Source organism: Solanum dulcamara, chromosome 4 (assembly GCF_947179165.1).
Source record: "Solanum dulcamara chromosome 4, daSolDulc1.2, whole genome shotgun sequence".
Classification (NCBI taxonomy): domain Eukaryota; kingdom Viridiplantae; phylum Streptophyta; class Magnoliopsida; order Solanales; family Solanaceae; genus Solanum; species Solanum dulcamara.
The window spans coordinates 78,819,040-78,879,987 of record NC_077240.1 but is presented as its reverse complement, the minus strand read 5'-3'; the positions used below and the strand labels follow the sequence as shown (position 1 = coordinate 78,879,987).

Below are 60,948 nucleotides of genomic sequence, written 5' to 3'. Positions count from 1 at the left end.
CAAATGGAAAAATCATTGATAAGTGATGGAGGAGATTTTAATTATCTCATCATATTTGAAAGTGAAAATTTAAAGTTAAAGTTATTTTCTAATATATATATATATATATCGATACTACATTGAGACTGTGATCTAGTGAATAGTGATCAATATATTGTTTGAGAATTACAAGGTCTTAAATTCAAAATTAAGCAGAAATAAAAAAATAACAAAAATTTTGAAATTAATTGAAACGCGCTCAAACTAACTCAAACAACATAATTATAAAAAAGACAATATCAATAGTACCACGTAAAATAAAACTAAAATTAATTATATAAAAACAAAAGAATCTCTTAAAATCTTCGTCATTATCTTAAAATAAAATTGTGATAATAATATTTTCTCCATCCATTGTCCTCCTTAACATATATCTTTATAAATTTAAGACCAAGTCCCCTTCTTCCCACCTTTCAAATCTCCTTATTTTTCTTTCCTCCACACAAATTCCAATAAATTATTTTTCAACATTTTTGTCTGATAAAACCATAAATATATTTTATGAAGTAATATTATCTTTGTTTTATTATTATAATAGAAGAAAAAAATATATAGCAAAAGAGTAGGAGAAGGATAAGCTTAAGCTCACAATATATTTATATTTTGCCTACTTATTTGATTTAAAATTTCTGCCTAAAAATGCCTCTCCGTTCACCACCGCCGGTGACGTTCATTTCCTCCTCCTTCCTACACCACCCACCCACCCACCCAATTCAAAGCTGAGTACATCTAATTTGGTTGGGGTGGGGTTCCTTAATTTTCCGACGTGGGGTCTCTTGCTTAATTTCCCGGCGAGAGGTTGCTTGCTTAATTTTCCGGCTAGAGGTTGCTTGTTTAATTATCCGGCAAAGAGTTGTTTCATTAATTTCCAGGCGAGGGGTTTCTTAATTATACGGCGAAGAGCTGTTTCATTAATTTCCCGGAGAGGGGTTTCTTGCTTAATTTCCCGGCAAGGAGCTGCATAATTATCCGGAGAGGGGCTTCTTGCTTAATTTTTCGGCAAGGGGCTGCTTAATTATCCGGCTAGGAGCTGCTTCCTTAATTTCCCGGTAAGTGGCTGCTTAAATATCCGGCGAGGGGTTTCTTGCTTAATTTTCCGGCAAGGGGCTGCTTAATTATCCGTGGAGGAGCTGTTTCCTTAATTTCCCGGCAAGTTGCTGCTGAATTATCCGGAGAGGGGCTGCTTGCTTAATTTTCCGGCAAGGGGCGGCTTATTTATCCAAATTGGAATTTCGTGATTAATTTTCCGGCAAGGAGCTACTTAATTATCCGGAAAAGGGTCGCTTGCTTAATTATCTCTTCGAGGGGTTTGGTAATTTTCCGGCGATTGGAAATCGTCGTTTTTCGATCGAATTAATGACAAAGCAAATAGTGCTCCGTGCACCTTCATCCCTTTCAATCGGCCGGCGACGGCAACCATTATTATCCAACCAAGATACATCATCACGAGGTGGTGTTCGAAAAGCACGGTTAGCAGAGGTTGCCGGTGGAACAGCGGCGGAATGCGCCGCTGTTTGTTGTTGTTGTCCATGTGGACTCGTTAATCTCCTCGTAATGGCAGTATATAAACTTCCGGCAGGACTTTGCCGGAAAGCACTAAGGAGAAAACGCCGGCGCCGGTTAATGAAAAAAGGGATTCTACAACAAGCCAAAGGACAATGCGGATTTGATGATTCAGAGATTTCGATTCATCCCATCGGAGCCACCCAACTCGCGGTGGTTGACGGCGGAAGTAGCTTGAAATCCGATAAGGATATGGTGGCGCTAGAAAAAGAAATGTGGAGTAAATTTTATGCTGCTGGGTTTTGGAGAAGTCCTTCTCAAAGGAGTGATATGTAATAATAATAAAATGGTAAATAATTGCAAAATATTCAAAATTTAATGTATTTTCACACTTATTTATTGGTGGAATTTTTAGTTTTCTTGAAGATGCTATTTTTTTATAGTGTTGGATGGATTATTACTTTATTAAAAATTAAGCCAAAATTGAAAATGTTCTTCTTCTTGTTTATTATTATAACCATTTTCTCCAATAAATATCGTTTTCAAAATACATGTGATTTTCTCTTTTCTCTTATTAATGGATGCTTTTGCGTAGAGAAGTAATTAAGAAAACTCTTAGACACATGATATATATGGTACTAGTAATTATTATTATTAAATTAACAAAAGAATGAAAATGTTGATTAAGTCTGATTAAGATGTTTAATTCAAGTGTAGGCAGAAAGATTTTATTTCTATCAACTTGTACTAATAATCATTAGTGTTTGAATATAGTATTTCTTAGGGACTCTTATCTTTCTAGAGGAAATCAAATAAATTGAAATCACTTAATTAATAGAGCACTAAGCTTGATATTTATTTTAAAACTCGATTAATTTCTAATTAAATACTCCAGTTCAAATTTTGAAAAATGAAATCACTTAATTAATAGAGCACGTTTTATCCTGGATTTTGAGGGATAATATTCAATTATTGGTCAAATTCTGAATCACTTCCTAAGTAGCATATCAATTTACATTTCTAAATAAATTAAATTTATGATTTAATATTTTTTTTATTTCAAAATAAATATCGTTCTAGCTCTCACGATCCTTATTTTGAAACGAGAGAATAATAACTTTCTATATCTTTTATGACATGTCTTTAAGGTGATTATTTTAATTTATGAAGTGAAGTGGTGTTATGGTGTAGTTAGTACTTTGTAATGGTTTGTCACTATCCAGACTTGCACATGTTGTCAGTCCAGGTGATTTCAGAAACAAAAACATTTTACTCAGATTTGTCTAACACTATTATCTATGGTCCCCATTTTGTTATCCTTTTTTTTTTTTAATTGAGAAGCGTTTTATTTCAATATCAAATTTTTCGATATAAATATAAATTTAATCGAGTTTTAATGTAAATATTGAATATCAAATAGAGAATAGTGATATCAAATGCAGGAATTATTGTTAAAGAGGTATAAGAGTCTCACTCCGTATTCAACAACTGCTTGACTAGCTCAACACTATTAATGGTTAATGTCCTGTTTTTTTTACTTTTGCTAGTAATGTTTTTGTTGTCATTACTTATAGTTGTTGTTTAATATTTGTTATCAGGAATTTGTACGAACGTAGATGATAGCATCATGGTCTCTTTTTTTCGTAATGGTGAAGATTTTTAAACTGTTTCACTAACTATTTATTTGTACTTAAGTAATTGCGTGTCTTTTAGTTTTGTTAATGACGCTTACACGGTTATACCCATTCGTGTTTTGTGTCGAAATTTTTTATTTTGGAGGTAAAACGCTTTTCTATTAAAGATAGTAACATTCATTCTCGAAATTGGAATTTTAGATCTTTTATTAAAAATGAAAGAGTACTATCAAATCTCTTTATAGCGACGTCAATTGTCTAGATATTTTTGATTGCTATAACAAAAAATTATTAAAAAGAGAGAATATATAATTTAACATAATATAAAAATCAATTTTTTAAACTATTATATAAGTTATTGTCACGGAGGATGATTGTTGTAGTGAGGTATGACATATATACAGTAAAATCTCTATAAATGCATATGCTTGGGATCGAAAAAAATATTCATTTATCGAGATTATTAGTTTATCAATAAATGCATAAAATATTTATTTATTAATAAATAAATATTTATTATTTTAGAGAGAATTTTGCAGTATATGTCATAAGAAAGAAAAAATATATTTGAATTAAGAATTTCAAAAGTTTAAATCTAGGAAACAAAAAAGTATAGTCTTTGCATATTTATTATTTAAATCTAGGAAAGCTAAACGAATTTAGTGAAGTTTAATGTTTCTAATTGTATTCATGTATATAGAATATGAAGAGATTTTATGTTAACTATAAAAGGAAAAAGCTAGATGTTTAAAAATCATAATCCAAGTATAATGTCTTCTCATCATTTGAAAGGCGTACAAAAATTATCTTTAACCATTAGTTATTGGTCTACTATTATTTACTGATTAAATATATATAAATTCTTGATATATTCTAGTAATTATTACTTTGTATTTTTGGGGGGCATTTAATACTTTATTTTTAATTATTATCTAATGCATTTAGCGAGAATATTACTTTAATATAACTGGCCCAAGTCGGAATCGGAGAAAAATATTCATTTATCGAGATTATTACTTTATCGAATATTATTTTATCGAGGTTTTACTGTACACTTTATGAACACTTAATTACTCTTTCACATGTTTTTCTAATTTCCTATTTAAAGAGGTTTCATATTCTTTATCACTGGACGAAATCACTATATGACATGTCTTTTTTTTTTCTCATTAGATATTTGATATTTGTATCATGGTTTGATTAAATTTAAATTTGAACATTGCAAAGTTCATTTTTAGGTGTGGGATTCATAATAGAATTTTATACCCAATAATTCAAACTTGAAATTGCCGATTTATTAGACGATAGTTATAATAAGTAAAATGAACTTTAAGGTGTTATAAGAATTACTAATGTCTTTCTATAACCATTTTATTATGTAATATTTTCCAACTTTTTGTTTCATGCTCCAATAGATATAGTGAATCTAGCATTGGAAGTTAAGAGTCTGTTTGGATTGACTTATAAGCTGCTTATAAGTTGTTTTCAGTTTTTTTGAGTGTTTGACTGGCCAACTTAAAGTTATTTTGTGTTTATAAGTTGAAAATAACTTAATAGTCAAAAAAAATAAGTTGGGTTGCACCTACTTATTTTTTTAACTTATAAACAATTTTTAATTTATAGACAACTTAAAATAAATCCACCCAAACATGCTCTAAACCATTCTATTTTCCAAAAAGACTAAAGCGAATTTTGAAGCTTTATTCACTTTAGATAAATTTAAAATTAATTTTATTTGATGCATATTTGATTTGAGATATTAACTAACCCTTAAATAATTTTTAGTATTTTTTATACTAAAATAATAAAATTAATTATAAAAAAATAGAATAACTAATCACATAAAATATTTCTATTTATCTCATCCCACGTCCTTAACGACTCCCTAGGTGTATGATTTGTAGGAATGAGACAACCAAAACATAGAACATTAACAAGAATTACTAGGAGAAGTGCATGGATACCAATTGAAATATGTTTCTTCTCAATTAAATCTGTTCATTTGCAGGTTTCCAGATGTTCATTCGCTAGAGAGATTCAAACTTTAGCTAATGACTTTATGAGGCTGGAAGTAACTGAGAAAGGAGGATTCTTGGCCTGTGTAGAGTCAAGATCTTCTTTCCTTGACAAGATTAAAGAAAAGCAGTTTGATGATGAGAAGCTGAGTCGGATTCGTGATACGGTCTTGCAGGGAGAGGCCAAAGAGGCTGTGATCGATGAGGAAGGCGTCTTGAGGATTAAGGGGCGGGTATGTATGCCCCGTATTGATAATTTGATTCAGACTATTCTTGTAGAGGCTCATAGTTCGAGGTACTTTATACATCCCAGTGCAACCAAGATGTATTGCGATATGAGACAGCATTATTGGTGGAGCAGAATGAAGCGTGACATTGTTAAATTTGTTGCCTATTGTCCAAATTGTCAGCAGGTAAAATATGAGCACCAAAGGCCTGGAGGGACACTTCAAAGAATGCCCATTCCTGAATAGAAGTGGGAAAGGATTGTAATGGATTTTGTGGTCGGTCTTCCAAAGACATTGGGTAAGTTTGATTCGATATGGGTGATTGTTAATAGGTTAACTAAGTCTGCTCACTTCATTCTAGTCAAGGTGACTTACGATGCTGAGAAGTTAGCCAAACTCTATATCTGCAAGATTGTTCGATTACATGGAATTTCGATTTTTATCATATTAGATAGAGGTACACAATTTACTTCTAACTTTTAGAAGACCTTGCATGCTGAGTTAGATACTATATTGAATCTTAGTACTGCATTTCACCCTTAAATCGATGGGCAGTCTAAGAGGAAAATTCAAGTGTTGGAGGATATGCTTTTTTTGTGCATGCGTGATAGATTTTTACGGTCATTGGGATCAGTTCCTACCCTTGGCAGAGTTTTCGTATAATAATAACTATCACTCGAGTATTGATATGGCTCCGTTTGAGGCATTGTATGGGAGGAAATATAGGCCTTCTATTAGTTGGTTTGATGCGTTTGAGGCGAGACCTAGGGAAACTAATCTTTTGAGAGAATCATTAGAGAAGGTGAAATTTATTCAAGAGAAGCTTCTAGAAGCTTAGAGCAGACAAAATGAGTATGCAGACCGAAGGGTCAGGGACATGAAGTTTATGGAGGAAGAGCAAGTGTTGTTGAAGGTTTCATCCATGAAGGGTGTGGTGAGATTCGGTGAGCGAGGTAAGCTCAGTCCGAGGTATATTGGGCCGTTTGAAGTTCTTAAGTGTGTTGAAGAGGTAGCCTATGAATTGGCTTTACCTCCAGGTTTGTCTGGAGTGCACCCAGTGTTTCATGTGTCTATGCTAAAGAAATATCATGGTGATGGAAACTATATTATTCATTGGGATTCGATTTTGCTTGATGAGAATTTGTCTTATGAGGAGGAGCCTGTAGCTATTCTTGATAGGGAGGTCCGCAAGTTGAGGTCAAGGGAGATTGCGTTTGTGAAGGTCTAGGGGAGAAATCGTCCTGTTGAGGAGTCCACTTGGGAGATTGAGGCTGATATGCGTGGAAGATATCCACATTTGTTCGTCGAGTCAGGTACCCTTTTCTACCCTCGCTCTTCTTTTGACCGTTCGGGGACGAACGATGGGTAAATTGGTATCTGTTGTAACGATCCATTAGGTCGTTTTGAGTACTAGCACATTTTATTTCATAAAAGACTCATCTCGTAAATTTGTAATGGGTATTTTGGATTTTTCGATAATTTTGGTTAATTAGTTAAGGGATAAATTTAAATAAATAATTTAATTAGTGGGCTAAATTTATATATTATTCAGTACTCTATACCACTTATCATATATTTATTAAAATAAAGTGGAATAGATATTTTAATTGTCCACTACTAAGTAAAACTGAAACGAGAAAAAAGAAAAGACTGAGAACATACCTGCGGACGACGAAAACAACCCAAACTACTTCAGGTAACCACCGAAATCCCTGTAATGGTATAAGGTTATATTAGTATATTGTATTGTTGAGTTGAGGGAAAAGTAATGAAAATTTCAAGAATATTTAGGTGATAAATTTTGGTTCTAGGAAGGGGACAAGTTTTAGTTTCTTTATTAGGAATAGTTGAGTTAATGATTAAGTTATTGGAATTGACATATATACAATATAAGATAAGTATTGGTTCTACGAATTCCCTCTTGCTGCGTTATTAAGTCATGGTTAATTTTGGTTTTAACTTATTATATTAATTATCACATTATGATTCAAGTTTTGATATACTGGGATAAGTAATTAAGTAATAGGTATATTGTATTATATAAATGCTATTAGTGTTATATTATTTGAAGGAATTGAGACTTAACCCTTGCTTAAGATTTAGGAATATGCGACTTGAGGTATTAGTTGGTATCAAAATTTAGGAATTTGATTATAGATTTGGATGGGTTATTGAGTCTAGGTTAAACATATATATAATATTGGTGTCTACGGGTTCGTTTGCTTACGAATATTGTACACTTGATAGATTGAAACGTGAGGCATCGAAGAAAGGAAAATCACCGATGAATTAGCCTGCTTGACTTCGGTTCTTCGATTGAGGTAGGTTATGATTTTATTTTATATCATAGATAGACTCTTAATAGTGTTTGATAGTTATTGAGTAATGTGTGAAGTTTACTATGCATTTAATTATTGTGGTTTGGATGGTTGATATGTGATTGTGATTGGTCTGAAATTCTAAGACCGTGAAATCTATAATCTTGAAATTGCCCTATCAAAAATGGTGTCTTGAATAAAGAAGGCTTGATGAAATATTGTTAATAAAGTGGAATGTGATAACAAAGAATGATAAATTAATTACAGTTGGATCGGGTGTCACGTTCCGACATGGTATATTGGATCGAGTGTCACGAGCCGACATGATGTTATTGGATCGGATGTCACATTCTGACACGGTAATATTAAAAGAGAACAACGTAAAATGACTTAATGCTACCAATCTCCAATAACTCATTTACCAAAAGAGCTTGATGTGGAGGCTTGAGTCCTCATGTGTGGTCTTGATAATGTTGACTGGTTATGTAATTGTTCATTGTTTGGTCACTTGATCTTGATTTTGTTGGTCGCCACCTGTTAAGTGTTATGACTGATTTTTCGCTACTACTTTATGCATATTAATTTATATTTTGAGTCGACCGATGATACCTACTCAGTACATGTTGTCCTGTACTGACATCTACTTGTATTTTTCTTTATTTTATTTTCTGGAGTGCAGCTAGTGTTCCACCGACTTCGACTCAACCTCAGCTCTAGTCAGTCTCCAATTCATAAAATTTTAGGGTGAGCTATTCTTCTAACTCGTGATGGATTCTCTCGGTCATGGCATGGTGTCCTTAGTTTTCGGGCACATTTTGTTATTTATTTATTATGATGTTTGATATTTCCAGACTTTATTTTAGAATTTAGATGACTTTTATGTGATGACTTTTAGATTTTGGGGAACGTATGTAATAGACTTTAGTGATTTTGTTAGTTTTTACTTTTATAAGTTTAGCTTCCGCATTATCGTCATATTTTATAAGTTGGGGTTTGTATCGTTGGTTCTCCCACCTAAGAGGTTAAGTGTGGGTGCCACTCATGGCCCGTTTTAGGTCGTGACATAGTTTAAGAATGTTTTTGGCCAAAAATTCGAAGATACTATATTGACATTGATATAATATATAAATACGTTCTTTAACTTGACATTATATGATATTTATGTCTTTTAATTTTGAGTGTGCGTAAGTGGGTATTTTAATTTGTATAGAATTAAATAAGTAGATACACACATTCCACGTGTCATAATAAACGTAGGACACCGTGTAGCAAATTGCCACGTAAAACATCAAGTAGAATGCGTGTATCTACTTGTTCAACTCTATAGAAATTTAAGTGCATATTATACACACCAAAAATTAAAGAATATAAATATCAGATGAGATCAAACTATGTCTTATACCTATTATTTTACTAATTAATATAATAGTTAGGATATGATAGTTATGATAGAGTCCTAAGTATATTTTTTAATTTTTAATTTAGGAGTCTTGGGTTTGTAGCTTATTGAGTATGAATTGATTTTAATCAGGAGCGCTTTATTCCTAATGTGAAATTTTTCGATCCGAATTGAAATTTATTCAAATTTCATCACATATATTAAATATTGAGTGAAAAATTAAAACAAAAATAAAATAAAGTTTTTTTTGGTTATATTTGAAACATATGAGGACGGTCTGGTGCACAAAGTATCCTACATTTTTCATATTCCAAACGCAAGCTTAAAATGATAAATAATTTGAGACAAACTAATTTTAATTAGTGATTTAATGATTTATTACTATAGTTGTAAGGGAAAGACTCAAATATGTGATCGAATTTTGAGAAAAGGCTCATCTATGCCACCCGTTAAAAAGTTTGGCTCATTTATGCTATTTTCATTTGAGAAAAGATCATCCATGCCATTATTTGTAAACTAAAAATATTTTTTATTTTGCAAAACTATTTTGTATACGTGGTCAATTATGATTCCATTTAGCTAAATTATTACTTAAAATGAAAAAGGTTCAAATATGCCATAGAACTTTTAAAAAAATGTCATATCCGTTTAAAATTTATCTCATCTATGTTATTTTTAATTAACAAATAATGACAAGGATGAACGTTTTCTCAAACGAAAATAGATAGCATAAATTTTCTCAAATGAAAACGAATAACATAGATCAAAATTTCATGGTATATTTGAACCTTTTCCATACTTTTAACAATTCTAGTTCTTTTGACTTTGAACAAAATTACCAAATTTTCTAATTTCCCCTTCTCTTTCTTTGGTGAGTGAAATAAAGCTAGGGCAAAAAGATCTCTATTGTATTTCGCTAAATACAGCGCCTGCAACTCTTTCTTCTTCAGTTACACAGGTAATTCTCCTTCATATTCATCTCTTTTAGTATTTTACTCTTTTCTTTCAGTGTTTTTCATATCTTATTTCAAGAAAGTTTGCTTTTTTATGTCATTGGCTTAAATTTTCTTGAAAAGATTGGTGCTTTTTTATGTTGAATCCAGTTTGTTATTGATTCTTGAAAATTGGGATTTTTTTTTTGCTTATAGAATATGAATTTCGTGATGTTAACTGTTAGTGTTACCATATGCTATTGGGTTTGCAATATGCTTTATTGTTGTCCCTTGAATATTTTTTTCCCTTTTTTGTGCTGGTTCTGCAATGGGGTTTTTGAGTTTTGCCGTTTTCGAGTTCAGTTGATATTATGGTTGAGCTAAATCACCTTTATGTCTTTGTTTGTGTTAATGTTTTTCTTGGAAATTGGAATTTTTTGCTTTTACAATATGAATTGTGCTGTTAATTGTTAGTGTCACCACATGCTATTGCTTTTGTAATATGCTTTATTGTTGTTCCTTGAAAAGATTTCCCTTTTTTTGTGCTGGTTCTGCAATGGGGTTTCTGAGTTTTGCCATTTTCGAGTTCAATTGCTACTATGGTTGAGCTAAACCACTTTCATGTCTTTGTTCATATTTTTGAGATGAGGGTCTATCGGAAATAACCTCTCCCTTCCTACAAAGATAGGGTAAGGTCTGCGTATATTTTGCACTCGCCAGACCCGACTTGTAGTTGTTGTTGTCTTTGTCTGTGTTAATGCTATTCTTGAAAATTGGAATTGGTACCCGTTACCTTATTTGTTTGAGTTTTTTTAATCTCTTGTTTCGCAAAAGTTTGGTTTTTTGTATCTTTGAGTTTTGTTATCTCTATCATTGGCTTAAGTTTTCTTGAAAAGATTGGTGCTTTTTGTTGAATCCAGTTTGGTTATTGTTGTCCCTTGAATCCTTCCCCCCTTTTTTTGTGCTGGTTCTGCAATGGGGTATTTATGTTTTGCTGTTTTCGAGTTAAATTGCTACTATGGTTGAGGTGAATCACCTTCATGTTTTTGTTTGTGTTAATGTTTTTCTTGAAAATTGGAATTGTTACCCATTATGTTCTTTCTTTGAGTTCTTTTAATCTCTTGTTTCGCGAAAGCTTGCTCTTTTATATCTTTGAATTTTGTTATCTCTATAATTGGATTAAGTTTTCTTGTAAATGTTGGGACTTTTTATTGAATCCAGTTTGATTACTGATTCTTGAAAATTGTGATTTTTTGCTTTCACAATATGAATTTTGTGCTGTTAACCGATAGAGTTACCACATCCTATTGCTTCCTCAAAATACTTTAGTATTGTCCGTTGGATTTTTTTCCCCTTCTCTTGTGCTAGTTATGCAAAGGGGTGTCCGAGTTGTGCCATTTTTGAGTTTAACTGCTACTGTGGTTGAACTATCTCCTTCATTTTATCTCCCTTCACTACTTCTGTCTTACCCATTATCTTCCTTATTAGACTTTCTTCTCCTATTTAATGGAAGTTTGCTGTTCTGTATCTTTGAGTTTTGTTATGTCTATCATTGGTATCAGTATCTTTGAAAAGGTTGAAGCTTTTTCTTGAACCCAGTTTGGTTAATTTTGCTTTTACAATATGAATTCGCGCTGCTAACCAATTATATTACCACATGCTATTGTTTTTTAGAATATGCTTCAGTAATGACCCTTGAAAAAAGCTTCCCTCTTTAGTGCTGGTTCTGCGAAGGGGTTTCTGAGTTTTGTCATCTTCGAGTTCAACTGTTACTGTGGTTGAGCTATATCCTTCATTTCTTTGTTCATATCACTGCCTTTTTCTTGAAAATTGGAACAGTTGCTTTTACTGTATGCTATGTTATTATTAACTGGTACAGTGGTACTATCCATCTACTTGCTATGATTCTTACAGTTTTCTTTCTTGTTGCCCCTTGAATTTTTGATTTTCTAATTCTTTTCCTGGTTTCTACAAATGGATATCCTAATTTATTTTTGTTTTTGAGTCCTTGCCTTGTCTTTTTGTTGCCAACCAGAAATTACTGTGTTCTTCTTGGTTGTGTGCCTTTAAGTTCTTTATTCTTTGAGTTTGTTGCTGTGCAGTTGTTAACACCGTCTCCCAACACCCACACTTGATTCTCCACTGCAGTGTAGACATTGATAATGGCAACAGAAGAACCAAACTCTGCTTCCGTTGTTGTAGAAGGAACATCTGAGGTTCGCGATGATAATGAAACGGCCAATGGGTCTACTTCCTCATTGCAAAAGGAGGTTGAGGAGAAAGTTGATGGTTTGACATTGGATGAACCGGCGACAGGTAATCCTTCAAGTCAAATAAATGCTAAAAATTTAGTACCAGATTAATTGCTTGTGAATGAACAAAGGGATGTACTTTCCTTTATTTTTTAATTTTATCTTTTTCTTTCCTCTTGGAAGCGTGAATACGATTTTCTTACAGTCTTGCATAGATTAATGCAGTTGCACATTCACTTTATTTACAGTGGCGGAAGGCTTGGAATGTGAAGAATTTGTCTTTTGGGATTTGTTGTAAACATGGTTCGACGTTGAAGTGGAAGAATTAAGATAGTGTGTGTATATATCAGATATCTTTCACCGAACAGCTGAGAATGTTTAGATGCCATAACCGATTAAAAACAATAAAACTTAAAAACTAAAGAATGTTTGGATGCAATTGAAGTAGAAGTGGCAAAAGAAGACAAAGCGGAAAAAAATAATCCTTGCACCGACTTGTAAAATGCTGAACTACTTGGACTCTTGATAATTCAGAAGATCATCACAAAGATACTTTAGATAATGTTCTGAACGTTTTCATGCATATACTAATGGACAAGAGATGTTTAATTACAAGTCTACAATTCATGAAACAAGATGTTGGTCTTTCACTACCCATTCTTTTCACTTTCATATGGGATGACAAATCAACCCTCACGTATGTAGCGCTCTTTACTGATGTAGAAGTTTAATTGGATAGTAGGGTTCAGTCTGATGGAACTAACTTCTAAAATCAGTATTCTAGTTAATGCTTTTCTACTCAAATGTAAACTTGGATTAGATAGAAAATGCAGTCTGATGGAACTAACTTCTGCTAAAAGGTAATTTGATATTCAAGCTAATGGATCCACATAAAATTTAAACAAGAAAGAAGTGTTGAACTTTTCATACTTTATGGTTCTAGGTAAAGGACATGCATTTTGTTTTGTTAGTCCTGTGCTTGTAGTCAGTTGTGAGATTCTCTGTTCTTTTTCATAGCCTAGTCTCTGGCCTCATTTCTCTTTAGGTACTACATTCATTTGGTTGCCCCTAATACCTGTGCCTTTTTTTTTGCAATTTTACAGAAGCTGCAAAGAAGAAAAAGAAGAAAAATAAGAGCAAGTGAGAGATGCTCCAACTCAAGAATCTCTCTTGTGCTTTTCCGTAGAGTCATGTTGGATTTCTTTATTTGCAAATGCAGGAAAAAAAAGGAGCCACCTCAGCAAACTGATCCACCTTCTATTCCTGTAGCTGAGCTTTATCCTTCTGGAGAATTTCCGGAGGGTGAAATTCAACAATACAAAGATGAGTACGTGCACTTGAATTTACGATATATTGTTATTTGGAGCCATTCCATTGGGCTTTTAGTTTGGAGCTTTGACTAATATCAAAATCTATTGAGAACTTCAAAGAAAAAGTCTGATGTTCCTTTATCCTTCACTCTTAAAACTTAAACTACATTTTATCTATTCAAATTTGGGTATTGGGATGATTTCTGTATGATGGTCAATGCAGTAACTTGTGGAGGACTACATCTGAGGAAAAGAGGGAATTGGAGCGCCTGGAAAAGCCGACTTATAATTCTGTTCGTCAAGCAGCAGAAGTTCATCGTCAGGTCAGTACCTATATCCATACAGGCTGGCAGTTTATTTTCCGACATAGTTGTAAGACAGTCAATATTTAAATTTCTTATAGATTAAAACTTTAATTGTCAATTACATATCCATGTTCTCTTGCTTTAATTCCATCCCTCAGGTTCGGAAATACATCAGGCAAATTGCTAAGCCTGGGATGTTGATGATTGACTTGTGTGAGACTTTGGAGAATATGGTTCGCAAATTGATATCAGAGAATGGTCTTCAAGCTGGCATTGCATTCCCTACAGGGTGCTCATTGAACTGGTAATGCGACTTTTTTCTTGTCCTTTTGGTTGTTAAACGTGACACTCATATTGATTTACTAAAAAAATTTGAGACTGATGTTAGCGCGATTTAGAATATTCTCAGCAGACTGTATCTTAAAACAGAATCTAGCAGTTGACCTATTCCATGTTCACATTCTCTTGCCTGTGGGTTTTTCTTTATTTGTCAGTTTTTTTCTCTTTCTCATTGCAGGGTCGCAGCTCATTGGACCCCCAATTCGGGGGATAAAACTGTGCTTCAGTATGATGATGTCATGAAGTTGGACTTTGGAACCCATATTGATGGTAATATTATAAAGTCCCTCATCTTTGTTAGACATTAAGGTGCTTTTGGTTTGTGATTTTATGGTTTATGGTATTAGTCTCATTATCTCCTTATGTATCAAAATGCATGTTTTTTTGGTTGGAAATTGATAGACAGTAGCTTGTGTGATGTTATATCAGGTGCCTGGTAGTGGAGTACGAAAAGAATCACATTTTCATAGGAAGTGATTGACATCTATATTGAGGGATTAGCTTGCTCTTTCACTTCAGGATCCCAACCGCTCACTTGCTCTTCCAGTGTTCACTACCACACCAAACTTAGTTCATTATTTAAGAGGAGATTGGATGGTGGAAAAAAATATATTTTCCTAAATTAGGGAGAATCGCCTTGATAAATAAATATTATTCAGCCTCGGTACATATTCGTATGTATATGCTCTAAATCCCAGCTTCGATATTAGTAAAAGATTGAAGAGGTTAATGAAAGATCTTTTTTGGGACAATACAAAACCAAAGAATACCATTTGACTAATTGTGACACGGTCAATTTAAATAAAAAATTTAATTGTGACAGGTTTGCCACTCCTATAGAGGGGGAGGTTTTGGGTACTTGTAGATTGGATTTTCTTGACTGAGAATCCTTATGAGGAGTGCCATGTTGAGGAAGGTGATCAATCTTAAGTGAGGTTGTGATAATTATGGGTGGTTCTAGTTGGAGGTCCGAACATCCTATGTGACAAAAGACTATTTTTCACGTTTAACATTTTATTTTGAATAATTATCAAAGAAAATATTTGGCAAAGGTAAAGTTGTTTCACAGGTCGAGCTGTGGAAGCAACTAATAATGCTTGCATTAGGGTAGTCTATCTACATCACATCCCTTGGGGTGTGTCCCTTTCCCGAACCTTGCTAATGCGGGATGCTTGCTATACCGAGCTGCGCTTTTTAGTTTTTTGCAGTGGGTAGTCTGTCTACATCATATCTCTTGGGGTGTGTCCCTTTCCCGAACCTTGCTAACGCGAGATGCTTTCTGTACCGAGTTGCCCTTTTTAATTTTTTTAAAAATTCTTTAGGTTTTCAGTGGGGAAAACCTAGTATGGTTTTGGCTTGACATGTTGTGTGGTGATCACACAACATTGAAAGATGATCTTCCAGATTCACACGCTATCACTAATGGCGATAGTGCTATTGTGGAGGATGTCCTTAAAGAGGGAGTGTGTTTTCTGATGTACAATGTATTTTCTGGAAAATCCTTGCATGATTAAGATTAGTAAGACAGTCATACATTCGTTCAAGGTTATAAGCCACTCGATTTGTGGAGGCTGATGGATTGATTTGGAAGGTATCATCTTTCAAATGTTTCAAGCTGAAGTCATACTATTACCTATATATCATAATGGAGCTCGAGAGTACGAACAAAGTACCCTGTTTTGGGGTATGTAGCATTGATGCATCTTGATTACCGATAAACTGAGAAGGAGAAGGAGAAGGAGAAGGAGAAGGAGAAAGAGAAGGTGTTGTCAACTTGTCGTGAGCTGCTAGTTCTTATTTAAAAGACATGGGGGAGATGATGGTATCACCTTTATGGCGTAGTTTTTATTGTGAGCTATGGGCGTTGATCTATCCTTTTGTCAACATTCACTGAGTTGTCTATAGTTTAGAGACAGAAATGATAAAACAGGCTGGCATGTACTGATTGGTAGCAAGGGAAGTTATGTTATAGACACTGGCACCATTTTTTGTGCTCTCGTTAAAACTAAGAAAAAACTTCTAAGGGTTAAGATCTCATAATGAAGATTAAGCTTTCACTTTTCTCTGTATTATATCTGTGCTTTGAAACACCAGATTTATCTTGTAAAATAGCATCACCTTGGTGTAACATAAATATATTTGTTGTATTATCGAAACAAATTGTGATAATTTAGATCCATCCATACTCGTCATGTAAAATCCTCCTTATCTAGCCATATTAATTTATCCCTCACGACCTAGACCATGTTATGGTCCTATCTCTATTCTAATTGAATTGTATTTCACCATTGTCCTATTACATACTGAACCACCTTCGTGCATTGAAACAGTCTGTTCTAAGCTTTATGAACTCGCACTCTCATTGTTATTAATCTTAGTAACGAGGTGATGGTTTAACCTGTTGTTACTTGCAGGACGTATTGTGGATTGTGCATTTACTGTGGCTTTCAATCCTATGTTTGATCCACTGCTTGAGGCTTCACGGGAAGCCACAAATACTGGCATTAAGGTGGATATTGCTTAAATAGGATTATGGAAAATTGGTAGTTTTCACCCAGAAGGGCTTCTAGTTTATTGGAAGCATGATTAGTTTTAGGGAGCATTCATGACTTGATTTTTCTATGTAGGAAGCAGGAATTGACGTCCGCCTTTGTGACGTTGGTGCTGCAATCCAAGAGGTTATGGAATCCTATGAGGTTGAAATCAACGGGAAAGTATTCCAAGGTATGATATCTGAGAAGTATGATAACCAGAAAAAGCATTTATTTCTACTTTGTTTTGTTAAGACCAACGTCAAGGCATCAGAGCATGGAGAAAGGGACCTTATATGTCGATAAGTGAAGTAATTATTAGAGTGTAAACTTAACAGTCTGTTACCAACTCTCTGACTATTTCTAAAATGAAATTCTGACTCATATTGTCATTGGCAGTTAAGAGCATCCGGAATCTGAATGGGCACAGTATTGGCCAGTATCAAATCCACGCTGGAAAATCTGTTCCGATAGTTAAAGGAGGAGAACAAACCAAAATGGAGGAGGGTGAATTTTATGCAATTGAGACATTCGGATCAACAGGTAATTTCTTTTTTTGCTTGTATGAAAGTGCACTATAACTGGCAAATGTGGGATATTCATGGGAGTGACAAAACTGATTCTTGTCTCGTATCTCCATGTATCAGGGAAGGGATATGTGAGGGAAGATCTGGAATGCAGCCATTATATGAAAAACTTTGATATCGGACACATTCCACTGCGGCTACCCAGAGCCAAGCAACTGCTGACAACAATAAATAAGAACTTCTCCACATTGGCCTTCTGTAGACGTTATCTAGACCGACTTGATGAGACAAAATATCTGATGGCATTGAAGAACTTATGTGATGCTGGAATTGTTCAGGTGCGTGACCTCAAGCTAATGTTCATTGGTTTGGCTCAATTGTGGCGTTCATACAACCTTTACTTATCTCATTTATAACGTCGTCAATGGTTCCTATTTCTTTAATCTTGAGCACAATTTCTTCTGTTATTTTCGTTCCAATCCTACTTTGATTTACACTTTTTTTGAGCGGATGGTCTATCGGGAACCACCTCTCTACCCCGCAAAGGTAGGGGTAAAGTTGGCATACATCCTACCCTCTCCAGATCTTACTTGTGGGACTACACCGAGTATGCTGTTGTATGATCTAAAATTGAAGTTTTGCTGTGTTTTTCTTTTTCTTTTGGCAGCCATATCCTCCACTTTGCGATATTAAAGGTAGCTACGTATCTCAGTTTGAGCACACCATTTTACTTCGTCCGACTTGCAAAGAGGTGGTATCGAGAGGCGATGACTACTAACGATAGAAATCTCATGTATGGTTTGTATTCCGAAATTCAATTAAGTAAAAGGACTATCGTTTCTGTATGTTTCTCGTCGTGTAGTGTCGTACTTCTGTGAGAAAGTTATCTTTGCAACAGGAAAGAATGTTACACAACTGTTAGATCAAATGCCATTTTGCATAAACTTTTGAAGGTTGGAAGCAAATATAACCTTTTTTCAAGCAATAGTAACTTCATTATTCATGTTACTTACCCTTGAAATGTTGTCTCTCTTTACTAAAAAGGCAGCTCGGTGCACGAAGAATCTCGTATTTATGCAAGGTTCAAAGTGTGACAATTAGATAACCTATTCTAATTGTGTAACTAAATGTTGAGTTTTGCTATCAAATTTTACATTGCTAGTGGTTTGAAAAAAATAATCAATTATTTATTTTTTTGTGAATTTTTAGGCCTTTTACAAGTTTATGGTTTAATTCTCTTTTTTCCGCTTGCGTTAAAATGTTTTCTTGAAAGACATAAAATGGAATGATATGAAGATAATATTAAGGGGGGTGTTCGGATTAGCTTATTTTTACGTGTTTTTGATTTTTAAGTATTTTGATGGTGTTTGGAAAAGTTAATAAGTGTTTTTAAGCACTCACCTTTAGACTAAAAAGTTTAAAAATAAGCTAAAGTGCTTTCTTGAATGACCCCTAAATGTTAAAAGAACTCGCGTGGATCATGACGATCTTTTTAGGAATTCTTCCTAGGTCATTACAGATGATCTGTAAATGTTTTGTAAAAAAATTGATCGAAAGTCATATTATCAAAAAATTGATAAGCTAACACATACGAAAAATTAAAAAAATAGTATAATTTTTATTGAGTGACTCCTAAATGCTAAAAGAAGTCATGTGGATCATGGCGAGCCTATATGAATTCTTCCCCTGGTCATTATTGATGGTAAGAAAATTTGACCGAAAATTATAGCATCAAAAAATTCAATGGGTAAACAAACGTAAAATTGAGAAAAATAGCCTAATTCCTATTTAGTAGCTCCCAAATCCTATGAAAATGTTGTGGATCATATCAAAGCTACACATTGTTCCCCGGGTCTTTACGGAGTGTCCTGTAAAGGTTTTGCAAATTTTTTATCCCGAAGCCAAATAACCAAAATATTCTTGGGCTAATATATACGAAAATATGAGAAAATTGCCTAATTCCTGTTGTGTGACCCCTAAATCCTACAAAATGTGGTGGATCATGCAGAGTCTACATGTATTGTTCTCCCAGGTCGTTACGAAGGGTCTTGTAAATATTTTACCAAAAAAATTGACCAGAATCCATATTACCAAAAAATTCATGTACTAATGAAAAACTGAGAAAATCGCCTAATTACCGTTGAGTGGTACCTAAATGCTACGAAAATATCGTGGATCATGCCGATGTGACAAATACTATTCCTTAAGTCGTTACGAAGGGTCTTATAAAGATTTTCCAAAAAAAATTGACTGGAAACCAAAACAACAAAAAAATTCACGGGCTAACACACACGAAAAATTAAGAAAATCACCTAATTCAGGTTAAGTAGCCTCTAAATGCTACAAAAATGCCGTGGATCATGTCGAGGCTGCACGTACTATTCTCCCAGGTCGTTACATTGGATACTGCAAAGGTTTTACAAAAAAATTATCCAAAACACATATCACCAAAAAAATCATGTGCTATCACACACGAAAAATTAAGAAGATCGCTTAATTCCTATTGAATGACCCCTAAATGTTACGAAAATATCGTGGATCATATCGAGGCTACACGTATTGTTCACCGGATCATTACGGGGGATCCTGTAAAAGGTTTTGCTGAAAAATTGACCGAAAGTCATCAACGGAAAATCATGGGTTAACATACGAAAAATTGAGAAAATCGCTTAATTGCTGTTAAGTATCCCCTAATGCTACAAAAATGCAGTGGATCATGCCGATGATACACGTACTATTCTCCAAGGTCGTTATGGTGTGTAGTATAAAGTTTTTGTTATAAAATTGATCAAAAGTCATCACCAAAAAATTGATGGGTTAACACACATGAAAAATTGAGAAAAATCATCTAAAACCTATTGTGTGGCCCCTAAATACTACAAAAATACCGTGAATCATGACGAGTCTACACATACTGCTCCTCCCCCTTTCGTTACGAGGATCATGTAAATGTTTTGTAAACAATTGACCAAAATCCATATCACCAAACAAGTAATGGGCCAACACACACGAAAAATTGAGAAAATAGCCTAATTTCTGTTGAATAACCCCTAAATGCTACGAAAAAATTATAGATCATGCCGAGGCTACATGTATTGTTCCCCCAGTTCTTTGTGGAAGGTCCTGTATAGGTTTTACAAAAAAAAAAAAAAAAAGTCATATCACCAAAAAAATCATGGGCTAACACACGCAAAAAACTAAGAAAATTGTCTAATTCGATTGAGTGTCTCCCAAACGCTACGATGCCCTGGATCATGTCGAGGCTACATGTATTGTTCCCCAAGTCGTTACGAAAAGACCTGTTAAGGATTGTAAAAAAATTGATTAGTATAAACAAAATATTCATGGACTAATACACACGAAAAACTGAGAAAATCGACTAATTCCTATTTTTATGGCCCTTAAATGCTACAAAAATGTTGTGGATCTGGTCGAGGCTATATGTACTGTTTCCTAGGTCTTTACAGAGGGTTGTGTAAAGGTTTTTGCAATAAAATTGACTAGAAGACATATCACCAAAAAATTCATAGGCTAACACACAAAAAAAATGAGAAAATCGCTTAATTTTTGTTGAATAACCCATAAATACTACAAAAAATGTAGCGGATTATGCCAAGGCTACACATGTTGTTCCCTAGTTCGTTACGGAAGATCCTGTAAATGTTTTGTAAAAAAATTGACCGTAAGCCATATCACCAAAAAATTCAGAGACTAATAAAATTGAAAACTAAAAATATCGCCTAATTTCTGTTAAGTGGCCCTAAATGCTACGATGCCGAGGATACACATACTATTCCCCCCAATTGTTATGGAGGGACCTGTTAAGATTTTGCGAAAAAATTGACCAATATCATAAAAAAATTCATTGGCTAATACACACAAAAAATTGAATTTTTTTTTACCTAATTCATATTTTGTGGCCCCTAAATGCTACGAAAATATCGTGAAATATATCTAGGATACACATAATATTTTCCCATATCGTTACAGAGTGTCCTGTAAAGGTTTTGTAAAAAAAAATTGACCAAAAATCATATCACCAAATAATTAATGAACTAACACATGAAAAAGTAAAAAAATCGCTTAATTCCTATTGAGTAGCCCTTAAATGCTATAAAAAATCGTGGATCATGCTGAGGCTACACGTACTATTTCCCAGGTCGTTACGGAGGGTCCTTTAAGGATTTTACAAAATAATTGACTGCAAGTCATATTACCAAAAAAGTTATTGGCTAACACACATGAAAAACTGAGAAAGCTGTTTAGTGGACCCTAAATTCTATGAAAATACATATCATGCCCATGTTATACGTACTGTTCCTTTAGATCATTACGGAGGGTCCTGTAAAAGTTTTGCAAAAAAATTAACCAGAATCAATATCACAAAAAAATTCATAGACAAACACACACGAAAAATTGAGAAAATCATCTAATTCATTTTGAGTGACCTCTAAATGTTACGTCGTGGATCATGTTGACTCTACACGTACTATTCCTCCAAGTTGTATGAAGGGTCCTATAAAGATTTTACAAAAAAAATAATCGAAAGCATATCCCAAAAAATTCTTGGGCTAACACACATGAAAATCTGAGAAAATCACCTTATTAATGTTGAGTGGCCCCTAAATGCTATGAAAATGTTGACGCTACACATATTATTCCCTTGGGACATTATGGAGGATCTTGTAAAGTTCTGCAAAAAAAAAAGACTAAAAATCATATCACAAAAAAAATTATGAGCTAACACACATGAAAAAAAAGAGAAAATTGTTAATTCATGTTGTGTGACCTCTAAATGCTACGAAAATGCCGTGGATCATACCGATTCTAAACATATTGTTCCACAGGTCGTTATAGAGGGGCTTGTAAAGGTTTTGTAGAAAAATTGATCATAAGTCATATCACCAAATAATTCATGGGCTAACACACGAAAACTAAGAAAATAGTACAATTTCTATTGAGTAACACTTAAATATTACGAAAATATCGTGGATCATGTCAAGGCTGGATGTACTATTCCCTAGGTCACTAAGAAGGTTCTTTAAAGATTTTGCAAAAATATTAACCGCAAGCCATATCACCAAAAAAATCATTGGCTAACACACACCAAATACTAAAAAAATCGTCAAATTTCTACTGAATGACCACTAAATTTTTTAAAAATACGGCGGATTATTCTGAGGTTACACACACTATTCCCTGAAGTTGTTACAGAGGTTCCTGCAAAACTTTTGCAAAAAAATTAATTGCAACCGATATCACCAAAATTTTCTTTTCATAAAGGTTTCGAAAAAAAATTGACCTAAAGCAATATCACCAAAAAATTCATGGGCGTTACACACGAAAAAAATGAGAAAATCATTTAATTCTGCTTGAGTGGCCCCTAAATGCTATAAATATGTTGTGGATCGTGCCGAGGCTACACCTACTGCTCCCTTGGTTACTTACGAAGGGTTCCAAAAAGATTTCGTAAAACAATTGACAAAAAGTCATATCACCAAAAAGATTTTGGACTATCACACACAAAAAAACATGAGAAATATCGCCTACACATACTGCTCCCCCGTACGGAGGGTTCCAAAAATATTTTGCTAAAACATTGACCGAAAATCATATCATTAAAAAATTCATGAGCTAGTATACACAAAAAATGAAAAAAAATCGCTTAATTCCACTTGATTGGCCCCTAAATGCTATAAATATGATGTGGATCGTGATGAAGCTACATGTACAGATCCCTCTAGTACCTACAAAGTGTCTCATAAAATTTTTGCAAGAAAACTGATCGAAAGTCATATAAAAAAATTCATTTGCTAACACACACGAAAAAAATAAAAAAATCATCTACTTCCGCTTGAGTGGTCCCTAAATGCTATAAATAAACTGTGGATCATAAAGAGAATACACATACTTCTACCTCCGGGTACTTACGAAAGGTCCATAAAGATTTCGCACACAAATTGACCAAAAGTCATATCACAAAAAAAATCATAGACTAACACATACGCAAAAAATAAGAAAATCGCCAATTTCGCTTGAATGACCCCTAAATGATATAAATATGTCATAGATAATTATGAGGCTACACGTAGTGTTCCCCTGAATATTTAAGGATAATCCCATAAAGGTTTTTCAAAAAAATGACCTAAATTATGTGCAAAAAATGAGAAAATCGCTTGAGTTGCCCCTAAATGCTATAAATATGCCGTTGATTGTGCCGATGCTACACGTACTTCTCTCAGGGTAATTACGGAGGGTCCCATAAAGGTTTCACTAGAAAATTAACCAAAAGTTATATCACCAAAAAATTAATTGGCTAACAAACAAAAAAATAAAATAAGAAAAATGCCTAATTTCGCTTGAATGACCCCTTAATGCTATAAACATGTCGCGGATCATTTTGAGGGTATAAGTACTGCTCCTTCGGATACTTACGGTGGGTCCCATAAATGTTTCATAAGAAAATTGAACGAAAGTCAAATCACTAAAAATTTAATGGGCTAACACACGTGAAAAATGAGAAAATCGCCTAATTCCTCTTGAGTGACCCCTAAATTCTATAAATATACCGTGGATCTTGTCGAGTCTACACGTACTACTCATCCCAGTACTTACAGAGGGTCCCATAAAAGTTTCAGAAAAAAATTATCCGAACGACATATCAACAAAATATTCATGGGTTAAAACACATGAAAAATGAGAAAATCGCACAATTCTGCTTAAATGGTCCCTAAATACTATAAATATGTCGTGAATCATGCTGAGGCTATGCGTATTGCTCCCCCTGTTACATATAGAAGGTCTCGTAAAGGTATCAAAAAAAATTGAGCAGAAGTCATACCACCAAAATATTCATGGGCTAACACACACGAAAAATAAAAAAATTGCCTAATCCCACTTGAGTTGCCCCTAAATGCCATAAATATATCGTGGATCGTGTCGAAGCTCCATGTACTTCTTTTTTGAAAACTTATGGAGGGTCCCATAATGGTTTTTGGATAAAAATTGACCAGAAGCCACACCACAAAAATATTCATGGGCTAACAGACACGAAAAATGAGAAAATCACCTAATTTCGCTTGAGTGACTCCTAAATGCTACAAATATGACTTGGATCGTGCCAAGGCAGCACATACTTATCATCTAGGTTCTTACAGATGGTCTTATAAATGTTTGGAAAAAAAAATACTCTGATGCCATACCATCAAAATATTAATAGGCTAATACATACGAAAATTAAGAAAATTGCTTAATCCCGCTTGAGTATCCCTTAAATTCTATAAATATACCGTGGATCGTGCCAAAGGTACACATGCTTCTCCCTCGGGTACTTACGGAGGATCCTGTAAAAGGTTTGAAAAATAATTGATCGGGAGCCATACAATCAAAATATTCATAGGCTAACACAAATGAAAAATGAGAAAATCGTTTAGTTCTGCTTGAGTGACCCCTAAATGCTATAAATATGTCGTGGATCATACTGATGATACACGTACTTCTCTCCTGGAAACTTACGGAGGGTCACATAAAGGTTTCGGATAAAAATTGACCGAAAGTAATAGCATGAAAATATTTATGGGTTAACACACACGAAAAATGAGAAAATCGTCTAATTTCGCTTGAATGACCCCTAAATTCCATAAATATGCCTTGGATTGTGTCGAGTCTACACATGATTCTCTCCCAGGTACTTACGAAGGATCCAGTAGAGGTGTTTCATAAAAACTGACAAGAAGCCGTACTAACAAAATATTCATGGGCTAACACACACGAAAAATGAGAAAATCGCCTGATTCCGCTTGAGTGGCCCCTTAATGCTATAAATATGTCGTAGATCGTACTGATGATACATGTACTTCTCCTTCGAACACTTACGGAGAATCACATAAAGGTTTCGGATAAAAATTGACCGGAGGCCATACTACAAAAATATTCATGGGCTAACATACACGAAAAATGATAAAATCCTCTAATTTTGCTTGAGTGCCCCTAAATGTTATATACATATCGTTGATCGTGCCGAGACTACATATACTTCTCCGGGGTACTTATAGAGTGTCTCGTAAAGGTTTCGAAAAAAAATGACCAGAAGTCATACCACCCAAATATTCATGGGATAACACACACGAAAAATTAAAAAATTATCTAATTCCGCTTGAGTGGCCCTAAATGCTACAAATGTATCGTGGATCGTGCTGATTCTACACATACTTCTCTCCTGGGTACTTACCGAGGGTACCATAAGGTTTCAGAAAGAAATTGTTCGAAGTCATACCACCAAAATGCTTTAAATATGTCATGATTCGTACCGAGGCTTCACATACTGCTCCATCGAATACTTATAAAGGATTCCATAAAAATATTAGATAAAAATTGATTGGAAATCACACCACCAAATTATTCATAGGCTAACACACGAAAAATGATGAAATCATCCCATTCAAATGCCTATCTATGAATTTGCCTATAAAAAATATTGACACATTTATACATTATAAACTAAAGAAATGGTTTTTTATATATAATTTTATTTTTATTTTCTATATGCATGCTCTTTATTAGAATTTTTTTCCACTACCAAAATGTCACGTAATTTATTTCTATACTGTTACATAAATAAATACTTAAATTTAGTTTTAATTGGCACGTAAGTTTTTCAATTTTGAAAGTGAACATTTAGACATTTTAACTTGATTTTAATTGACAATTACACATTCCAATTCATTCTCATTATATTTCAGGAATATGACTTATAAATTTTAGAGGTATCTAGATGATTATTTATAAGTTAGACACAGAAAAAATAAAATAAGACATCTAAATATGTACACTTAAAATTAAAGTGTGTAATTGAGGCCATGAATGTATTATGTCAAAATTAAAAGTTTGTTGGACAAAATGACAAAAACAATAATAAGAGATAAAGAGCGTGACCCCCATTACCATTTTCTAATTATTCTTCCTTAAGTTCAAGGGTTTCTTCAATGGGACCTTAGCATTCATTTCTCTTTTTTTCATGGCAAAAAATATCAGAGCTTTAATCTTTCTAATTCATGGCAAATTTTTCCATTCCTTTTGACTCATTTTCCAGAACATTTCTCTGATTCTTTTTTTGAGGTAAAGTTTTCTGATCAATAAAACAAATGCAGCGTGAAAATTATAGCTCTTATTGATCTAGTTTATGAGGATTGCAATTGTTCTATTTATGGAATTTTTAAAATTTTATTGTACATTATTAAGATTTTCTTGAGGTGAATGTAAATATGTGAAATTTCTTTGTTGTTGTATTAAAGTTTGCATTTTTTTTTCATGATTTTTCATGTGGTGAATGTAAATGTGTGAATTTTCTTAGTAGTTGGGGGTAAAGTTTGCATCTTTTTCAAGAATTTTCATGTGGTGAATGTAAATATGTGAAATTTGTATATAATTGTGTTAAAGTTGGCATCTTTTTCAAGAATCTTCATGTGGTGAATGTAAATGTGTGAAATTTCTTAGTAGTTGAGGATAAAGTTTGCATCTTTTTCAAGATTTTTCATGTGGTGAATGTAAATCTGTGAATTTCTTAGTAGTTGGGGATAAAGTTTGCATCTTTTTCAAGATTTTTCATGTGGTGAATGTAAATGTGTGAAATTTCTTAGTAGTTGGGGATAAAGTTTACATTTTTATCAATATTTCTCTTGTGGTGAATGTAAATATGTGGGATTTCTTTGTATTTGTGTTAAAGTTTGCATCTTTTTTCCATTTGTGTGATGAAATAAAGGACTTGTAATGTATGCCTGGATGATGATTTTATGGAATGAAGACAGTTATCTTATTCTGAATGTCATGGGAAATTTCTTAATGTCTTTCGGAGTTAGGTATTTTTAATTTTTTGTCTGATAAGTGAATGAGAATTGTCATACAGTGATCTTATTGAACTAATATGTATTACACTGAGGATGGTTCAATTTTCTTCAAAATTCTTGAGTGTCTCAGTGTATTGTACTTTGGTTGAGCATTTATCAATTATCAATGGAGTTCTCCACGCTATGCCGGTGGAATTTCTGATTTTTCTTTCTTTTTCCTAAGTTAAATGATTCTTTGCTCTCGGAGGCAGATAATAGGAGTGTCATGAGATATTAAGTTAAACGATTTTGTGGTTGTTGTTGCATATGTAAGGTTCTGGAAATGGACGACGAGCTCAATAAAGCGGAGAGTCATATCACATCAGCTGCAGCTTTTGTAGAAGGAGGAATTCAAGATGCCTGTGATGATGCATGCAGCATTTGTCTGGAGGCTTTCTGCGAAAGTGATCCTTCAACGGTGAACACTATGAATACTTTCTGCACAAAATATAACTGCTTATTAAGTATAGGATGGAAGGGGAGCCTTGGAGCAACAGTAAAGTTGTCTACGTGTGACCGATAGATCAAGGGATCAAGCCGTGGGAGCAGCCACTAATGCTTGCATTAGGGTAGGCTGTCTACATCATACCTCCTTGGGGTATGGCCTTCCCTGGACCCTGCTAATGCGGGATGATTTGTGCACCGGGGTGTTCCCTTTTTTTTTCTATTAAGTATAGGGTTTTTTGCTCCTTCTGCCCATTTTACCGAGGTGTTAAAAACTTCCTAAGATATCTGTTTGTTGTTCAACAGCTTACAAGCTGCAAGCATGAGTTTCATCTCCAGTGCATCCTAGAATGGTATGCTGTTGCACCAAATCCTGCTTCTACCATCTTTATTTGATATTGAGAATCTTTTTTTCGTGAAGTTGATTTTGAGAATCATTTTCTTGGGAGGTTGATTTTGAGAATTTTAATTCACTGCTCTTGTTATTTGGTATTCACTAGCTTATTTATTGTTGTCTGGGTGATTAAAGTGTCACTTGGAGATTCGAAATCCATTTAGGAATAGAAGAATAAACTTAGACATGATAGCTTCTGTGACTGTCCTTTTCTGGGAACGGGTGGCTTACTGGCTATCATAATTGTGAGTTGGGATAGCAAAACAGAGAAGTAAAAAAGATTTTTTTTGATAGCTGTGATGTCCGGGCAAGCTTACGCACACCTCGGCTAATTATACGGGGTACCTGCTACCTCTCACCAACATAAGTACAGGATAATTCTATCCGCCAAGCTTAGACAAATGGGAACAAATCACCTAGTGTTTCCTGTTTTCATCATTTTCATTGATTTTGAGAATCTTTTTTTCATGAAGTCGATGTGGTTTATAAGGTGTGATAAAGTTAGTCAGATCTCTTGATGTAATAATCTAACTTGCGTAATGCCGTGATCTACTTGATCTTGAAGTTCAAACTAAGTTCTTAACGGAAGACTTACTATTTTATCACAAAGTCAATGGCATTAGAAGTTCAAATAGAAAATAACAAACACAAGATCTCTACCTACTTAGAAAACAAGATTTCCTCCTATGTAGAAAATCACAGTTTGCTGATGGCCCCCACACTTTGCATCGAAAATCTTCTAAACTTTTTCAGTGCCATATTTCAAGGAAAAATAAGCTGTTAAGCAATCTAAAAAAGTTGCAGAACTAATGGAACAATAAATAGTACTCTGATTAAAGACAGATGTAGTAGCAGAAGGGAGAAGGGAGAAAGGGAGGCGACAAAGAGATATAGGAGAATGAGAGAAGAGAATAAAAGAGAACAACAACATACCCAGTGAAATCCCACAAATGGGGTCTGGGGAGGGTGGTGTGTATGTATACCTTACCCCCTAACCTTGTGCAGGTGGAGAGTCTATTCTGATAGACCCTTGGCCCAAGTAAAACATATCAAAATAGGTTGAAAAATAAATACAGTAGCAACGAATTCATGTTGAAAATAATGGGGAAAAGAACAGTAGTGACAAATAAATAATATGAAAACCCAAAGCAAAGGAAACTATGGGTAAGTAGAAGAGTAATAATAATATTAATACAAATAAGAAAAGTTAGACAATGCTCGACTACCTACTAACCTTCTACCATAATCCTTGACCTCCATATCCTCCAATGTAAGGTCATGTCCTCGGTAAGCTACAGACAAGAATAAAAGAGAAAGAGAGAGATAAATCGATTCATGAAGTACTGTTCATCAAGGGTTATTCAGGTCTCCTCACAAAATCATAACTATCCGATTTAACAATAGGAACCTTGAATAATCAAATCATCTTGAACAATTAAAACTCTTCTTCTAGCTAAGGTGAGGACCATCTCAAGCTAATATATAATCTTTATCTGTAACTAAAAGATAATAGTATGTCCAAATAATAAATGTTATCTGTACATCATTCTTCCTCAATTGGAGAAAACGTGACGAGGGTGAGTGAGATTGCCAAAAGATGTAGATTTATAGAATGGAATTCATCCTCGTTAGTCCATGTTGTATCAAACGATGATCCTTCTACGAAACAATTTTTGTTTCTATCCAGCATCTTATAATGGATTGGATTTCCACCTGTAGTGGTGTCTCGTAGTATAAGGAATGTTGACAAACCACATAAGGGTTCCATTCACAGAACAAGAATTCTGAATAGTCGGAACGCCTGAAACAAATAAAGCTCGATTTGTAACTAAAAGATAAGGCTACATCAAATAGCTCCATATAGCATTTTCTTACTTTCTTCTGTCAGTTTAGATGCATAAGAATCATAGTGTGAGCTTAAGTCTTTTTCTTTTGTCTTTTTTTTTGTGAGTAAACTTATAGCAATTAGCATTATGATTACGATGAACTGGAGACCTTTATACAAGGTTAACTATGTTAATTAGCATTATGATTACGATGAACTGGAGACCTTTATACAAGGTTAACTATGTTTAATTAATGCCGAATATGCATGGCAATTATCTCATTTCAGGTTGTTTCTCTGAATAAGTTTGCCTTGGAGGATGTTGATATGATATTTTTGATGAAGTTCGCATAACTTTCTTTTTTAATTTTTGTACATGAAAACTTGTGAAACTCTGGGACCGATTTTGGTTCTGATGTTCAAAATTTACATAACTGTTTTTCGAGTATTATCTGTATAAATTTTTCAATACAGGCATCAGAGAAGTTCTAATTGCCCAATGTGTTGGCAGCCCCTAAGTCTGAAAGATCCTACAAGGTTCATTTGGCTTCTTTCCCTTTCCAATTTCACAAATTCATATCTTTTTCATGTTACGCGTTACCTTGATATTCAACTTTGATTGAATCCCCTGATTCGGATGATATTGCAGTCAAGAATTGCTCGAGGCTGTGGAACAAGAGAGGAATTTTAGGTTTAATCAGGCAAGAAATGCTAGTGTGTTCCGTCGTCCTACTCTGGTAAATTCACAAGCTATAATGTTGCATCACCTATCTGATAAATGAAATTCCACAAGCTGTAATGTTGTGCCATCTCATTTTCCTTTTTGATTGCTCTCTAGTTTACCACGGGGATGAGTGAGTCTGAACTCGAAGAGCGCATTATTCAGCATTTGGCTGCTGCTGCAGCAATGGGAAGGGGACACAACTTTGGTCAACGAGAGGGCTCAAGAAATCGGTCATCTTCCCATGGTCGTCCGCATTTTTTAGTGTTTTCAACTCATCATGATCCATCTCCTACTGCTGCTGCTGTTTCAGCTTCCGTTGCTCCTACTGAATCGGATTCTCGTCAAGCTATAGCTGATCCTTCTGTCCTCCGTGAGACTGCACAATTTTTGCCTCACCTCTCATCTAATCAAAGTAATCAACTTTCCGCTTCATCATCCCGATATGTTCGCCCACAAACCGTTAAACAAGAAATATCTGTTGGCGATAGGTATTGATGATTTTCAATCTCTTGGCTAAACATCAATGGTACACATGTTTCTCAAATCAAAATTTGTCATTGTCTTCTTTTTTTTCGTTTTAGAAGCTCTTCTAGTACATCTTTGACAGAAAACCAGGATACAGCAGAACCATCAGACATTCAGTCATTACCGGAATCCTGGAAATCTCGATTTAATTCATTATCAATGAAGTATGAATTCCTAAACTTGCTCTTTTGAGTGTGTCATTTTAATAGCTATAAATAAGCATGTTGAATGTGGTTTTTTCTTTGCAGATATAGAGAATCCATTTCAAAGAGTACACAAGGGTGGAAGGAAAGATTGTTTTCTCGAAGTACTTCTATGGCAGATATTGGTTCCGATGTTAGGAGAGAGGTTAATGCTGGAATAGCTAATGTATCTCGCATGATGGAACGCCTCGAGACACGAGAAAATCCAACGGACAATAACATACTGGATCCTTCAAATACCGAGCAGAGACACAATGATAATATGGTTGCTCATAACGGAAGCAGATTGAACGAAAATAATTCTACGACTTTTCCTGCAAGTACAGCTCGGAATTAAGTCATTACTTAATCAGTTGCGTGGCAATTGTCCTCAGCATTTCATCTTTGAAAGTAAGCAATTTATTCAGCAAAAAATCATTTTATTCTTTCTATTGTCTCTTGTATTCTTATAACTGTCTTTAAAGATGCTTTTTTAGATGAAAAATTGGCATAACTGAAATTGGTAGTATTTTGGTTCTTGTCAATAGTGGCGGAGCTAGACTAGACGCGATGGGCTCTGCAGAACCCATGTGCATCTAGCTCGGTCTAAGATTATATGTATGTGAAGAAAGATAAAGATCAGAACACATTGACTCGAAATCCTGGATTTGACTGTCTTTTTGGCTAACATCCGTGTTCGGTAGAGCATATATTGAATGAACTTGCATATCTTATCATTTTCCTTGCAATTATCGATCTTATAGAGGAGAAAACATCTAGCATCTATACTGGCGTTTGTGTATACTTGAATGAATTATTGCTCAAAAGAGATGGATGAATTAGACCATCTCTTTTTATACAAAGGATAGCTCGGTGCACAAAGCATCCTATGTGCACAAACTTGGATGAATTATTGCTCATGTATATGTTGAGGCTAGCATGATCCTACGACTTGAACTCTGTAGCCTATAATTTACCGGATACAACTTTACCGTTGCCTCAAGACTCCCCTTCGAAATTACTGTTTCTTTATGATGAGATTTATTCTGTTTCTCAGGTTTTCAGCTCATCATCTTCAAATATGATATGCAAGACGACAACAACATAAACAATTACGGCTCAATCCCAAACAAGGAGACAATGTACTATAATTTCCGCGCTGAAGATATGTTGTCTGATCAAAACAAAGAAATGAATAGCCAGAGAAAGAGAATGTTCTTTTTTTACTATTTGTAAAATTGGTTTATAGTGTGTAAACATGAGTTGAATGTTGAACAATTCACTCAAATTTGGCTCTAAAAAGTTTGTCTTGGATTTTCACATTATATACAACTTGAAAAATTAACAATATTTCTGCATTTAGAGCTTAATAAACCAGCTTTTCTCTCTAGATTATTTTTTTAAAAAAAAATAATTCCAAAGGTACTCTCTCGAACTTTTTTCTCTTTCAGAAGGTCGCACATCATTAAGAGTCCGTTTGAATTGGCTTATAAGTTATTTATAAGCTATTTTCAATTTTTTTTGAGTATTCGGTTGGTCAATTTAAAGTTATTTTGTATTTAAAATAAGCATCAATAAATAATTGACTTTGTTTGGATGGATTTATTTTAAGCAGCTTATAAGTTGAAAACAGCTTATAAGTAAAAAAAAATAAAAATAAGCTGGGTTGCATCTATTTTTTTAAAATTTATAAGTAGTTTTCAACTTATAAGTTACTTAAAATAAATTTATCCAAACAAACTCTAAAAGTATTTTTATATTTTATATGTTGTTTCTTAATCTTTTCAATTCGAATGTGGATTTTGTTCGCGCACCAAAAACATTTCCCCCTCAAAACTAATTTTTCATGTGACCAATAACCATGATCCATGGGTTTTTTACTCGAACTAAGTTTGACATGATCCATGGGTTTTTTACTCTAACTAAGTTTTACATGACCCATTAAGAGGATCCATGGGTCAATTTTCAAGATTCATTATGTGTTACTCATGTGATCGAGCATTTATGGCTTTCGAAGTTCAAAACTAGCTTATTTGTGTGAATGTGCATCTCCAAGTTATCTTTGGCATCTAAAGGTAGTATAAATTAAGCGACACATTGCTACTTCTCTCTCTTCATTTTCGTCTCGTTAAATTATCAGTTCTGATACTAATTATTGGAATAAATCAGCCTAAAAGACACTTTTAATATCACACAATATTTTATATTTTAAACAAGTCTTACATGATTTTCATCAAAAATTCTCGCATGATAAAGAATAGTATTACATCTTATATATACTTTCTCAATTTTTTCAAATTTTAATTATCAATTTGGGACTTCGTTCCAACTCTAAATTTCCAAAATATAAAAAGTTAAGGTCCAATTTGTCATTATTAGTTTGAGATGAATCATGCAGTAAAAAGATTTTACAAAAGACTTACGAGAATTGTAATGCAGTGGTAAGTACTTCTTCATCCTTAGTTAAGAAGTCTTGGATTCGAACACCAAATGAGAAAACCAAAAAAAAAAGATTTTACAAAAGGATCAAAATATAGTTAAAACATGATAATATCTGGTCTTTATTATTAGAATTTAAATTATATAAACTATAACATTTTTAGTTTAAAAAAAAAATATAACCTATAATAGTAAGTTAGCTACTATTTTTACTAGAATATTACCAACTAATGCTTATCAAGAAATTTACAGGTGAACACCTAAAGCACATGACCTGATCATGTAAATATCTTTTAAAACCATCATTGTTTTTAATTTTACTATATTTTATCATTATTATGCAATAATAATGATTGAGAAAAATGATTACTAATATTATTCAAATAGGTATATAAAACCCACCCAAAATTATTATTTTTTACCTCTAAAAGAAGCCACCGACAGAGTTCAAGGGTAGAACAGTTAATTTAATATTGTACTCTCAAAGTCTCAATTTATGTGATGGTATTTGATTGATTACGAACTAAAAGAAAATACCGTCAAATAAATTAAGACGATGAAATAACACTCGGAGGCTAAGGAGAGCAGAATAAGGTGAAGATGGATACCGCTCATCAAGAGCTTGGTTAAGTGTCCAAGACAGTATGCCTTGCTTATTAGAAGTTTAACATATTTGATTCAATGTCAGTAATTACGAATGATCCTATTAAATTTGAAGTAAAAAAGTTTCGGACATACATATTTACAGAATATTCACATGATAATGCTCACGAAAAACTAAGAAAAATATTAATTCTATTTTGTGACCCTAAACACTAAGTGAAATTTTATAAAATCTATAAATATCATTCACTAGATAATTATGAATAATCATATCAATTTGGGGCAAAAAAGTTTTGGACAGTTATATATGAATCAATCAAAAAGAAAGTACTATAAGTCCTTTTGATTTATTTATTTTGCCCTACGTATCTAACAAACCCGTGTGATTTATTGGTTCCACCAAATAAATATCCTACCTAACATTTTTATGAAACATATTGATAGCCTAGTACATATATTTTAAATTTTATAAAACATAATGACCCTCAATTAAAGTTTATTGATCAATGTGTGGATGAAAAAATTGAAAATAAAAATTAATTGAATTGTTATTGATTGGAGGGGTAGATATTCAGTAGAATTAATTGAGATATGCATAAGCTGACATAAATACTACGATTGTTATAAAAAAAATGAAATATCAATTAAAGCTTATTGATTTTCACTTAAAACAAAAAGAAAATTCCCTCAAAAACTCACTTATGTCATAGTAGATAAAAAGAACATAACCACAAAAGATGTGGTGCAGTGGATGAGACTGTTCTTTTCTTAATCAGAGGTCTAGGATTCGAGCCCTGCGTATAGAAAAAGTCTTGATAGGGAGCACTCCCCCCCTCGAAAGAGGCCCTATGTGGCGCTAATTTGGATATAGTCTCGAACACTGAATAAAAAAAAGATTAAAAAGAACATAAAAGACAAAATGCTCCTAACTCAATAATTTGGTATAATCTCTTCTTTTTTTTTCTCTTTCAATAAAGATGCATGTATTTTATTAAAGTTTCAAAAGATTGGAAAAGATTATCAAGTCTTTAATAGCTCACTATCTTTGAACTGCAAATTTCTAAATAAAAATTAATTAAAGTCCAATCTATCATGAAACTCTCATCACCATCATCATTATTGTTAGTTTGATATAAATCAATATGCAATAATTATAAAGATACTATAAAAGGATCAAAATCTTGATAAAATAGAGAAAAAATATGCTTCATTATTATATTTAGGAATAATTGCACTTTTGATCTCTCATATACTAATGAAATTTGGTTTTGATTCCTATAATATTTGATTAAATACATTTATTCTTCAATTAATTATTATGCATCACATAAATGTAGAGTGTATTTAGAACTATATTATCTTTAAATATGAAGTAACATTACAAATTTAACGTGATATATATTGATTTCCGAATAATTTAGCATTTAATAGCATGCTAAATTTGTGAAGATTCAGAGTTTGAGGGATCAGAAGTATCAAAAATCACAAGAAACAAAATTTTAATTTTTTGATATTTGAGAACTAATATTATTAAGTATTAATACTCCCTCCATTCATTTTTACTTGTCCATATTTAACTTGACACACCCTTTCAGAAACAATAAATAGAAGAATAATTTTACTATATTACTCCTATTAATTATTAGTCATTTAAATATTGAAAAAATAAATAGCATTAAATAACAAGGATAAAACAGATAAAAAATGATAAACTGTCTTTTAGTTTTTCAAACTAGACAAGAATTACTGAATATTTTAAAAAAATATAGTGAATAAGTAAAAATGGACAGAAGACATTATACTATAGGGTCACAATCTTACTTAAAAAGAATAATAGAGGGCCTTAAATCTTAATTCTAGGGCCAGCAATCATTCTCCTTATTCAATTGAAGTATCAAAACTCACCAACAATAAAATAAAATAATAATAATAATAATAATAATAAATAAATAAACACCACCGACAGAGTTAAAAAATAGAATTTTGTTGATATTTGAGAATTAAAAGTGCTAATATTCTTTCTTTTATTTTTTAAATAATGTTTAGTCAGGCTCATAGGCAAATTAAAATTTTAGATTGAACATTTAAAGTTCTTAATATTGAAATTGTTGAATATATAATAATATGGGTTTATATATATTCTTGCTTAGGGTCAAATTGTATCACGAGCAGAAAAATATTATAATTGTTATGTGTAGTATTTTAATTGTAAAATAATGTAAGTATTAGTTTAGGAAACTACAAGTCTTCTTTTTATAGAGGTGTTGTACCAAATGGATCTAAAAATCTTACTTAAAAAAATATATAGAGAGAGGGCTAACAATGTTTCTTCTCATTATACCCTTTAATTTTGTAATTTAGAGTGTATATATCATTCGTTAAAAAAATAATACAAATATATTTTTGTTAATTAACAGATAGTGCATAGTTATCTTTTTCATGAACAAGTATATACTTATTGAATTAATTTTTTTTTATTCAATTCCAAAACTTTCATGCCATTTTAAAGAGTTACTTGCTGATATTTCTTTTACCTCTTCAAATCCAATCCAACTAAAAAAAAACAATCCTCTCTTTTTTTTAGACTCGATCCAAAATCATTTTATGACCAAGTAGAAAAGGGATTATTATTATTATTATTTATTTTGGTTAGATATGAAAGGACAAAAAAATAGGTGAAGTAATTTTTTAAAGTCAAGTTATATTTTTAAAATTAAAAAAATACTCTTATAAAAAAAATTAATTCAATAAATATATGCTTGTTAACAAAAAGAATAAATTTTAGTGAGGAATATATTTAATTTAAATCACAAAATTAAGGGATATATTTATCTATTTTCCCTACCATATTAAAAGTAGTATCAAACCCAACAAGAACAAAAAAAAGATTCAAAAAGTTTGAACACCGCCGACAGAATTTAAGGGTAGTATAGTCATTTCACAATCATAGAAGAAAACAGCGGCAAAGCTGTGGCTTGTCATTCATAGTCGTGACAATGATAGCTGTCCATCGGCTGCGATATTTTTCTGTGGCTAATATTACATCTTTTACAGCTCGGCTCCAAATTATTCTTTAGTTGAGCCATTTGTTGAAGTAAATATTATGTTTCAGTTCAAGCCCCGTGTATAATAGAGTAAATTATAATGAGTTTTATAACGTGCGATTCAAATTTAGTTGATACTCTAATGTAGGCTTTGAATATTGAATAAAAAAAATAATATTTTGTTTCATATTAATTTTTTATACTATTTTTTTATATTCAAAAAATAATTTAATTTTAATTATTTTTATTTTACATGTGACATAGTTAATGATAGATTGGAGATTTGGTGATACAGGAGTTCAGGACTAAGATAGAGTACAGGAAATGTATGTTCAATGACATAATTCACGAGATATATGTGAAAGTGAAGATTGATGTACAAGTCATCTTCAATTTCAAGAGTGGAAGTTTTCAAGTATTTTTGATTATTAATTCAAGGAAATGGAGAGTAGTATGATGATATTAAACATCTTACTTGAGTGAAATGGAATAAATGAAAGCTTTTATTTTATGTCTTGTGTAATAAGAATTTATCAATAAGACATAAAAAGTAAGATTTATAATATGATTATTAGACCTATTATGTTGTATGGAACGGAAGAGAGTATATAATCAGCCTTATGATTGTCTTTTAATTTCTGTATTTCAAGCATTGGCTTTAATTTCTTTGACTTCTTACTTTGACAAATTAACTTTAATATTAAGTTTATACTTTACAGGCAATCTATAATTAGTATTTAAAGTGACAGTTGTACTGATGAAGGACAAACTGAGTGGAAAAAGAAGCTATAAATACAATTTTTGGGTAATATTTATGTCCAAATATTTCCTATTTGTCAATTTGTTCAAATTGTTAAATTAGGAAAAGCCAAAAAAAAAAACCTTCAAAAAGCATGTATGCATCCTTAATCAAGAGCGTCATCCTAAAAAACGAACCCCTTAATGTGCGAGGTGTGAATTCGAATTTAGTCAAACTCTAATATAAATAACGGATATTGAGTGAAAACAAAAAAAGAGGGGAATATTTAATTGGTTTTCAATGTGTAGACAATCTGTGGCGGATCTAAATTTTTCCACTAAGTGAGGTCAAAAAATAAAAATGTAGTGATTATTTGGTAGCTAGTTAGAATTTTGCAGGTATTAGTAATATAGTGATTATTTTTGGTTGAATCCATATATTATTTTATATAGATATTAGTTATGCAGGAATTAGTTATTCCACATCTTATTCTATATAAAATAATATATAGATTTCCTCATAACTTATAAATGTATTAGTTATGTGGGTTTCTAAATTATCAACCAAACGTCGTATTAAGTTAATAGATGAATAACATATTTTCTATCTACCTACCAAATATCGTATAAGTTATAAGAAAATTAATACTTGAATAATTTGTTTCTTACCCAGCTACCAAATGTCGTATAAGTTATAAGAAAATTAATACGTGAATAATTTGTTTCTTACCCAGCTACCAAACGACCCAGTGGTGCTTGAGATGTGATGGAACATCAAGGTGAATTTAGAACCCCCTCAACCACTAAGTTAACCTCTAATGTTATATTCAGGAGATTCAATTTTTTAAATATATATTTTTAAAAAATAAAAATGCCTTATATAAATAGTCTAATTTTTACCATTCAAGTTCGGATAAAACCCTCGCTACCCTCTAGGATCCAGCCATGTGGACAACATACCCTATCTTGTTCATGTATTTATAAATTTGTGATTTAAATTATTAGCAAACATTAAAAATTAATTCTAATCTAGATAATCTAAATTTGGTCAAATATCTAGTATAATATTAAACAGGTTAAAAATATTCTTAACATGTCAAAATTAATTAGTGAGTTAAGGTATATTAATTTTATAGGTCAAATTCATATATTGACAGCTCTATTATTAGCTTTCTTCCCTTGACACATAATGTTAATATAAAAAAACACATGACAATAATTTAAATAGAAGGAACTATTTTTAAATATTTTCTCCAAAACAGGTGATTTTTGTTGTATTTTTCATGCCTTGAGAAAAAGAAAAAAAATTATGTATTTTGTCCAATCATGTGTGTTGAAGTTGGTGGTTTTCATTAAATTCCACATTCAATGAATTCTACTCCAATATTCCTACTAAAATTCATTTACCTTTAAAAAATATGAAAAGAACAACTATTAATGTATTAGAATAATGAGAATATTGACCTGTGAGATTAAAGACGAATTTAAAATTTAAATTTTATGCGAGATTTATATTTTTAGAATTTAAAATTTATATATATTATTTATTATAATTTTTTATATATAAGTTTATGCTTTTGTTATGAAAGTATTGGCTCAGACGAAATGTAATTCGAAAGATGCATCCCCCTAAACAGGGTTCGTACAAAATTAGTATTTTGAGTTTATAAATATTAATTCTATGAAAGCGATTTTCTGAGTTTTGGATAAAACTATATTTTCTTTATTTCATATCAATTAAATTTATGAGATAATACACACTTATTTAGAAAAAAAGTTTAGGACATAAATTGAACATTACTTTTCATTTTTATTATTTTAGTAATTGTCTAACTATTCTAAAAAATAGAAATAATTCAAAATAAAATCATAAATATGAGCAATTAACTCTCTCAAACTTATCACATGGAAAATGTAAATGAAGAGCAAGGATGGTAAAAAGTTCAATCTTGAATTTTGAACAATTCACTTATTTTGAACTATGACAAAAGTCTCAAAAATTCAGTTAATATGAAATAGAAGGAGTATTAAGTAGATTTTAGAAAATATATATATATATACACACAAAATTTGAGTTAAAATTATCTAGTTCCGTAGAAACCCTGCAAAATATCCTAGCATCGTCCTTGTGGCGGAGAGGTAAGTACTAGGAACGGGATGTAAATGACCAAACTAGAGTTAACCGTACCAAAGTTTGATCATTGTATCAAACTGAGCTTTCAAACCGAATGTCGAACGTCCATCCTTGATAAATTGCTTATCATATATGTGAGTAACATTAAGGAGTGATTTAGATGTTTTGATTGAACTACGCCGATTAATTCATAAGGCATAATATATAAATATGACCCTTAACTTTGCTTCAGTTGGCAACTATGACATTTAACTTGATTAGTACACAAGTAGATACTTTAACTATCTAAAACTTGAACAAATAGACACATTTGTTCTACATGATAATTTTATGTCTTACATGGCATTTTACATGTATTGTGTCATGTAGGACACGCGTGTCTACTTGTTCGATTTTATACAAGTTTAAGTGTCTACTTATGCACACCCAAAGTTGAAGGACATAAATGTGAAATGAGGCCAAATTAAAGGATACATTTATATATTAATGTTAAGATTTGAGATTCATCCTTTAAACACAATTTCTCTAAAAATTAACATTTCAATATTGGACAAATTTTAAACATATCTTGGTAACATATATTTTCTTTCAATATGTAATAATCGAATTACTAAAACAAACTCTCAAAATTTGATATTTGATATCTACTTTCAATTATCGAAACTTAACATTAAAAATATCGAATCGAATATCGAACGCTCATCCTAATAAGTACTATTTTATTTTTAATTAAAATTTAATATTTAAACGTTGAATATAAAATCAAATTTATTATAAAGTACTATATCTCTGATCTCAAACTTTTTGATATAATTTTAAATTTAATCGATCCCAATACAAATGTCAAAAACCAAAAAAAACACAAGAAAATTGGGAAAAACACCAAGAAAGAGAGAGTTGAAAGACAACACGCAAAAAACACGAGCAAAGCTATAAAAAGGAATCGGCGTGGCTTATGTGCCGCTAAGCCACCGTTCACAGCTCATTGATAATGCCACTAAACCGTGTGGACCCCATTTACAGCCTGTTCAAACCAAATTATTAAAGAAAAAAATTAAAATTAAAATTAAAAATAAAAATAATTATAAGAAGAAAAAGAAAATTCCTAAACCCCACATTTGTTGTGAAGGGAAACAAAAACTTGACAAAACTTAACTTAGGTCCCCCAAGAAAGAAGAAGTTAGGTTTTCATTGAGTTTTCTTTGTCTATTAATGACGGTAACCATTGGATCAATTTATGCGTACCTCAATTGTATTATTAAATACTTCCTATTTTCATCAGTGTGGCTTATATTTGCACATAGTGTCCAATTAAGTTATGCACATCTCAATTATAGTATGAGTTATTGTTACTTTTTAGGTATAATACATAGATTATGCATTTTAATTTTGGTTTAGTCAACATCTATGTTCTTCAATTTTGGATGTGCATAAGTAGATATTTAAATTTGTATAAAATTGAACAAGTAGACACATATGCCCTACGTTACATAATCCACGTAGGACACCACCTATGACACAAAATTACCACATAAGACAAATGTATCTATTTGTTCAAATTTTAAATAGTTAAAGTGTCTACTTATGTACTATTAAAGTTAAAAGTCATAGTTACAAAATGAAACCAAGTTAAATGTCATATTTATGTTTATTATGTATTATGCCTACTCTTAATTTGCGGATGAAATCAAATACTTGACAAAACTCAATTTAGGTCCCCCGAAAGAAGGAGAAGTTAGTCTTTTCATTGAGTTTTCATTTGTCTATTAATGACGGTAGTGTTTGATCAGCTTATGAATATCTTAATTATATTATTGAGTACTTGAAGTTTTTCATCAATAGAGAGAACCAAAAAAAAACTTGACGAAATTCACTTTTTATTGAGTTTTATTTTTAATTAATGATGTTAACGTCCCAACAACTTACATGCACATCTTACTTATATAATAAAGTACATGCTATTTTCTACAAATTGAAGGAACCAAAAACTTAGCAAAACTTCCCCAAAAAGGAACTCAACTTTCCATTAAGTTTTTTTTTCCTATTAGTAACGACAGTGTTTGCGTATAGCGAGAGCTTAAGTACATCGGGTTGCCCTTAACGATAGTATTTGATTAGTTTACGTACATCTCAATCATAATATCAAATATTTTTTTACTTTACTCCGATCAAGGAATCAAGATCTTGGCAAAACTTAACTTAGGACCCCAAGAGAAAAGAAATCAACTTTTAGCTTCTTTTTTTTTTAAAAAAGTGTACGATTAATTTGTATACACTTTAGTTATTTCACCAAATAATCGTAACTTTTTACTAATATAAGTATTCGATAACTCTATACATTAAGGATAAGCAAAATAAGAAGAAATCAACTAGTGTTTTTTGCCTTCTCTGAAATTTGAGTATGATATTTCATGATTATTTTTACTTCATTGATCACTAAATCATATGCAAGTGAAAGTTTCTTTTGTTATTTTCATTTGCAGGAATATCTCATTAAATTATTTTATTCCACCGTTTATATGAGATATACAATAATCTTGAGATTAGCTTATATCAAATCAAATATGGTATGAAGTTAATTTCAAATTTTATATTTGAAATTATTATTCTTATCCACGTACCAAACGATCCATCTCTTTACCTCAACCCTCATGTCACTCTCCCCATTTCTTTTTCTTTTTCTTTTTTTTTTCCCTTCAAAATAGTGCTTACTTTAGTTAGTGGATACAACAAAGTTACCAATTATTAGGACAAGAATGAAAACTTAAGGTCTAATCATTGTGTCTAAATATGCTTTACAGAGTTTTTGCATACTTTAAGCTAATATGTGCTTCATAAAGGATAGAACATTATGTTTTAATTTGAACAAAAAAATGTCAAAAGAACCTTCATATTTATGAATTGATATACTCTAAGAAGCACACATGAACAATACATCATAAGAGTTTTTTTAAAAAAGAAAATGCTAATTGCATCTTGTTTACCTCACATAAATTTAGTGCCTCCATTAATTATCAAGGAAAAAGTAAAATCTAGGGCCACTTGTCAAACTTAAAGCTTAATAATTAACTAAACTTCATTGTCCACATGTCACTTTTCTTTGGGTTAGAACTTTAGCCCAAAGTTTCCTTAATTCCAAATACTTTTAACTAAACTTCATTTTCCACATGTCACTAGTTTTCTTTGGGTAAGAACTTTAACCCAAAGTTTGCCCAATTTCAAATGGCAAGAAAAAAAGAAGGAAAGAGAAGTTTGTGTTTAGTAAGTTTTCACTTGAAGCCAAAGTCTCTCCCTTCACCCTCAAAAGTTTGGGGTCGAAACAGAATCATAATTTAAAATTTATTATTTTAAGATGATAAGAAGGATAATTTCATAATTTAAAATTATTTTAAATTAACAATTTATATATTTAATAAAATTTCTTCACAAATATTTAATTTGAATTGTCGTAAACTCGTAAGTTATCCTCTAGCTCAATCTCTAATAATAAATACTTCTTTCGTCTTAACTCGTAGATTGATTTCAAGCTTTAAAAACTAAATCATAAAGAATGTTTCCCATAAAAATGGAATTTTAGATCACAAATTCATATTAATCGATCCTCAAAACGGATACATAATTTAAGTTAAAAAAAAAGAAAAGAAAAGGGTACAAAGAGTGATGAACGAACACTAACAACAAAATATTTAGGAAAGTAACCCTTGACCCTCCATTACCTCTATACTTTATTTTTCCACCAAACAATGACAACTATAGAGGCCACCCCCTACCCCTTACCTCCACACCCATCCCTTTTTCTCTTTGCCCCCTCTTTACTACCAATGCCAAACTACCCACAAACTCACTCCATCATCCCTCACACACAACACAAATTGTGTTAAGACACCAACAATCACTAAAAAGAAGAATCAAGAAACCAAGAGCAAATTTCAAGAAAACTGAAAAAAAAAAATCAAGTCTTTTTTCTTCTTCTTCTTCTTCAAGTGCCATGGATTTACAGATCTATGGTTTCTTGTTCACTTTGTTTCTCACATTCACCATTAATGGTGCTACATTACAAGAAAAAACTCAAATGCCAGCACCTCAGATAAACTCAAACTCAGTTCTTGTAGCCCTTTTAGATTCTCACTACACTGAGCTCTCCGAGCTGGTTGAGAAAGCTCTCCTCCTTCAAACGCTCGAGGAAGCTGTAACGAAGCACAATATCACCATCTTCGCACCTAGAAACGAGGCTCTCGAGCGTGATTTAGATCCCGAGTTCAAGCGGTTCTTGCTCGAGCCCGGAAATATCAAATCCCTTCAGAATCTCCTCCTTTTCCACATGGTACCCACTCGCATTGAGTCGAGAGGTTATAGGCACCGAAATCATACTACTCTTTGTCCGGGAGAGGCTGAACGTCTCTCCGTGAACATGGCGAAGATTATTCACCCAGATGATATAATCAAACCAGACGGAATCATCCATGGAATCGAAAAGGTTTTAATACCCAAATCAGTACAACAATCCTTCAACAACCGAAGAAATCTCCGGTCGATTTCAGCCGTGCTCCCACAAGGAGCACCAGAAATCGACCCGAGAACAAACCGATTGAAGAAAAAAGCAAACCCAGTACCCGCCGGTGCTCCACCGGTGCTACCAATTTACTCTGCAATGGCACCAGGTCCATCACTAGCTCCGGCACCAGCTCCCGGACCCGGTGGACACCACCACCACTTCGACGGCGAAACTCAGGTGAAGGATTTCATCCAAACCCTCCTACATTACGGCGGATACAACGAATTAGCAGACATTTTAGTAAACCTTACATCTTTAGCTACTGAAATGGGGAAATTAGTTTCAGAAGGATATGTATTAACAGTTTTAGCTCCAAATGATGAAGCAATGGCGAAATTAACAACCGATCAGCTATCGGAACCCGGTGCACCGGAACAGATAATGTATTATCACTTGGTGCCTGAGTATCAGACGGAAGAAAGTATGTATAATTCCGTAAGAAGATTCGGAAAAGTGAAGTATGATACATTAAGATTGCCCCATAAAGTTGTTGCTGAAGAAGCTGATGGATCAGTGAAATTCGGGTTTGGTGAAGGATCGGCGTATTTGATTGACCCGGATATTTATACCGACGGGAGGATTTCCGTTCAGGGGATTGACGGAGTTCTTTTTCCGGTGGAGGAAATTAAGGTGGCTCCAAAATCTGCTCCGGTTACTGCTAAAGTTGTTGCTAAACCAAGAAGAGGTAACTAATTTTTTTTATATATCTAATTATTGTAAAATTTCATTTTAAATCTATTTTTGACCTTAATTGTTGGAATTTATGTGTTTTATCTCTAATTATGCTACAAATAACAATAGGTGTGGTCTGAAGAGTATGATGTGTACACCGTTTTACCCTTATTCTTACCTTGTGAAAATAAGGTTTTTATTACTGATAGACTCTAGGCTCAACTAAAACATACTCAGTGTATAACCTAGAGTGAGGTCGGTATTTAGTTTTACCCTTATCCTTATCTTGTGAAAACAAGGTTTTTGTCACCGATGGCGGTCTGAAGAGGATAGTGTGTACACAACTTCACCCTTATTCTTACATTGTGAAAACAATGTTTCTGTTACCGATAGACCCTCAGCTCAACTAAAACATATTATCAAAAAAAGAGAGGATATATTTAGTGTGATTTAGGATTTGGAGAGAGTAGTGTCTACGTAGTCTCGTGTGAAGATAAAGAAACTGTTTTCGATAGACTGTCAGTTCTAAGTAAAGCGTATTATCAAAAAGACAAGTGTGTAAAGATAATACAGTAGCTAAGATGTATTGGATTGAGGGTGTTTTTGGGTTTGAGTGTGTTGATGATTTATTAGATTCTTGAAATGGGTGAAAATAGGGGATTAACTTAAAGGGGTTCTTTATTTTCCTTTTAATTCTTTAATTATGAAAGTAATTTTGTTGATTGAACTTTTGTGTATTTTGGAGTGTGTTAATGGACTTGTAATTCTTGAAAATCAGTGAAAATAAGGTTTAATTGTGTTTTTGAAGGTATGTTTGATGTTAAAAATTGGTTCTTTTCTTGCAAGTTAATGTTATTTAGCTCAAAAAATGTTAAAAATTGGTTCTTTTCTTGACAATTGAATGTGATGTATAGTACAAAATTTGGTGGTGGTTATAATGGAATTATGGCTTTTTGTGATTCCAGTTGTTGCCAACTTTTTTTGTGGTGGAATTCTTGGACTTAACATCTAAGCTACATATTTTTATTATTTTTTTTCCTAAAAAAATAAATCTAAGCCATGTGTATCAAACTTTTGGAGATTGCACAAATTGACAATTCATCTTTTCCCACATAAATAAATTTCCTCAAATTATTTCCAAATTGTTGAAATACGGTAGATAAAGTTATTCGATATTTATTGTCCTGAAGGAGGTAGCAAAACCCCTGTAAAAATTAGTCGAGATACGTAAACTTGTTCGGATACCACAAAGTGGTAGACTTGTATGTTTTCTTGCTTGATTTGCTAGGTTTTTTTTTTTAATTATATAAATTAGGCAAGTGTGTGAGTTAAGAGATCATTGTCATCACTTTCACTAATTAGTTAGTTTTTGTTTAATTTCTTTTATTATAACCCATAAATTGTTAGGTATTAATCTGCTTGCACGTTTTTATAGAAAGTGACAAAATTGTTTCAAGTAATTAGTAGTTGAGAAATTTTGTCGGTGAGCCATATATAATAAGATAAAAAAGAATTTGTTCTTTGCTTTGATGTATAGACTATTCTAAAACCATTTGATGGAGTTAGTTGTTCTTTTTAGTAGTTGAATTATTAAAAGAGGAAAAGAGTTGGCTTGGTCATACCTAACCATAAAGCATCATAATAAAGGGTTAACCACCAAACATGAGACATCTATCCCTTTATCTTTAATCAGAAATTTCGAGCGAGTTTGAGTGTTGAGAATGATTTTGCCATTATGAGGGAGTAGTTTTACCTCAAGTTAGACTTTCCGACAAAGATGTAAGGATTTTTTACTTAAGTTAGGTTTTGAGTCTTGCAGTGCGAATGAAGCTTGGTATTTAACTAGAGAAGAATAGAGGGGTGAACCATTATCCTCAAGTTTTGAAGGCCTCCCTTAGTCCAAAAGGTTGCCTCAGATGGATTTTTCGGTCATAGAACAAAAAAGTTATTTAGTTCAAGACCTAGTGAATGATGGACTTGTCATCCTATCTTAAACACTACACTTTTGTTTTCACTAGAGTTTAAATTTATTACGTGCATCTAATATGCACATCATGTGTTGTGCTCTTACCACTAAATCAAGACCCGAGCGTGATTTAAGTCAATTGTTTTGGTGTCTTGTGTGTTTTGATCTTTTATGTTGAAATTCCATGGCATTACAGCTGTGACACAAGCTATATGCTCTGATTTTCTCCAATTGTATGTCGAGTCCTTTAAAGACCAACCAGCCTAGCCTATTTGTTGACAAATTCTTTGCCCCCACTTGCTCTCTAATAGTATTTCACTTCAATTATCAGTTTGTCCTGATTTGTCAATTTCATTTTGCCCTTATGAGTTGGCAACAAAGGTAGTCAAGTGACACCTTTTCGTCTCGTAAAATGACACTGACATTGATAGATAGGTCAATTTCTTTTTTATGTATATATACCATATATGTTGAATTTTTAAGGGGTTTCAATCCTAACTGATCTACCATCTTCGTGGACGACGACGACGCTATGTTATCCAAATTCCCAGCATCAATTGATTCCATCGTAGATTTTGAATGCAACCTTTCGTAGCCATGTGGGAGGAGGGTTTTTTACACTGTATAAACTAGATTAAAATTATCTTCTATTTATATATAATAAATATTAAATCTCCTTGACTTTTTCATATTTTTAATCTTCTTAGTGAAAATTCTGGCTCCACCACTAAATCTAGTTACCACACAATCTAACGAAAGCGAAATTGTCTCCCCTCCTACATCACCTTTGACTTCTTCGCGTGTTCACTTTTTTATATCTTTGCTAAATTATTTGTGTTTGAATTTGCAGGGAAGTTGATGGAAGTAGCATGTAGTATGATGGGGTCATTTTGTCATTAAAACTCAAGATCAAGAATTGAATTATGAAGATGGTAATTCAGTTAGGATTTGGGAGAAGAGGAAAAAAATAAAAAAGCTACAAAATTTTCTGAATAAATGGCAATTTTTTTTTTCTAGGAGAGCCTTGTAAAATTTAGGGAAGGAGAAAACAAAATGCTTGAAATGAAGTGAAAAAAATAGAAAATGTCCATCTCCCAAGGGAGTGAAAGGGAAATTTTTCTCCTTTTTTTTTTTTTTTTTTTTGGTTTTTGTTATAAATACTGTAATTACTACATATCAATTTTTTATATGTATTTAAGGTTTGTTGGTACCAACACTTTGTATGCAGAAATATACAGAGTCTTTTTTGTCCTTTTATATATTCACGGGTGTTTTGTCTTATTATTATTATTATTTATTTATTTATTTACTATTATTTTTACCATTGTGATGTGATACTTTAACTTGTGATGCAACCTTTTTGCAATTTTCTTTTATTATTTTATTTGATGTGATGTAATTTGTATTTTAGTGTTATGGAATTGAAACATATTTTGTCCTTTTAAAAAAGTTTATTAGACAGTTGTGTTGATGAAAAATAATAGATTGTATAATATAAATGTATTTTTTGCTATTTCGAGTTCTTGTAGGGAAAAATTGATACAAAGATAGTGAAGTTTTTATGATATTCTATCTTTTATATAGTTTCGATCTACAATGAAAGACTCTGCACCTGAGATTTGTTAGATTCGGAAGAAGTGTAAAGTGTAAGTGAAAAAAATGAAAGAGGTATAGTCTACTTCTTTGATCGAATTTATATCCACAATTAACGTAATATTGTATAGACGTCTCAATACTATTTTTTATATTAAACTTGATTTACGGCTAATCAATTTCATAATTTGAATTTTTTTTAACCGCCTGACTTTATTTCATAATCTTAGCCTCCCTTTCTTTAAATAATTTATTATAACAAATTTAAAAATCATCATTACATTATCTATTAATATGAGGATACAACTTTTAATTGCTCAATTTATAAGATTTATTTAGCAGTAATTCGAATAAATATCGAAAATGCCCTTTATTTAGCAGGAAGCATAACTTATAAATCTCTTGCGCATATATGAGAAACTAATTTTTGTTGTTTTTTTTTTCAAAAAAAAAGAGAATTTTAAAAAGGAATTAATATATTTTTTTGGTTTCTCACTTGGTGTCTAGAATCTGTATTGAAGCCCCGACTATATTCGAATCGCGCAATGCAAAACACATTCGAAAGTGACGCTTTCAATAGAATTTTCTTTATATCCAGAGATAAAATCCAAAAAGGAACTAATATAAATAAGGGAGAATGAGAGGGTGAATTGGTCAATTCCCATGTTGACCCTAACCTTCTCTCATTCTGCCTTATTAATATTAGTAAAATAATAGTACTAATTTATGTAATTAAAATCCTATTGAAAATGGTGGTTGAATGTATATATATTTTTTTTTTTTGGTGAAAACAACAAAAAGTTTGATGAACATGTTATTTCATGGAAGGTGCTCAATACCCCACTACTCCCCCACCCCCAATCCCCTAATTATCTGGTATTTACATTAGAACCCTAAAGTTGTGGAACATTGACTTAAGCTCCTTGTACTCTTGACTAATTGGATTAAGGGAAATGAAATTTTTTGGAAGGTTTGAATTGAAATTGAGTATCTTAAACCTTTGTTACTAACATAATAATATCCACTAGGTAATTTAAGGTTCCCTTTATCTCAAAATATACATTTTCTAAAAGTTAATTGTGCTAAATTTTTATTGCAATTTTAAGTACTTATTTCACTATTAAAAAATAAAATAAAAAAAAGAAGGATGAGGAACTGACGATAGATAACTTTTTGGCGATAAATTATCAAAAAATTTTGTTACTTACGAGAATTTATAGCGATGAAATTTATAACTAATTTCTATATCCCTCCTTTCTTGCACCAACTATATTCATCTAGTATTGAATTATTGGAATTATATTACATACATAAATAGTGGTTCCACTTACTTATTATCAAGAATTTGGCCATGCTCTTTTTTGTTGGTTTTATTAGGTTAATGATTAATCACATCAAAGTAGGAAAGGCAAATGAGCTGGCCTTTCACATGGAACTATTAAATTATAAAAAGTTATTATTGATGTGGGGACTAAAGAAAATTGGACAAATTCTAACCCCCCAACCCCCACGCTCACCCTATACCCTCACTTTCATTGACTTTAATTTATTCATTTTATTCTTTATTAATTTTCATGCAAGAAGAACAAGTCCAAACCATAGCCTTCACAAATAGTAATATTATATAAGAATCCAAAGTTAATATAAAATATAAATAAAGAATTATCATTTCTAAACTTTTCATGTGGCTATGGAACGTTCCACGGATCTTAGGGCTGCAAAAATACGATAATTATAGGTAGACATGATTTAAAGTTTATGAGTTTTCGTATAATAGCGGATTCAATGAGTTTGATATGGGTTCATGGGGTATCTAATAATTTGTGCTCATATTATCAGGGGCGACTCAAGCATCTCACGGGTCTAAAGCCAAAAATAAATAGGAGGACTTAAATTTTTATTTTTTAAAATAAATTTATTTAAAGTCTATTCTTTTAGCTTTTTAAGAGCAGAATTGTTAATATATTGGATATTATTTTTGAGATAGCATATTTCTTTATTTTTAAGAAAAATGTTTACTTTTTTCTTCAAATAAAACTCCATCTGTTTCAATCGTTTGACGGATTTTGACTTGACATAAAATTTTAAAAAAGTAAAGAAGATTTTCAAATCTTATGGTCTTAAATTTAAGATATGTATAATACATCAACATGTTATTTAATCTTCTAATCTAAATATAAAATGTGATATTTGAGATCAATGTAGAAATTCATAAACATCAAATCTCGAATCCGTCTATAAGTAAGTCTCCTATACAAATGTAAGATTCATAATCTTGAATATAAGACAAATTACTATCACGGGTAATGACTTAGACTTTGTGTTTGTATTTAAACAATTGATTCATATGTATAAATAATTTATTCAAAATCCTATAAGCTGTTTTTTTTTTTGTTTTTTTTTTTTAAAAAAAAAATTGAATCCAAAAATTTAATTCTAACTTCACTTTCGATCATAAAGATGATCTGGCGATGTAAAAAATAATTCTTTGCCCTAATAATATATATAACTTAATAAAATATAGGAGTTTCATATATAATTGTTTCAAAGATAGAATATAGGAAGATAGATCCACCTTTTTAGCCATAACTTCAAGTTACCTCTTAAATAAATCTCATTGCCATGTTTTCTTTTTTTTCTCCTTTTGCTATAATGTTATTAATTTTAATATTTTACTTGTCAATGTCAACTTATTTAGTCTTCTGATTGTAATTTATTTTAATGGAAATATGACAAGTAGAAAAAAAGATTGTCTAATTTAAATTATCAAAATGTAAACTCTTTCATTTATCTGATAATTCAAGATTTGAAGTTTATAATTTTTAGTAACAATTTTAAATAACGATATTAAATACATAATTAAATATATAAAAGTGCATTCTCTTTAGCAGTTTAAATTTCCAGACAAGATAACACATATAATTAACATGATATTAGAACTGGCAAATTGGAGGTCATATAACATAAAAAAGAAGAAGATAGAATTAATAAATTTCATTTACTTAAAAAAAATAAGATTTATGTCTTCAATTCTCACAACACATTTAATAATTTTGAGTTTCATTTTAAAAAAACAACAACATTGAAATAAAAGTAAGTACAAAGTTTTAAAATACTTGAAATTGGCAAACGTATTTTACATGTTTTTTTTTAAAAAATATAGTTAGTAATTAATATGCTTTCAGATTACTTTATCTTACACGTTATTCTTACATTATGAATTTGCCCTTTTCATATCTTACTTTTTATCCGATCGGTGAAGACATAATTAAGTAAATAAAACGTATTTTTTCTAACAGCTTAATTATACATATAAAGTGGTGATAATACAGTGGTCGAAGTTCATAGATTTTTTATTTTGTGATCGCCATTTAAGCTTTATCCGTAGTGCATAAAAATTTACAAATTTACCATACTCGTCTTTAAAATAACTTCAAACATGTGGCTAAATTCAGTCATTTTTTTTCTGAAGTTCATGCTCTTATGACTGGAGTTCGTTTATTTTTTGTTAAACTTCATATAGAAATGATTAAATTTTTAGCCATATATAACTTCAAACACTTTTATTTGAAATTATTTTGAAGCAGACAGATCTGTAAATTTTATTAAAAAATAGATACATGTTGGCTATTTGTCCATATGACTGGAGTTCGTTTATTTTTGGTTAAACTTCATATAAAAATGATTGAACTTTTAGCTATATATAACTTCAAACATTTTTATTTGAAATTATTAAGAAGCGGATAGACCTGTAAATTTTATTAAAAAATAGATACATGTTGGCTATTTGTCCATTTCATCTCATTTGGGTTGATGATTGTCAGCTTGTTTGAAGGCCCATACAAAAAATAATAATAATCAAGAATTCCATTGGTCTAATAATAGACTTTGGGTCATTCGTACAAATGCTCATATTTAGGTTGGTCTTTAATATTTGCCCTTCAAAATAATTGGTCTTTAAACAAAAAAAATAAAATATCATAGCCACCTTATGGGGTATGCCGGTTTTCCCCATATTTTTAACAAAAATAAATCAATTTTGAAGTAAAACATGGTGGCGAAATTTCGCATAAACTTCTGGTGATCCAGGTATAGATCATGAGAAATATAAAAATAGATTAAAAAATTTATTTTTTTAGGCCAAAAAAAAGCATTTCTAATTTGCAAGCTCATTCATCAGAAACTCCTAGTGGATCCGCCAAGACATATTTGTACTAAACTCTTGATAATCCACAAGACATTTTTGTACTAAACTCTTGGTGTTCCATCATGCCATTTTTGTATTAAACTCTTGATGATCTGTCACGAGTTGTGGCAAAGCAAGTCTTATGGGGATCCTCTAGATATCGACTCCAACTTCTGGTTCAGAGGTAGAAAGATTGTTTCCGACGAGGTAAAATTTAAGAACATATATGATTATAAAAGGAAAAACAGATGTTGTAACTCAGAAATACACATCTTGCACTGAAAAGTACTTAAAGATACAAATAACATATATATATATCAAATAAATTTGAACCAAAATATACAACTTATAAACACAAAACATACAACAATGTATTCACAACTTAAATGAAGCATAAAATTTCCAGACCCCAAAAAGGAAACAACAGTGTATATATGAATACAACGCGTTTTGGAACTTCCTTAAATCCGTTAACCTTCAACAGTGACTTGAGCTGATGGCATAACAACAGTGTTTGACGGTTTCTGTGCATTGTCGTTAGCTGGATTCATCTCGGACTTTTCATCAGGTTGTTCGAGCATTTCTTTTGATTTCCCTTTACAAATGTTCTCATCCAACGCCTTTGCTTCAGCAGGTTTTGATTTTGTTACAACAGCTTGCCCTTTAGTTTTAGTAGTTGAGGAACTTCTCATTGGCTTCTTGGTTTCACTAGGCTTCCCTTTTGAAGCATCAGTAACTTTATCGCCAGTTGACAGCAAAGCCCGGGGTGACTTTGCCTGTTCTTTGACAAATCTTGGACTGAAACACGATCCTCCACTTTCGGAGCTGTTGGTTGTTGATATGGAGTTCTTGTTTCTTCCAAGCTTAGGAGATACAGCACGTGTTGTCGGTATCTGTGCGGGACAAGAATAACATGACAAGTCATGAAAGCATGAAATTTTAACATGTAACATGGAAGGCTAATATAGTAGCCTCAAAACTCTGAAGCATATATGGTTCCTAAAGTGTTCCACTCCGAGGCATGCATTAGATGAATACATTGACTACTAAACGATATCCTAATCATCCAAGGGGGTCACTTGAAGAAAATAAATATGCTATAACATTATATTTTTGTACAACAGTTTTCAGGTATTGTAGAAAATGCATAACTACTTATTCATTAATGGTTGTCAATGTCCGATAGTATCTACAGTGTCATTTTTAGAGGAAAAAAGATCCATAAAGTGAGTGCCCCATTTCGGTTTTGATATCAAGAAAAGCACAAACACTTAAGAATTGCACAGTAATGAAATCAGAATCTTTTTTTTCGCTGTGTTCATTGTGGTCAAGAATTTGTATCATTGAAAGCCTACTGATCATGCGTATTAAATTAGATGGAGGCATATCGTTTCTCTATTCAAATCCATGCTCTCTCACCAGGTTTCCCCTCAAGCATCGAATTAAAAGACGTGACAATTGGGAAATGTAATGGGGAACTTGAACATGTAGAATTCCTAGTATAAATCAGAAGTTATGCTAAATTCTATGCATGCCAGGCTTTCCTTCATTTAGAGCTCCTAATGCCCCATCTTGTCGGAAGCAGTGGGGTGGATCCTCTTCATGGCCAATGTCTACGCCATGTCTAAGATCTACTATCTCGAAAGAATTTTCTAAAGAAAAAAAATGCTCTACTAGAAATTACTTGTTAATTTCTGAAGCTCACACTATAATTTTGACATGTCAAGTCATGCAGAAGATGAAGGTTTTTCCCGCGAGAGGATGTCAAAGCCAACACATTAATGTGTTTTCTGAAAGTAATGATCCAGTGTCAACAGTGGTGAGATCTAAGATCAATACTTTACCTTCCTGAGTTCAACTTTTTGAGGGGGTTCCTTGTAGAAGTTTGGCATTGGTGTAGCTTTAAATGTCAAGCTCTTCCTCAATTGCTTTATCTCCGCATCTTGGTTTTCCTGTACCAAATCCCAAATTCCAAAAAGTAAAGAAGGCTTAAGGAGAGAGTAGATCTTAAATAGTTAACTGGGAAAACTTAATATATATTTCGAACCAACCTTGGATTTTGCTTGCAAGTTATTCTTTTCCTCTTCCTTTGCCTGTATCTTCTCTTCTATCTTTGCCAAGAACTAACGAAGAAGGAAACCTCGTCCTACTTAGCTTTGCGTATAAAGTTACATTCCCTCATTGGTAAACAAGAAACAAGTGCAGAACTACAAACCTCCTTCCGCTTTTCGGCACGTTCTTCCAACCTGAAGGAAAATCCTGCAACACTGGCCCTTCGTTGCCCATGAGGAGTGGTACTCCTGGTAACAAAAGACACAAAAAAGGAGTAGATTTAATTGGCCTAGAACATGAAAGATGATGAACAAACCAATAGAACAAAAGAATGAAAGTAGTGCAAAAACAAAAGCAGTACGAGGAAGTAGTAGAACGAGCATCCTCATCCTCTTTAACAGGCAATGCAGCTTTAGTAGGCTTCTTGTTTTCGTCATTCGATCTGCAGTACAAAGAAATAACTTAACGGAAGAAAAATTCTTTGCAAATGAAACAAAATATAAAGTAAAAAAATTGACACTATAAGCAAAAGCGTAGACCAAAAAAAAGCTTCATAAAAAATGCAAGAGTTAATGGTCAAAAACACACCTAAAGTATCCCCGGTTTTCGAGTCTCCTATCTGAACTATCACTAACTATTTATCAAAACACACCTCAACTATCAGTGTTCCCTTTTCCTACCTGAAATATCACCATCGTCCAGGTACGAAAATGGAACAATAGATAGTTGAGGTGTGTTTTGATAAATAGTTGGTGATACTTCAGGTAGGAAATTCGCATACCTGATAGCTCAGTAAGAAACTCGAAAAACCAGGATACCATTAGTGTGTTTTTGACCCTTCACTCAAAATGCAAAGCAACAAAGTCACTTACACTTCAGATGTAGCTTTCTTTGCATTTCCATTGGCTGAAAGAGACTTCCCAGACTGATAAAGAAAAAACAGGTTAAAGACACAGTGAGATAAACCATCCATCAAACAAGGTAAATGCAAATATATAACGAGGGTCGATACCATAGACTGTCGGAGACTCGGGACAGCTGCAATAGTTGTCCTTCTGCTGGTTGCAACACCTCCATTTGTGTTTGCATTCTTCAAGACTCCACCAGATACACCCCTGCTAGACGGATTCGAACTAGAAGCCGATGATCCCTTCGAAAGTGAAGTCTCATTCTTAAACCCCTTTGTTTTCAATTCCTTGGCATCCGATTTCTTTGGATACACATCCATGCTCTTCCTCATTACATCAGAACTAACACCTTGTGAAGGGAACGACAGACTCTGTGATTGACTCGCCTTATTTGCATGAGTCAATGCAGCTGTGCCTCTTAAACTAGCCAGATCTTTCACCATCTTATTGTTCTTTGTAGTTCCACCAGTAGCAAGCTTTTTTTGACTCGACCCTTTGCTCTTCGGAACATTTCGAGACAGTTCAGTTTTGATTACAGGTACATTAAGTTCTTCATTTGCATTTTCCTTTTTGTCATTCACATTCTTCTCCTCCTTACTCATATCCAAATTCTTTTCAACCACAACTATCTTTTCCTCTTCAACTGGAACCCCATTTTCAGACTCCATTTATCCAAAATATCTGAAGTAACACAAAGACAAAATCCACAATAAAAATTGAAACTTTAAGTTGAATCAACAGCTATAAGAAAAAACTACACAAACTTAACACTTAACAAACAAGTCACTTTCTTCTAAAACATCTTCACAGAAAATGACAAAACATATAAATGTAAGGAAAAAGAAACACAACCCATATGACAATTTTCAACCCTTGTTCTCAAATAACCACAATTTTCAGCCATCAAAAACAATTCAAGAAGCAACCACACAAGGCATAAACGGTAGCCAAATCCAACTTCAACTGACTAACTGAAGACCTACAAGTCAGTCGTGGACTCCAAACAACCGACCAACTATATATTACCAGACAAGGGACAAGCTTCAAGGCATGGGCGGAGCCACAATGCAAATTACAGGTTCAGCAGAACCCAATAACTTTGTCTTAAACCCTACATTTGTGTTTAAAAAATTCATTTAATACCTATAAATAATCTACTCAGAACCCAATAAGCAAAATGAATTGTAGTTCAAAACCGATAAACTAAAAATCCTGGATCCGCCAAATAAATCAAGGGCATTCAACTTTCAACAAGCATATTCAACACTTGTAGACACAGGAAATAACCAGAATTTTCAACAATCAAGAAACTTGACACTGTAAATTCAACAAACAATTCAAGAATCAACCAAACAGTGCCTAAAATGTAGCCGAATCCCACTTCCCAGAAGCAAAAAAAGGAATACCCACCTCAAAAAATCCCATAAAAGTAAGAAACTTGACACTGTAAATTCAATAACCAGTTCAAGAACCAACCAAACAGTGCCTAAGGGTAACCAAATCCCACTTTCCAGAAGCAAAATATGGAATACCCACCTCATAAAATCCCATAAAAGTAATAAACTTGACAGTGTAATTCAACAAACAATTCAAGAACCAACCAAACAAAGCCTAAAAGGTTAACCAAATCCCACTTCCCAGAAGCAAAATATGGAATACCCACCTCATAAAATCCCATGAAAGTAAGAAACTTGACACTGTAAATTCAACAAACAGTTCAAGAACCAACTAAACAATGCCTAAAAGGCAACCAAATCCCACTTCCCAGAAGCAAAAAATGGAACACCCAAATTATAAAATCCCATAAAAAGTAAGAAAAATACAAAGATCCAACAGAATTGAGTAAAAAACAGTGAAATGTACAGTCTTGAAAAACCAAAATAGCAAAGGAATGTGATGAGAGGAAAGGAGTGAATAGTACCTTTTTGTCTTGAGGGATTTTGGGTGCTGATTGGTGGCAAATTGTTTGCTTTGTTGAATGGTACAAATCAATTATGACTCAAAGAATTCAAAATGCTTGCTTTGGAATGTAAAGTTGTGTTAGAAATAGTAGGAAAAAAAGAAGAAGAGGACAGACAGAGAGAAAAGGAGTTAAAAAATAAAAGGTAAAAGGGAAGTTAATATTTTTTTCCTTTTCCATTTGGTAAATCTAGAATGACTAAAATAACCTTTTCTTTTTTGTTTTTAGCCACTCTTTGGCCGTAAAATTTGAAGTTGAAACTTAAAAATTTGAGTTTTTGAAGTTGTTTTCAGACATGCATTTTACTCGATATTTGATTATTTTATTGTTGTTTTTATGTGTTGTTATTGCCTCTTTGTCACTGTTTGTTCTGTCGAGTGTCTTTTGGAAAAAAACTATCTACCTTCTCAAAGGTAAAGGGTAAGGGCTAGTACATTTTATTTTTTCTTGACTACACTTATGAGATTATATTGAGTTTGTTGTTTATGAGTCATAGTGAAATTTCTACCAAAAAGTAGTTTGTGGATTCGATTTTCAAAATTTGATCAAAATTTATGGTCATACAGTTATATGATCCAAAATTTATGGTGAAACGTTAGCTTAAATAACTTAGTTTAATAATGTGCATTCGATTTTTCGGTCTGATTTTGCATTATACGATTTTGATTTTAGTCTTTTTTGAAAAATGTCATCCAATGCAGATCAAAATAAATTGGTTTGGTTTGATTTGGTTTTCTCTTTTCGATTAGATTTTCTTAGTTATTGATTGTATCTATAAGTAACATGAATCTAATGTACTTAAGTCTCTCGATTGACTTATTTTAAATATTTTTTTAAGTACAAATAATTTTTAAGCACTTTTATAGTGCATTTTTATTTTTAGAAACCTAAATCATCTAATATTCTTTTATTAGAAATATTCAACATAAATTTGGTCCAAATTACTCACAAATAGTAAAAATAATAAAAGTATATAAGTCATCAATAATTAATAACATCATCTGATTATTGTCTTCCATTAATGTATAATTTTTGTAGTTATTATTAATTTTGCTCCAAGAGTCAGCATGTGGAGAACACGTTAGTGGCAATCTAATATTATCCATGTCAAGAGGTGTACCAAAAGATATTTTTTTCCAAAAAAAAAAAAATTATTATTTTTGGTTTCTAATCTGATGTCCGATCTCTATCAGAACTGGATTAAATTCGAATTCACGCATTACTAAACCAATTTCTTAAGACAATGCTCTCAACGTAGTTTTTTTCATTTCAAAAAACTTAAATTCAAAACTTCTAATTAAAATTGAAAGAATCTCAAACCGTCCAACCACACCCTCAAAAGTCACTGCTTTCATTTCGTTGGACAAGCTCTTAGGCCTTAGCAAATTTTCTAATAATTGTTGTAATATCTTGAAATGGTCTTACTATTTTATGACAAAAGAATCCTAAGTAAACAAGAATCCTACCAATATGATATATCTTACTATAATAAATTAATATATGATTTGTATAATTGTATATTTTAAAGAAGGTTAATTAATTATGTTACTTTTTCTTACTGTTTAATAACATGCTTACAACCATCAAGAGATATATCGCAATGATTTAAATTTTTCCGTTCTTAATTTAGAGGTCTCAGTTCGAACTCTTAAAATAAAATAAAAAATTGATTAATTTATGCAAATGTCCTTTTTTTAGGCCACTATTTAAATGTTTCTCCGTTTTTAAAAATTGTGATGATATAACCCTTAAAAGATTATCTTTTTTTTTTACCACGTTAGATATGGATTTAATGTTTGTTCATATATTCCTCAAGCTCAAATCATAGACAAAACATTAGTCTAACATTTTTAATAACTTACAAAGTTTAGACTATGTCGAATATTTTCTCACAAGATTTTCATTTTTTTGCTCAAAATAAATCTTTACAACATAATATAAATGATTCATAAGTTGTCAGATATAAAACAAAGATCATTTACTAAACAGATGATGCAAAAAGGGATAATTGACAAAACTAATTCCAAAAATGAGTATTTACCTTTTTTATGGAATCTAAGTGACGTGAATTTAGATTAATCGAGCTATTGTTATTTTTATTGAGAAAAAAAAAACAAGCAAGAATGTTGTCAACTATGTTATTATCTCTTTGAAGACTTGCACCCAATGTGAAATTTTCTATATGAAACTATAATTCCAAACCTCATCACAATCTTATCTAGTAAAGAAGTTAGTAATTGTATGTTTTCTATTTGGAATAATGGAGGAAAAATGTTTGACACCAATATTTTATTGAGTTGATAGTTTTTTTTTCTTGGAATTTAATTAAAAACTCCAATTAATAGATGACAAAATTTTGGACCACAATTCCATTTAGCAATCAACATATTTTGTTTTGACATATTATTAATTATCATGAAATTTAATATAACTTGTAAACAAATGAGTTATTTAGTACAATAATCCATTTTTTTTCAAATATATATCCTCTAAAAATGTTTAGCATTTTCTTTAATCAGCAATCTCGATTTTGAATCCTTATAAAAATGAAATCGTTTTTGATAAGAAGAGCTTATCCCCTAAAAGTAAAAAATTTCAGGATAAATTTAAATTAATCGAACCTTAAAATGAGTACCTAGGTAAAAAAAAAACTTTTCTTTCAAATTTTGGAAAAATCAAAGAAATAATTTACAGACTTAAACAACTCCAGAAAGAGCCTATATATTATGCTGTTTTCTTATTTTTTTTTAAAAAAATGATTAATGTTGTGACAAATATGCATTTTGTAT

General features: G+C 32.2%; 5 protein-coding genes across 9 annotated transcripts; 4 read left to right on the top strand and 1 right to left on the bottom strand.

The window, feature by feature from the left end:
- Nucleotides 1-525: 525 nt before the first annotated feature.
- On the top strand, nt 526-1,967 carry LOC129885159 (uncharacterized). The gene has a single exon (XM_055959360.1). The coding sequence runs from the start codon at nt 1,396-1,398 to the stop codon at nt 1,876-1,878; it is 483 nt and encodes a 160-aa protein (XP_055815335.1). The 5' UTR covers nt 526-1,395; the 3' UTR covers nt 1,879-1,967.
- Nucleotides 1,968-9,947: 7,980 nt separating this feature from the next.
- LOC129887750 (methionine aminopeptidase 2B-like) lies at nt 9,948-18,339 on the top strand. Of its 2 annotated transcripts, none has more exons than XM_055962963.1 (12): nt 9,948-10,093; nt 12,216-12,383; nt 13,423-13,459; nt 13,539-13,646; nt 13,853-13,952; nt 14,093-14,238; nt 14,452-14,543; nt 16,688-16,782; nt 16,901-16,997; nt 17,204-17,347; nt 17,452-17,669; nt 17,999-18,339. In XM_055962963.1, exons 2-12 carry the CDS (start codon nt 12,230-12,232, stop codon nt 18,107-18,109), a joined length of 1,302 nt encoding a protein of 433 aa, XP_055818938.1. In that variant the 5' UTR covers nt 9,948-10,093; nt 12,216-12,229; the 3' UTR covers nt 18,110-18,339. The 2 variants fall into 2 exon arrangements, with proteins under 2 accessions (XP_055818938.1, XP_055818939.1); XM_055962964.1 differs by having other exon boundaries at nt 12,170-12,383.
- A 7,935-nt stretch (nt 18,340-26,274) lies between these two features.
- Nucleotides 26,275-32,659, top strand: LOC129887748 (E3 ubiquitin-protein ligase RHF2A-like). Of its 3 annotated transcripts, none has more exons than XM_055962961.1 (9): nt 26,275-26,448; nt 27,490-27,633; nt 27,966-28,012; nt 30,353-30,415; nt 30,528-30,615; nt 30,717-31,090; nt 31,187-31,291; nt 31,376-31,720; nt 32,367-32,659. In XM_055962961.1, exons 2-8 carry the CDS (start codon nt 27,499-27,501, stop codon nt 31,665-31,667), a joined length of 1,104 nt encoding a protein of 367 aa, XP_055818936.1. In that variant the 5' UTR covers nt 26,275-26,448; nt 27,490-27,498; the 3' UTR covers nt 31,668-31,720; nt 32,367-32,659. The 3 variants fall into 3 exon arrangements, with proteins under 3 accessions (XP_055818936.1, XP_055818935.1, XP_055818937.1); XM_055962960.1 differs by having other exon boundaries at nt 26,276-26,448; nt 31,184-31,291; XM_055962962.1 differs by lacking the exon at nt 27,966-28,012 and having other exon boundaries at nt 26,277-26,448; nt 31,184-31,291.
- Nucleotides 32,660-43,974: 11,315 nt separating this feature from the next.
- On the top strand, nt 43,975-48,574 carry LOC129887747 (fasciclin-like arabinogalactan protein 17). Its single transcript, XM_055962959.1, has 2 exons — nt 43,975-45,507; nt 48,311-48,574. The coding sequence occupies exons 1-2, from the start codon at nt 44,256-44,258 to the stop codon at nt 48,358-48,360; spliced, it is 1,302 nt and encodes a 433-aa protein (XP_055818934.1). The 5' UTR covers nt 43,975-44,255; the 3' UTR covers nt 48,361-48,574.
- Nucleotides 48,575-53,554: 4,980 nt separating this feature from the next.
- LOC129887746 (protein WVD2-like 4) lies at nt 53,555-58,277 on the bottom strand. Of its 2 annotated transcripts, none has more exons than XM_055962957.1 (8): nt 58,121-58,277; nt 56,304-56,880; nt 56,164-56,216; nt 55,653-55,733; nt 55,455-55,539; nt 55,291-55,362; nt 55,084-55,191; nt 53,555-54,132 (listed from the first exon to the last, which is right to left on the bottom strand). In XM_055962957.1, the coding sequence occupies exons 2-8, from the start codon at nt 56,865-56,867 to the stop codon at nt 53,710-53,712; spliced, it is 1,386 nt and encodes a 461-aa protein (XP_055818932.1). In that variant the 5' UTR covers nt 56,868-56,880; nt 58,121-58,277; the 3' UTR covers nt 53,555-53,709. The 2 variants fall into 2 exon arrangements, with proteins under 2 accessions (XP_055818932.1, XP_055818933.1); XM_055962958.1 differs by lacking the exon at nt 58,121-58,277 and adding an exon at nt 57,863-58,032.
- Nucleotides 58,278-60,948: the final 2,671 nt, after the last annotated feature.

What these genes read in the sequence shown, in the direction of transcription:
- LOC129887747 (XM_055962959.1), top strand. Translation starts at nt 44,256, where the DNA reads ATGGATTTACAGATCTATGGTTTCTTGTTCACTTTGTTTCTCACATTC. An exon ending in TGTTGCTAAACCAAGAAGAG is followed by an intron (nt 45,508 to 48,310) that starts GTAACTAATTTT and finishes TTGAATTTGCAG; the next exon opens with GGAAGTTGATGGAAGTAGCA.
- LOC129887748 (XM_055962960.1), top strand. Translation starts at nt 27,499, where the DNA reads ATGGACGACGAGCTCAATAAAGCGGAGAGTCATATCACATCAGCTGCA. An exon ending in TGTTCCGTCGTCCTACTCTG is followed by an intron (nt 30,616 to 30,716) that starts GTAAATTCACAA and finishes ATTGCTCTCTAG; the next exon opens with TTTACCACGGGGATGAGTGA. An exon ending in TTTAATTCATTATCAATGAA is followed by an intron (nt 31,292 to 31,375) that starts GTATGAATTCCT and finishes TTTTCTTTGCAG; the next exon opens with ATATAGAGAATCCATTTCAA.
- LOC129887750 (XM_055962963.1), top strand. Translation starts at nt 12,230, where the DNA reads ATGGCAACAGAAGAACCAAACTCTGCTTCCGTTGTTGTAGAAGGAACA. An exon ending in ATTCAACAATACAAAGATGA is followed by an intron (nt 13,647 to 13,852) that starts GTACGTGCACTT and finishes TGGTCAATGCAG; the next exon opens with TAACTTGTGGAGGACTACAT. An exon ending in CTTTGGAACCCATATTGATG is followed by an intron (nt 14,544 to 16,687) that starts GTAATATTATAA and finishes TGTTACTTGCAG; the next exon opens with GACGTATTGTGGATTGTGCA.
- LOC129885159 (XM_055959360.1), top strand. Translation starts at nt 1,396, where the DNA reads ATGACAAAGCAAATAGTGCTCCGTGCACCTTCATCCCTTTCAATCGGC.
- LOC129887746 (XM_055962957.1), bottom strand. Translation starts at nt 56,867, where the DNA reads ATGGAGTCTGAAAATGGGGTTCCAGTTGAAGAGGAAAAGATAGTTGTG. An exon ending in AAGAAAGCTACATCTGAAGT is followed by an intron (nt 55,734 to 56,163) that starts GTAAGTGACTTT and finishes TTTGTACTGCAG; the next exon opens with ATCGAATGACGAAAACAAGA. An exon ending in GCTCGTTCTACTACTTCCTC is followed by an intron (nt 55,540 to 55,652) that starts GTACTGCTTTTG and finishes TTTTGTTACCAG; the next exon opens with GAGTACCACTCCTCATGGGC.